Source organism: Moschus berezovskii, chromosome 7, assembly GCF_049115385.1.
Source record: "Moschus berezovskii isolate FMDL1 chromosome 7, NW_MosBer_1.0, whole genome shotgun sequence".
NCBI classification, from domain to species: Eukaryota; Metazoa; Chordata; class Mammalia; order Artiodactyla; family Moschidae; genus Moschus; species Moschus berezovskii.
This window is the reverse complement of record NC_142466.1, coordinates 97,460,584-97,532,082: the sequence shown is the minus strand read 5'-3', so window position 1 is coordinate 97,532,082 and position 71,499 is coordinate 97,460,584. Positions and strand designations below refer to the sequence as shown.

The 71,499-nt window shown below is 45.9% G+C and overlaps 1 protein-coding gene across 4 annotated transcripts; it reads right to left on the bottom strand.

Annotated features, from left to right (window-relative positions):
* Positions 1-24,816: 24,816 nt before the first annotated feature.
* CDK20 (cyclin dependent kinase 20) lies at positions 24,817-70,746 on the bottom strand. Of its 4 annotated transcripts, XM_088838190.1 has the most exons (16): positions 70,372-70,740; positions 69,897-70,010; positions 67,189-67,377; positions 66,824-66,945; positions 66,562-66,624; positions 65,310-65,433; positions 64,694-64,849; positions 55,819-55,856; positions 51,722-51,882; positions 51,185-51,303; positions 47,252-47,461; positions 32,631-32,789; positions 31,039-31,249; positions 29,796-29,974; positions 29,577-29,704; positions 24,817-25,409 (listed from the first exon to the last, which is right to left on the bottom strand). In XM_088838190.1, exons 1-16 carry the CDS (start codon positions 70,444-70,446, stop codon positions 25,301-25,303), a joined length of 2,157 nt encoding a protein of 718 aa, XP_088694316.1. In that variant the 5' UTR covers positions 70,447-70,740; the 3' UTR covers positions 24,817-25,300. The 4 variants fall into 4 exon arrangements, with proteins under 4 accessions (XP_088694316.1, XP_088694313.1, XP_088694314.1 ...); XM_088838187.1 differs by lacking the exons at positions 64,694-64,849; positions 65,310-65,433; positions 66,562-66,624; ... (2 more) ...; positions 69,897-70,010; positions 70,372-70,740 and adding an exon at positions 58,887-59,025; XM_088838188.1 differs by lacking the exons at positions 24,817-25,409; positions 29,577-29,704; positions 29,796-29,974; ... (4 more) ...; positions 51,722-51,882; positions 55,819-55,856 and adding an exon at positions 61,988-62,981 and having other exon boundaries at positions 70,372-70,745.
* Between the last annotated feature and the right edge of the window lie 753 nt (positions 70,747-71,499).

Here is a 71,499-nt window from a genome sequence, read left to right as displayed (position 1 = left end):
ACTCCACTATTCTTGCCTAGGAGAATCGCATGGACAGAGGAGCCTGGTGGGATACAGTCCATGGGGGTCACGAAGAGTCAGACATGACTGAGTGACTGACTTAATGTTTTACTAACTTTTTGAGACTGAACTACTTTTCTATTCCAAGGAGAATATTCAACAATTGCTATTTAAAATAAAACTAACTGAGGTTGCAGGCAAGCCTCCTCAGATATCTTCTCTCCCTTGGTTAAAGACTGAACTGAGAGCTCTAGGCAAAGAATTCTCTAAACCTAAGGAGGAACCCCAAAAGTTTTGAAGAGTTTAGAGTCATTTTCAGGGCCAAACTGCTAGATCTTTCTCAGCTTGTACACATGTTGGTTCTCTCCCCCTCACTCCATGGCCAGACTCATGTCCTGTGGCTGCAAGCAACACTCCCTAATAGAGGGAGTGTTATCTTGGAGGGCAGGGGTCCAGGTTCTTCCTGTAGTTCTCCCATACTTTAAACAACAAACATGGTGTACCCAGATTAGAACTGCAGTATGTAAGGAGGAAAGTTCAGGCCCTCTTCTCTGGGAACAGCCCAGAAACCTAACCAGAAAGGCCATTTCTGAATAGCTCACAAGTCTCTTTGTGCCTTCCCCAACTACTACCATGGGCTATCCCTAGTGGCTCAAATGGTAAAGAATCCGCCTGCAATGCAGGAGACCTGGCTTCAATTCCTGGGTTGGGAAGATCCCCTGGAGAAGGAAATGGCAACCCTCTCTAGTATTCTCGCCTGGAGAATCCCATGGACAGAGGAGCCTGGCGGGCTACAGTCCATGGAGTTGCAAAGAGTCAGACATGACTGAGCTACTGTTTTCACTTTCCACTACTACCTGCAGAGCCAAGTAGATCAAGCACCCTTAGTTCAGTTGCTAACTGGATATCTCCGAATACCCTGCATGTGTACCTGTGTCCATGTTTACGATGGAGCTATGTGTTTACTGTCTATTTCCTCCACACGCTGTAAATCTATAAGAGCGGTCTCTCCCATGTTCATTGATGCCTGATAAATAATTGAATGAAGAAATGACGATGGTTGTTATAGTTTGGATTTTTTGGAAAACAGAATCAGAGAGTTTAGGGAACAGGATATTTACTAAGCAACACCTGTGAGGAGTGGAAACAGAAAGGATTGGGCAGAGGGGCTGTTGAACAGTGACTCAAACTCCAAAACAGCTTCACCCTGCCCCGTGGGAGCTGAGGAGCCAGACTGTCTCTTCAGAGAGGTCGTCAGTTGGAAGGAGTGGGCCAGGCATTTCTAACTCTGCCTCCATCAGTCCATCAGATGTGAACTTTCCTGGAAGGGGAATGACTGTAGGCAAGGCAGCGCTCTAGTTCAGCAGTCCCTGAAGGAGCTGGGAGCTGACACTGCCTCCCAACTGTACTCTCGTCAACTCAGGACACAAGGCCTTCCCTGAAGAGAAATCCAGGTGGCCCATGTCCGTGTCACCAAATTCATCCCCTTGACAGCTTGCAGCTGTTTCTTTATAGGGATTCTGAGTGTGGTTGTGTCTTCAGGGTGGTGGAAATTGTATGTGTGTGTCGGGGCTGTGTTTATGTGCATGAACATGGTTTGTATGTGTGAAGTCAGGGAGTGTGGAGGTTGTGCTTATGTTGGAGGGAAGTTGGGGTGGCCCCTTGTGTGTTGGGGTGAGGTGTGTTCGCAGGACCTATCTGGTGTGTTACTTTAAGAATATGTAGATTACGGCCTGCTGAGCGAGGAGGCACAAGCCACACAGGGAGCTGGCCGGCAGCTCCCTCAGCATCCAAGCTCCATGTTCAGGAAGTGAAACCCTCAGTGTTGTTCTGATTGAAGGCATAGTTCCAGTGCATACGCACAAAGGAAGTTAAGTCACAAGAGTTATTAGTGTCAGAGCCTGGGACTGGGGGATGGTGGGAGTGGGTTGGGCGAGGGGCTGGAAAAAGGCAATCCTCTGCCCAGGTTATGAGCCAGCAAGAGGTAGAAAGCAGGGTAGCAGGCATCTGTTAATTATTAGATGGTTGGGGTGGAGGTCACTAAACTTTGGTGGGCTCAACTGTAAGTGGCTACTTCAAAAGGTGTCCCAGGAAAAGTAAAACTGAACTTGGAGCAAGAATTCTAAGCTCAGGGTGTAAAAAAGGTTATGAGACTTAGCACATACCTTGGTTTTCCAAAATTCAAAGGCACAGTGAACAGCCTGGCAATTATAGGACCATCTCACACTCAAGCGGCAAGTGTTATATACAGTAAGCAAGCAAGGAGGCCTTGGGGTAGACATATAGTTAGCTCTGCAAAATGCTACTTAGCAGGATATTTAGATAAGCAAACATTCAATTCAGCAACCAAGTCCCAATGCACGTCTCCCTTGATGTCATCTTGGCTATAGTGGACGGTTGTGGAGGCAGCATTCAGGATGTTGTGTCCAGCCATGTCATGGGCTGGGGTGTGGTCATAGCATGAATCCTCATGTCTCAATCCATCCATGTTGTCTTCTCTCAGACTGTTAGGTCCTGCACTTTTGTGGGCTGAAGCATGGCATCTCCAGTGTTGTCTCGGGTGAAGGGAGCCATCTCAGAGGCTCCCAACATAATGGTTCTGCCAGGAGGCCGCTGAGGAGGGGAACTGAGTGTCCAAGGGGTCTAATAGGGCCCTGATTAAGGATTACTTGCACTGTTGGGATTGAACATCAGGGTGCGTGTATCTTTTCAAGTTAAGAGTTTTCATCTTTTCTAGATATGTGCCCAGGAGTGGGATTGCAGGATCATATGGTTACTCTATTTTAGGTTATTAAGGAACTTTCATACTGTTCTGTATAGTGGCTGCAACAATTTACATTCCCTGCCAATAGTGTAGGAGGGTTCCCTTTTCTTCATACCTTCTCCAATATTTATTTGTAGACTTTTTGTTGGTAACCATTCTGACCAGTGTGAGGTGACTGAAGCTCTGATTTGCATTTCTCCAATAATTAGTTATGTGAGCATCTTTTCATGTGCCTGTTGGTCATCTGTATGTCTTCATTGGAGAAATGTTCATTTAGGTCCTCTGCTCATTTTTTGATTTGGTTGCTTTTTTTTGATACTGAGCTATATAAGCTGTTTGTATATCTTGAAAATTAAGCCCTTGTTGGTTGTATCATTTCAAGATATTGTCTCCCAACTATAGATTGTCTTTGCGTTTTGTTTATGGCTTCCTTTGTTGTGCAAAATCTTGTGATTTTGATTAGGTCCCATTTGTTTTATTTTTGCTTTTATCTCTTTTGCCTTGGAGAATGACCTGAGAAAATATTGCTACAATTTATGTCAAATAATGTTTTACTTATATTCCCTTCTAGAAGTTTTATATTTAAGGCTTTAGGACATTTTGAGTTTATTTTTGTGTATGTTGTGAGGGACTGTCCATTGATTTGCTTGTGACTGTCCAACTTTTCCAGTACTATTTCCGGAAGTGATGGTCTTTGGACCATTGCATATTCTTGCCTCTTTTGTCAAAGATTAATTGACTGTGGGAATGTGGCGTTATTTCTGGGCTCTCCATTCTGTTCTGTTGATCCGTATGTCATTTTTCTGTCAATATCACACTCTTTTGATGATGTAGCTTTGTAGTATTGTCTGAAGCATGGGAGCGTTATGCCTCTAGCTTTGTTCTTTTTCTGAGTCATTTGTGGGTCTGTATAAATTTTCGGATTATTTATTTTTGTTATCTATTCACTAAGTCCTGTCCAGGAACTGTAGCCCATCAGGCTCCTCTGTCCATGGGATTTCCCAGGTAAGAATACTGGAGTGGGTTGCCATTTCCTTCTCCAGGGGATCTTCCCAACCCAGGAATCAAACCTGCATCTCCTGCATTGGTAGGCAGATTCTTTTTTTTTTTTTTTTCCAGAAATTCCCTTTTATTTTCAAGTCTACCTATTCATTTCTGATAGTCTTTTGTTGCTTACTCATCTTTGCAACTACTTACATTATTTCTTTAAACATTTGTAACATTGCAGTCTTATATTCTATAAGTGATAATTCTGACAGCTTTAAGATTCTCTCTCTCTTTAGTTGCTAAGTTGTGTCTGAAGTTTTTTCGACCCTATGGACTGTACCCTGCCAGACTCCTCTGTCCGTGGGATTCTCCAGGCAATAATACTGGAGTGGGTTGCCATTTCCTTCTCCAGGTAGGCAGATTCTTTACCACTGAGCTACCATGGAAGACCAGGATTAGTCATTGTAGTTCTGTAAAAAAAAATATATCATGGGTAATTTGATAGGGATTGCATTATATCTGCAGATTGCTTTGGGTAGCATTACCATTTCAACAATATTAATTCTTCTAACCACAGAGCATAGGATATCTTTCCATTTCCTTGAATAATCTTCATTTGCCTTTGTCAGTGCTTTTATAGTTCTCAGTGTGTAAATCTTTCATGTCCTTGTTGATTCCTAGGTATTTTATTTTTTTGACATAATTTTAAACAATTTTTTTTACTTTCTCTATTATTTCAAGCAGATTTCTGTATATTAATCTTGTATCCTGCTACCTTGCTGAATTCATTTATCAATTCTAATTGTTTTTGTGTGGAGGCTTTAGGGTTTTCTATAGAGTATTATGTCATCTATACATGACAGTTTTATCTCTTCTCTTCCAAAATGGATACCTTTTATTTTTATTTTTTTGTCTGATTTCTGTGGATAGGACTTTCAATACTGTGTTGAATAGAAGTAGTGGTAGTAGGCATCCTTGACTTAGTGGGATGCTTAGTGGCATCCTTAGAATTTAGTGGGAAAGCTTACAATCTTTCACCATTGAGTATTATGTTGCCTAGGGGTTTGTCATAAGTAACTTTTATTATGCTCAGATATGTTCCCTCTATATCCACTTTGGTGAGAATTTGTGTCATTTATCAAATGCTTTTTATGCATTTGTTTAAATGATTATGTGATTTTTGTTATTTGTTGTGATGTAAGAGGTGACAAGAATACACAGAAGAACTGTACAAAAAAGATCTTCACGACCAAGATAATCACGATGGTGTGATCACTCACCTAGAGCCAGACATCTTGGAATGTGAAGTCAAGTGGGCCTTAGAAAGCATCACTATGAACAAAGCTAGTGGAGGTGATGGAATTCCAGTTGAGCTATTTCAAATCCTGAAAGATGATGCTGTGAAAGTGCTGCACTCAATATGCCAGCAAATTTGGAAAACTCAGAAGTGGCCACAGGACTGGAAAAGGTCAGTCTTCATTCCAATCCCAAAGAAAGACAATGCCAAAGAATGCTCAAACTACCGCACAGTTGCACTCATCTCACACACTAGTAAAGTCATGCTCAAAATTCTCCAAGCCAGGCTTCAGCAATATGTGAACCGTGAACTCCCAGATGTCCAAACAGGTTTTAGAAAAGGCAGAGGCACCAGAGATCAAATTGCCAACATCCACTGGATCATGGAGAAAGCAAGAGAGTTCCAGAACAACATCTATTTCTGCTTCATTGACTATGCCAAAGCCTTTGACTGTGTGGATCACAACAAACTGTGGAAAATTCTGAAAGAGATGGGAATACCAGACCACCTGACCTGCCTCTTGAGAAACCTGTATGCAGGTCAGGAAGCAACAGTTAGAACATGGAACAACAGACTGGTTCCAAATAGGAAAAGGAGTACGTCAAGGTTTTCTATTGTTACCCTGCTTATTTAACTTATATGCAGAGTACATCATGAGGAACGCTGGGCTGGAAGAAGCACAAGCTGGAATCAAGATTGCTGGGAGAAATATCAATAACCTCAGATATGCAGATGACACCACCCTTATGGCAGAAAGTGAAGAGGAACTCAAAAGCCTCTTGATGAAAGTGAAGGAGGAGAGTGGAAAGGTTGGCTTGAAGCTCAACATTCAGAAAACAAAGATCATGGCATCTGGTCCAATCACTTCATGGCAAATAGATGGGGAAACAGTGTCAGACTTTATTTTTTTGGGCTCCAAAATCATGTGGATGCTGATTGCATCCATGAAATTAAAAGACGCTTACTCCTTGGAAGGAAGGTTATGACCAACCTGGATAGTGTGTTAAAAAGCAGAAACATTACTTTGCCAACAAAGGTCCATCTAGTCAAGGCTATGGTTTTTCCAGTGGTCACGTATGGATGTGAGAGTTGGACTGTGAAGAAAGCTGATCGCCGAAGAATTGATGCTTTTGAACTGTGGTGCTGGAGAAGACTCTTGAGAGTCCCTTGGACTGCAAGGAGATCCAACCAGTCCATTCTAAAGGAGATCAATCCTGGGTGTTCACTGGAAGGACTGATGCTGAGGCTGAAACTCCAATACTTTGGCCACCTCATGCGAAGAGTTGACTCACTGGAAAAGACTCTGATGCTGGGAGGGATTGGGGGCAGGAGACGGGGACGATAGAGAATGAGATGGCTGGATGGCATCATCGACTCAATGGACATGAGTTTGAGTGAACTCCGGGAGTTGGTGATGGACAGGAAGGCCTGGCTTGCTATGATTCATGGGGTTGCAAAGAGTCGGACATGTTGAACGACTGAACTGAACTGAACAGATTAAATGTTTTGTATATATTGAACCATCCTTATGACCCTGAGATTTATCAAACTTGATTATGGTATATGACCCTTTTTAAGTGTCGTTGGGCTTGGTTTACTAGTATTTTGTTGAGGATTCTTGCATCTATATTCATAAAAGATACTGGCTTGTAATTTTCTCTTTTGGTATCATCTTTGTCTGGTTTTAGTATCAGGATGATGGTAGCTTCAGAGAATGACTTTGGAAGTCTTCTCTTACTATGTCAGGTTTAGCCTCTTTGTAATGGTACTATTTCTGTTTTAGCCCAGAGGCATTTGTGGCCATGCTGGGTCACTCCTTAGGAGGAATCCCTTATCCATCATATAATAGGGATGTGAGTTTGCCAGAGAATAATCTTCATCCCATGAGGGCTTCTGTTTGTAACAAAGCCCACTAAGTGACCAGGATTTGATGTGCTAGGGGAGTGTAGTAGGTGTGGAGAGCAGCTGTTTGGCCTTGAAGCCCACAGACATCTAGGAGGAGTTTTGTTAAGTCCAAAGTCCATGCTGAGCCATGCCTCAACCCGGAAGGAGCAACCGAGGGGAAGGGCTTCATTAATTTTTTTTTTCAGACACATTTTATTAAATCAGACCATTCACCAAGTTTATAAATTTACACGTGTGATAGCAACCCAGGTTGCACATTCAGGGACTTTTCAGGTGGCACTAGTGGTAAAGAACCTGTCTGCCAATGCAGGAGACATCATGCTGTACATTAGCTCCTCAGATCTTACTCCTTCATTTTGTTTCTCATTTTATATTGAAAAATTTGTATCCATTTACCAACCTGTTCTCATTTCCCCCACAACCAGCTGCAGACAACAATTTCTACTCTGTTCTATGATTCCTTGTTTTTCTTTTAGATTCCACATGTAAGCGATACTGTCCGGCTTTTTTTACTTAGAATAATGTTCTCTAAGTTCATTCAGTGTTCTTGAAAACGTCAGGGTTAACTTTTGTTAAGGCTGAATAATATCTCATTTTGTATGTTATGTATGTGTGTGTATCACCTTTCTTTATCTATTTACCTACCACAAACAGGAAGTTTCTTTCTGTACCATTATTTTGTGATTAATGTTTCAGAGAACATAGAAAAGCACTGATAACTTTTTCAGATAAAAATGTTTGTTTCTTTTTGCTAATTGACCAGAAGTGAAATTGCTGAATCACATAGTATTCTAATTTTATTTTTTGAAGCATCTCCACACTGTTTTAAATATGAGTTGTACCAATTTACATTCCAAACACTGATGCACATAAATGACATCAGACCTACCATGAAGGCCTTGTCAATGAGTGGATACTCAGATTCTAAAGAACGCCTGTGAGGTCTGTGTAGGAGGTCTCAGAGACAGATCTCTGCATAACGATTTGAGAGGTCACTGGGAGAGTTTACTCAGTATGGGTCTGTGAGAGGTCCTTGTGTGGGGTCAGTGTGGATCTGTGCCAGATCTTTGTGAGGGCCTAGTGGGGTCTCTATAGGAGATCAGTGTGGGTTTGTCTGAGGTCTCTGTGTGGGGTCACTTTTTATCTGTGGGAAGTCTGTGTGGGATTAGGGGGTCTGTGTGTGGGGTCAGTGTTGTGGAGTCAGTGTGGGTTTGTGGGAGATCCGTTTGGGACACTGTGTTTCTCCATGTAGAGACACAAAGTGGGGGGCCCTACACTGCTGTCCTTTCTGCACTTTAGGGCAGGAGAAGGGCGCAGGGACTTTTCCCCTCCTGGTTTCTTGCTTTTCTGTCAATATCCCTTCTGTGTCACTCCTCCAGACAGGAGACTATAGGGCACCCTGGCACTCACCTCTTGGTGCCCCTAAGAGAACTAAGCAGCAGCCAGGCTCAAGTTCCCTGCTCTGTGCCCCACTCTTCTGAGCTCTGGAGGTCACTCTGTGCCCTGAGCCCCTCTCTCAGGCTCTGAGCCCCCACTGCTGGGCCCACCCTGGAGGATGGGGACAGTACAAGCAGGCCCGTGCCGCTGCCCTTCCCTCCCAGGTCCTGGTCCTACATGTTGGGGTTCTGACACACTGATAGTAGTTGACACTTGTTATGACACCAGCACAGTCCCTGGGCCTGTTGAGTCCCACATGTTCCCTAAGAGCCTCCTTGGATCACAGACCATGAGTCTGCCCCGAGCTCCCAGTCGTGTGAAAGCTTCCCTGCTCAGAGGCTCCGATGGCCCTCTGTGGAGGAGCTCTAGGTGTTCTCCTTCTGTCTGGGCTCTGGGAGCTGGAGTAAGGGGGCACTCTGGGGTGGGGCCACCGTGAGCCATGGGCCTCTAGCTTCTTTCCTCTGGACCTGTAGATGGTGGTGGGACGCCAGGGACCCCTCGGTCACTGCACCATCTATGGACACCTCTGCCACCTGCCTCCTTCCCCTGCATCCCACCCTAGGGGCACAGCATCCCACCCTCAAGCAGTAAGGTGACTGCACACACAGTGACACCCCTGCTTCTTCCCCAGGGGAGGTGGGCGCTGTGAACATGGCTGTCCCCTCCTCTGGGGCAGGGTGGGCCAGTCCTTGGGGGCCTCCGTGCTCCACACTGTACACCCTCAGAGCCGGGAATGTGGTCCTCATCCTCGCCTCTGCTCCAGAGCACGAGAAAGGCAGAGGGAGGGTGATGCTCCTGGTTCATCTCATTCCACTTCCCTCTGGGAGAGGAGGGACTTCAGGGACAGCGTCATCTATCCCACCGTGACACGAGGACAAGGTTTCTCCCACTTCTCACTCGGGGCCAGCACTGCCCCCAAGCTCCCGTCCTTATTCTGACATGAGAAGTTGTCTCTGACACCTTCTGAGCCTGAGGGGAACTTCAGCCTCTGCAACCCAAACCCCCACCCACAGCCGCACAAGGTCGAGGTAGAGAGAGAGCAGGAGAGGACTGAGCTGGATCCTGAGAAGGAGTGGTCTTTAGGTTTAGTTCACCTTGGCATGTCCTGAATGCTGTTGCTTGTTTCCGAAATGCTGGTTATTGTGGAAACTGGGGTGCAATGAGGGAATTGGGGTGAGGGTGAGTGTCCACACTGGGGTCACCCTCCCTCCATGTCCCTGTCCAATCTGGAAGACAAAGCAGGCACCTGAGAAGAGTGAACCCTGACCCCTTCCCTTCCCCCCGGCAGGTGCAGAGAGGCCACCGCTGTTCATGAGAAAAAAAACATTTATTTCAGGAAACAGTAAACTTTGTGGTAGGAAGAAGCCATTAGCACAGAGAGGATGTGCTAACATGAGAGAGAAAAGTTTTCAGCTGCATGGTATGCGTTTTTTTTCTTGGAGATGAGTTTTTCTACCAGGAAAGCTGTGACAAGCATGTTCTGATTGACCAAAAGAGGTTTATTTAAAGAGGCAGTACCTTGGACAGTGGAGAGGATGGCCTGGGACACTTGTCACTCTTGATCCATGCTGAAGGTTCTGCCTGGTGGGGGGAGGGGCAGACCTGGCTCCCTGGGTGGGAAGGTCCACCTGCTGTCCCTGGGACTGGTCCACTTACTCTTTCTAGGGCAGCCATGACCCATGGGGTAGCTTGGTCATCTCGGCATGTATATTGCCTCACTCTTGGTAGAGAGAAGCCTGTGGCAGTAGTAATGCAGAACTAATGGGGCCCAGAGTTTTCCTTTGAACCAATTAAACTCGGAGGCATGAGGTCCACAGTGAGGTGCCATCTTCTCCCTTAGGATCTGTACAACTGTCCCAAGAGCCTGGGCCTCAGCAGTCCTACTCTCGAACAGGCCTGGTAGGCCCTCCGAACTGCCAGCCCTTTTTATGCTGTCCTAGTTTGGGCCTCCTATAAGTCTCCCGGCAGTGGGGACAAACTTCTTGCTCAGGCTCTTATATTTGGGCTGTTGTCTCAGGGCTTCCTGCTGGCCGTGGCTTCTCCCTCCACTCAAGGTCATGGAGCTTCTGGGAACTGGATGAGTCTCCACAGGACAAGGGCTGGAAGCCAGACAGAGATTCCTGAGAAACCAAGATGTCTGGGGCAATGAAAACATCTGAATAACAGTCTGAGAAATGTGTCGGTGGCGCCATCCTGAAGGAGCACAGTGGTGACACAGCCTTGAGCCTGTTTCTGCCGGTCTCTGAACCCTTGGAACTCAGGCTTACAACACCGGGCCTCAAAGTGTAGATCTTCTGGACTTGAGGCTGTGGACTCTGTTCAACGAGGGGCTTTTATGGGCCTTCGGGACCATGATCTCCTGAGATCCATATTGCAGATTTGGAATTTAATCAGCACACTAGGTTTGAAAGTACTTTTCCAAGCAGGGTCCCCATCCATGACCTCTTGGGCCCTGGAAGATTGAGACCATGTGTCGAGGTCTATGACTGTCATGATAGAGCAGGAGTCTGGGGAGGCCTGCCCCCCACCTTCTTCCCGTGGTTCATTCCTAGCAATGCCGGACTTGGCCTGGGCTCCAGGCTGCCTTTGTCAGTCCCCACAACAGACTCACTGTCACAGATTCTGCCCACAGAGTTGTATGAGGGGGCCTGTGAAGGTGGCTTGTCTTCCTGTCCAGTCTGACCTCTGAGGTCAGTCATCTCATCCTCGGTCATCCCCTTCTCCTCCTGCCCACAGTCTTTCCCAGCGTCAGGGTGACTCAAGTATTGGAGCTTCAGCTTCAGAATCAGTCCTTCCAATGAACATTCAAGACTTCCTGACCTCTGAGGGCTTATGGATATCACCAGGTGGGGGTCCTCCCAGGGGCCCCTGGGTTTCTTCACTCACCCATGAGAGGGCAGGAAAGAGCCTCTTTATAGGGGAAACTGCCCTTGTTATCACTTTCTTTCCCAGATGAGCCTGGAGGGGCTTTTCCAAGATCTTGGTTAACTGGGATTTTGAGTGGTCCCCAGAGTCACAGGTGACTTTCAAGGTGGACTCTAGCCTTTTTAACTTTAAGCTAAGTATGAACTTGAGTAACTTGAGAGGTACACCCCACCTATACCTCACCTGTGTGTGCTAAGTCGCTTCAGTTGTGTCTGACTCTTTGCGACCCCGTGGACTGTAGCCTGCCAGTCTCCTCTCTGTCCATGAGGATTCTCTAGGCAAGAATACTGGAGTAGGTTGCTATTTCCTCCTCCAGGGGATCTTTCCGGCCCAGGGATCGAACCTGTGTGTCTTATGTCTCCTGCGTTGGCAGGCGGGTTCTTCACCACCAGTGCCACCTGTAAAGATCACCTGAAACCTTATTATATGTGCTTCCAGCTCTTGTTGAATATAAGGATTTGAGGACAAGAGACTCATGGGAGGTGTTCATGGAGATTTCCCCACCCTGAGAGGAGTCTGGATTTTCTGTTTCCTTATGAACATTTGAATCTCCAGGAAAGTCTAATATATGGATTTCAGCAAGCTTCCTACAGTGGACATTCCACATGTCTGACTCTTTGCGGCCCGTGGACTGCAGCACACCAGGCTTTCTGTCCTTCACCATTTCCCAGAGCTTGCTCAAACTCATGTTCATTCAGTTGGTGATGACATCCAACCATCTCATCCTCAGTCATCCCCTTCTCCTCCTGCCCACAATCTTTCCCAGCATCAGGGTGACTCAGGTATTGGAGCTTCAGCTTCAGCATCAGTCTTTCCAGTGAACATTCAAGACTGATTGCCTTTAGGATTCACTGACTTGATCTCCTTGCAGTCCGAGGGACTCTCAAGAGTCTTCTTCAACACTACAGTTCAAAAGCCTCAGTTTTTCGGGCTCATCTTTGTTCATGGTCCAACTGTCACATCCATACATGACTACTGGAAAAATGATAGCTTTGACGAGACCAACCTTTGTTGGCAAAGTAATGTCTCTGCTTTTTAGCATGCTGTCTAGGTTGGTCATAACTTTTCTTCCAAGGAGCAAGTGTCTTTTAATTTCACGGCTGCAGTCACCATCTACAGTGATTTTGGAGCCCCCCAAAATGAAGTCTTTCACTGTTTCCATTGTTTCCCCATCTATTTGCCATGAAGTGTTGGGACCAGCTGCCATGATCTTAGTTTTCTGAATGTTGAGTTTTAAGCCAACTTTTTCACTCTCTTCTTTCACTTTAATCAAGAGGCTCTTTGCTTTCTGCCATAAGGGTGGTGTCATCTGCATATCTGAGGTTATTGATATTTCTCCCGGCAATCTTGATTCCAGCTTGTGCTTCTTCCAGCCCAGCATTTTTCATGATGTACTCTGCATATAAGTTAAATAAGCAGGGTGGCAATATACAGGCTTGACGTACTCCTTTCCTGATTTGGAACCAGTCTGTTGTTCCATGCCTGGTTCAAACTGTTACTTCTTCACCTGCATACAGATTTCTCAGGAGGAAGGTCAGGTGGTCTGGTATTCCCATCTCTTTAAGAATTTTCTACAGTTTGTTGTGATCCACAGTCAAAGAACTTGGTGTAATCAGTAAAAGCAAAAATAGATATTCTTCTGGAATTCTCTTGTTTTTTCTATGATCCAATGGATGTTGGCAGTTTGATCTCTGGTTCCTCTGCCTTTTCTAAATTCAGCTTGACCATCTGGAAGTTCTCGGTTCATGTACTGTTGAAGCCTCACTTGGAGAATTTTGAGCATTACTTTGCTAGCATGTGAGATGACTGCAGTTGTGCAGTAGTTTGAACATTGTTTGGCATTGCTTTTTCTTGGGATTGGAATGGAAACTGACCTTTTCCAGTCCTGTAACCACTGCTGAATTGCTGGCATATTGAGTGAAGCACCTTAACAGCATCATCTTTTAGGATTTGAAATAGATCAACTGGAATTCCATCACCTCCACTAGCTTTGTTTGTAGTGATGCTTCCTAAGTCCCACTTGACTTGACATTCCAGGATGTCTGGTTCTAGGTGAGTGGTCACACCATCGTGGTTATCTGGGTCCTTAAGATATTTTTTGCATGGAAATACAGACAAAACAATGGTGGCTGACAGAGTCAGGAAGTTACAGGAGTGAAATTGGTGAAGGGGATCAGAATGTGCAAACCACAGTTATTTAATAAATCACAGGCTTGTAATGTTCAGCATGGTGACTATAGTTAATAATGCTGCTGCTGCTGCTAAGTCACTTCAGTTGTGTCTGACTCTGTATGACCCCATGGATGGAAGCCCACCAGGCTCCCCCGTCCCTGGGATTCTCCAGGCAAGAACACTGGAGTGGGTTGCCATTTCCTTCTCCAATGTGTGAAAGTGAAAAGTGAAAGTGAAGTCGCTCAGTCGTGTCCGACCCTTAGCGACCCCACGGACTGCAGCCTACCAGGCTCCTCCATCCATGGGATTTTCTAGGCAATAGTACTGGAGTGGCTTGCCATTGCCTTCTCCGATAGTTAATAATATTGTATTGCATATTGGAAAGTTGGTGAGGGAGTAGATCTTAAAAGTCCTCATCACAAGAGAAAAATATTGTAACTAGTATGGGGATGGATATTAACTAGACTTTTATTGTGTTTCAATATACACCAATATGAAGTCATTATGTTGTACATCTGAAACTAGTATAATGTTATATGTCAATTATACCTCAATTTTAAAAAGAAAACTAGTAAAGTTTTCCTGTTAGGAAAAAATGTGCTTTCTTACTTAGGAACATTCCACATTGTTCAGGTTTTCTGCTCTTGACTAAACAAGTCTGGAAGAATTATGCATGTGTCTGCTCATAACAAGGTTAAAAAGAATAAAATAGCATATCAAGTCTTAGGTAAAAATCATAGCTAAAACCTAAAGAGAGGGGACATGTAACCTGTTATCTGCAAATTCCAGAATCTCGAGGCTAGGAGTAAATGAGGCTTAAGTCATTTTGGAGAGGGTCACAAAGTCCCAAGTCTCTAAGTCACAAAGTCCCATGTTTGGAGACCAGAGTTTTTCTAGGGGGCTAGTCTTCATAAGAATTCATACTGATTCATAGAACCATGAATTCAGCTAATTCATCACACCATGAATTCATACTGATTCACAGAAGCATGGATTCATCTGATTCATAGAATCATAAATTCAAACTGAGTGATAGAACCATAATTTTATACTGCCATCTCTAATTCTTAATCCAGCACCACAGAGTACATTATATAGCCTTCTTCCTTTATTTTTAATTTCTTTCTCCTACAGAGAGAATGAGGGTTTCTTTATCCATAACATATTCATTTCTTATTCACTCCTAGAATACACATATGTTGGCACAACCCCCAATCCTTTTTAAATTATTTTTGAACACATAAATTTAACACATTTCTAAATGTAAGAACAATTAAACTTACATTCAAAGTGCCTCTGTTCCTATTCGTATTCCTTTATTACCATTTCCCCATCCTTTCTGCTTACCCCTTCTCATCTCTGTCACCTCGTGCGCTTTTAGTTTATATTTCCTGTGGGGTTTTTTTGTGGCACATATGTATATTTTGCTGTTTCCTGTCCTTATATTACAAGTAGACAGTTCGTGAGGAAGTTCTTATCTTTAAGTCTAATCTAATACCTAAACAAATGACAAAATCTCAATTATTTAGCAACTGCAAGTGGGTATATAAAGAAATGGCAAATAGCTTCAGAAACTAACCTGAATTATTGAGTTTTCCTCTTTTTCTTTGTTCATGAACATTCTGGTCCAGATGATGAGCGTGCTAAGTCGCTTCAGTTGTGTCTGACTCTTTGCGACCCTATGGGCTGTAGCCCTCCAGGCTCTTCTGTCCCTGGGATTCTCCAGGCAAGAATATTATAGTAGGTTGCCATGCCCTCCTCTAGGGACTCTTCCTGACCCAGGGATTGAACCCATGTCTCCTGCAGCTCCTGCATTGCAGAAGGGTTCTCTACCACTGAGCTACTAGGGAAGTCCTAAAGTCCTAATTAGGAAACACCTAATGAGATGGTTAGATGGCATCACTGACTCAATGGATGGACATGAGTTTGGGTAAACTCTGGGAGTGGTGATGGACAGGGAGGCCTGGTGTGCTGCAGTCCATGGGATCGCAAAGAGTCAGACACGACTGATCGACTGAACTGAAATGAACTGAAAGGCACTTACCATTCATCCTAAGTGTAAGCACAAAATAACAGCAGCCATCCTGTTGCCATTCTGGTCTACTGAAGTATTCATTTGTATTTCTAAACTGAGAATATGTGCAAGTTTAAAAACTTCTGATCAATAAATATAAGGTTTGAGCTAAGTATGTCTCTATTGCTACTCAGCTCCAAGATTCTGTCAGCCTCTGTTCCCATGGTGCCATGGTTCTAATATTCCAAACCAGAGGAGAATCATTTTACTGAGACATTAACAGGCAGTCCTGCTCTCTTGTTTTAGACTTCTTCTGCCGAAGTTTGAACATGGGTGGAATGAGCTACACAGTGAAGAAGGGCACAATAAAAACAGGAGATCCTGTATACCTGCGGAAGGCCCTTGTGTACAACCTTGGAGAGGAGAAGAGAACCAAGATCCACATTCAAAAACTTCAGCAGGCTTTAAATGTGCGGCTCAGGGAGATCGATAAAGAGAAAAAAGCCTTGAAGAAGTTTTTGGTTAAGCTTCAGAAGACAACTGGGTATTTTCCTCAAATGTCCTTCTGGTGACCGTGCCACTGTAGGTGAGGAGTTCCGTGAAAGGTCCAATACAAAACACATCTGTGTCTCCTGCTGTGATCGCTGTGACCCAAGAAAGCATTATAAAAAACCATTGGGACAAGTAAAAAAAAAAAAGACTATACAATTGAACACAAAAATGAAATGTCTAGAAGAAAATCAACAAATATCTCCTACAAAAGAGAGACTAGAGCATTATTTTTTCCAGATGATTCCATATATTTACAGCTTGAAGTGGTAATATGCAGTGCATGTATTATTTCCATTCAAACTCTTCCTTGAGACGAGAATAAAGCTTAGCCATTGTACATATCTTTCTGATATTGATGGTAGCATGCATTTATTGTCTTAATTCTGTTTTTTTCTCATTGATGTCATTTTCAGTTGTTTTTCTATAGTTTTAATAGCATGAATAAAAGTTAGTTTGAGGAACTTCCCTGATGGTCCAGTGGTTAAGACTGCATGCTTCCAATGCAGGGGATGCAGGTTTGATCCCTGGAACTAAGGATCCCACATACCACGTGGCAGGGTCAGAAAATAAAAATAAATACGCTATGAACAATAAAATAATTTTTTAAAAGTTAGTTTGAAAGTAATGATATAGTAGAAATCTTAGAATCAAGATTCTTTAGTTTGTTGTTGTTCAGTCACCCAGTCATGTTCAGCTCTTTATGACCGCGTGGACTGCAGCACACCAGGCTTCCTGTCCTTCACCATTTCCCAGAGCTTGCTCAAACTTATATCCATTCAGTCGGTGATGCCATCCAACCATCTCATCCTCTGTCACCCGCTTCTCCTCCTGCCTTCAATCTTTCCCAGCATCAGGGTCAGCTCTTTGCATCAGGTGCCCAAAGTATTGGAGCTTCAGCTTCAGCATCAGTCCTTCCAGTGAATATTCAGGACTGATTTCCTTTAGGATGGGCTGGTTTGATCTCCTTGCAGTCCAAGGGACTCTCAAGAGTCTTCTCCAACACCACAGTTTGAAAGTATCAATTCTTCAGCGCTAAGCCTTCTTTATGGTCCAACTCTCACTGGAAAAACCATATGACTACTGGAAAAACCATAACTTTGATTATATGGAACTTTGTTGGCAAAATAATTTGATTCTTTAAGGGAACTTGATCAAATCTAGGTTTTGCCATGCATTACCTGTGTAATCCTGGATTTAGAAACTCTTTTCTTTTATCCAAGATAGAGATAATAACTCTTATATCAAAACACTGCTTTAACAAGACAATCTATATACAGGTTAAATAAGACAATATATGAACAGGGGATATTGCAGACACCCCCAAGTGGTAATAGCTGGCATTGTAGTTATTTTGTTTTAAATATTATTTTATGACTATGTAATAATTAAATTTGTTTAAATTATTACTCAGATTCTCTTCTTAGCTATTCTACTAACATCCTAGGTCTCCAAACAAGTCCGTTTCCATTCCTAGGCCAAAACAAGGCTATAATGTGAAAACTGGACTAAATCATCTCTAAGGTCCCTTTCAACTTTAAATTCTTTGAAACTAAAACTCCATAGTTCTACTTTGAAATGTGCTTGTGGGACATAAAAAGGATCCAGCAATCAGAAAACATATCAAGGTGACTTCATGGGCTTGGATATAGTTTCCTATTTAACCTTGACTGATAACCCAATCCTATGTTTAAAGATACATGCTATTCAAATATGATATATTCTCATGATATATTTGCTGGGTGATGGCAGAGCAAATGCACCTCACTTCTTAAAAGCCCTTGGGATTAAGTTGCATGTCTTTATTACTTCTTTAGGCTCTACAGTGAAATAGACATAGATTCTGCCAGATATTACTATTTAATACTAGGCAAGTTCAGTTCAGTTGCTCAGTCGTCTCCGACTCTTTGTAACCCCATGAACTGCAGCATGCCAGGCCTCCCTGTCCATCAACAACTGCCGGAGTCTACCCAAACCCATGTCCATTGAGACGGTGATATGATCCAACCATCTCATTCTCTGTCGTCCCCTTCTCCTCCTGCCCTCAATCCTTCCCAGCATCAGGGTCTTTTTGAATGAGTCAGCTCTTCGCATCAGGTGACCAAATTATTGGAGTTTCAGCTTCAATATCAGTCCTTCCAATGAACACCCAGGACTGATCACGCTTAGGATGGACTGGTTGGATCTCCTTGCAGTCCAAGGGACTCTCAAGAGTCTTCTCCAACACCACAGTTCAAAAGCATCAATTCTTCAGCACTCAGCCTTCTTTATAGTCAAAATCTCACACTCATACATGACTACTGGAAAAACCATAGCCTTGACTAGACAGACCTTTGTTGACAAAGTAATGTCTCTGCTTTTTAATATGCTGTCCTAGGTTGGTCGTAACTTTCCTTCCAAGGAGTAAGCGTCTTTTAATTTCATGGCTGCAGTCACCATCTGGAGTGATTTTGGAGCCCCAAAAAATAAAAACACTGTTTCCCTATCTATTTGCCATGAAGTGATGGGACCAGACGCCATGATCTTAGTTTTCTGAATGTTGAGCTTCAAGCCAACCTTTTCACTCTCCTCTTTCACTTTCATCAAGAGGCTCTTTAGTTCTTCTTCACTTTCTGCCATAAGGGTGGTGTCATCTGCATATCTGAGGTTATTGATATTTCTCCCGGCAATCTTGATTCCAGCTTGTGCTTCTTCCAGCCCAGTGTTTCTCATGATGTTCTCTGCATATAAGTTAAATAAGCAGGGAGACAATATACAGCCTTGATGTACTCCTTTTCCAATTTGGAACCAGTCTGTTGTTCCATGTCCAGTTCCAACTGTTGCTTCCTGACCTGCATACAGGTTTCTCAAGAGGCAGGTCAGATGGTCTGGTATTCCCATCTCTTTCAGAATTTTCCACTGTTTATGGTGATCCACACAGTCAAAGGCTTTGGCATCATCAATAAAGCAGAAATAGATGTTTTTGTGGATTTCTCTTGCATTTTCGATGATCCAGTGGATGTTGGCAATTTGACCTTGGGTTTCTCTGCATTTTCTAAAATCATCTTGAACATCTGTAAGTTCATGGTTCACATATTGGTGAAGCCTGGCTTGGAGAATTTTGAGCATGACTTTACTAGCGTGTGAGATGAGTGCTATTGTGCGGTAGTTTGAGCATTCTTTGGCATTGCCTTTCTTTGGGATTGGGATGAAGACTGACCTTTTCCAGTCCTGTGGCCACTGCTGAGTTTTCCAAATTTGCTGGCATATTGAGTGCAGGACTTTCACAGCATCATCTTTCAGGATTTGAAATAGCTCAACTGGAATTCCATCACCTCCACTAGCTTTGTTTGTAGTGATGCTTCCTAAGGCCCACTTGACTTCACATTCCAGGATGTCTGGCTCTAGGTGAGTGTGAGTGATCACACCATCGTGATTATCTTGGTCGTGAAGATCTTTTTTGTACAGTTCTTCTGTGTATTCTTGCCACCTTAATATCTTCTGCTTCTGTTAAGACCATACCATTTCTGTCCTTTATTGAGCCCATCTTTGCATGAAATGTTCCCTTGGTATCTCTCATTTTCTTGAAGAGATTCTCTAGTCTTTCCCATTCTATTGTTTTCCTCTATTTCTTTGCATTGATCGCTGAGGAAGGCTTTTTTATCTCTCCTTGCTATTCTTTGGAACTCTGCATTCAAATGGGTATATCTTTCCTTTTCTCCTTTGCTTTTCGCTTCTCTTCTTTTCACAGCTATTTGTAAGGCCTCCTCAGACAGCCATTTTGCTTTTTTGCATTTCTTTTTCTTGGGGATGGTCTTGGTCCCTGTCTCCTGTACAATGTCACGAACCTGTCCAGAGTTCATTGGGCACTCTAACAGATCTAGTCCCTTAAATCTGTTTCTCACTTCTACTGTATAGTCATACAGGATGTAGGTCATACCTGAATGGTCTGGTGGTTTTTCCCACTTTATTCAATTTAAGTCTGAATTTGGCAATAAGGAGTTCATGATCTGAGCCACAGTCAGCTATTTGTATACCTTCACGTATACTTTAAGTTGTTCATATTTTTAAATTGTACGTATGTCCATGGGGTCATAAAGAGTCAGACACGACTGAAGTGACTCAGCACACATCTTTCCTCCATTTTACTGCCTTTGTATTTCATCAAGATCAGTGATATTGTCACAGAAATAGTGATATTTTGTGAGTCTCCTTCAGGGTTCTTCGTTCGGTTCCAATTATCTATATGACTGCTTTTTCATCCAATACCATGCTTGGTTACTGTAGCTTTACTGTAAGTCGTGAAGTCAGGCAGTGTCAGCCCTCCAGCTTCAGTGCTGGCGATTCTCGGTCTTCTGTCACTTCAGATATACTTTTGTATCACTTAGCTGACATCCACAAAATGACATGCTGGCATTTTAATAGGAATTGCATCGAACCTATTGTTCGTTGTGAAGAATGAACAGTTGACAAAATTGAATTTTCCCACCCATGAACATCTCTCTACCTACAGTTCTTTTTTAATTTCTTTCATCAGAGTTTTGTAATTTTCCCCATATAGATCTTATATGTATTTTCTTAGATTTACATATAACTAAATTTTTTGAGTGTTAATGTAAATGGTAACATTCTAAACTTAAAATTCTACATGTTTATTGCTGGTATAATAAAAGTGTTAATAACCTTTTGTACATTAACCTTGTATCCTGTAAACTTGCTGTAATAACTTTATTAGTTCTAGAAATTTTTTGTTGATTCTATATAGACGATCATGTAATAAGTGAACGTTTTATTTCCTCTTTTCCACCCTGTGTAACTTTTATTTCCCTTTTTTGTTGTCACCGCATTACCTAGATCTTCTGGTATGATGTTGAAAAGGAATGGTGAGAGGACATTGGCCTTGTTCCTGCTCTTAGTGGAAAAGCTTCTAGTTTCTTGCCATTAAGTATGATGTTAGCTGTAGATGTTATCAAGTTGAGAGTTCCCGTCTATTCCTACTTTGCTAATTTTATAAAAAATGCGTGCTTATATGAGATTCCACATATAAGTTAAAATCACACTTCATTTTTCTTTATGACTTATTTCACTAGCATAATAACCTCTAGGACCATTCATCCTGTCACACTGAAATCACAAAAGACTTTTTTTTTTATGGCTAATATTCCACTATGCATAATATACCACATCTTCATCCATTCATCTATTGCTGGACATTCAGGTGGTTTCCAGATGTTGCTCATTGTAAGTAATGCTGCAATAAACGTAGGAATGCATACATCTTTTCTAATCAGTGTTTTTTTTTTTCTTTGTAAAAAATATGCAAAGTGGAATTGCTAGATCTTAAAAAAGTTATGACCAACCTAGATAGCATATTAAAAAGCAGAGACATTACTTTGCCAACAAAGGTCCGTCTAGTCAAGGCTATGGTTTTTCCCGTGGTCATGTATGGATGTGAGAGTTGGACTGTGAAGAAAGCTGAGCACAGAAGAATTGATGCTTTTGAACTGTGGTGTTGGAAGAAGACTCTTGAGAGTCCCTTGGACTGCAAGGAGATCCAACCAGTCCATTCTAAAGGAGACCAGTCCTGGGTGTTCACTGGAAGCACTGATGCTAAAGCTGAAACTCCAATACTTTGGCCACCCCATGCAAAGAGTTGAATCACTGGAAAAGACCCTGATGCTGGGAGGGATTGGGGGCAGGAGGAGAAGGGGACGACAGAGGATGAGATGGCTGGATGGCATCACCGACTCGATGGACATGAGTTTGGGTGAACTCTGGGAGTTGGTGATGGACAGGGAGGCCTGGCGTGCTGAGATTCATGGGGTTGCAGAGTCGGATATGACTAGACTGAACTGAACTGATGGTAGTTCTACTTTTAAGGAACCTTCATACTGTTTTCCATAATGTTTGAGCCAATTTGTACCACCAGCAGTGCACAAGGGTTTTCTCCATATCCTCACCAACACTTGTTATTTCTTATCTTTATGTAATAGCTATTCTGACATGTCTGAGGTGTTATCTCATTGCGATTTTCAGTTGCATTCCCCTGATGTTTAGTAATGGGAGCTTTTTTATGTTGAGCATCTTTTCATGTGTCTTAGTCATATGTATCTATATCTTTGGAAAAATATCTATTCAGATCCTTAGTGGGATTGTTAGTCCTTTTGATGTTGAGTTCTATGAGTTCTTTGTATATTTTGAATATTAACCCCTTATCTGATGTATTATTTGCAAATGAATGCCTTCTCCCATTCAGCATGCTGTTTCTCATTTTGGTAAGTTTCCTTTGTGGTACAAAAGCTTTTTGGTTTGATGTAGTCCCGTTTGTTTATTTTTGCTTTTCTCTTGTCTAAAGACACATATTTAAAAAAAATATTGCTAAGACCAATGTCAAAGAAGGTACTATGCTTTTCTAGAAGTTTTAGTTTTCAAGTCTTAGACTTAAGCTTGAATCTGTTTTGAGGTTTTTAGTGATGTGGAAAAGCAGTCGTTTCTTTGGCATGAAACTGTCCAGTTTACCCAACACCAGTTATTGAAGACACTGTCTTTTCCCCATTGTATATTCTTGCCTACTTTGTCATAATTGCCCACAGTTCTGTCAGCATCATCTCCCAAACTTGCTGAATGCCTTATCCAGACATCCTGCACAACACTGCCTCAGAACGAAGGACCCATTTTACACCAGAGGGGTGACGATGAGCTCATGACTGTGCAATGCGTTGATCTTGTCATGTATCCATCATCCAGGAGTAACTGGCCCAATACAATATGGGATGGCCTACTGAAGGCTCAGCTAAGGTGCTGGCTGGGGAGACAATACTTAGTGAGGTTTGGATACAATCTTCCAATACAAGGTACGGTGTGTGCTCTGAACCAATGACCGATGGTGTGACTATAGCGAAAATATAGTTAGCAATTAGTATTTTGCAGTTTAAGACTTGACTTGTAGCCAATGACTAGGGAAGTTTATGATTGACAGTGTGACTATAGCCAAGAATACACGTTTAGCAGTTAGTATTTTGCTACAGGTCAAGTTTGTTAAGACTTGACCTGTAGCCAATGACTAGGGAAATTTAAAAAAACTTAATACAGAATACATATGCCTACACCAAGAGTTAATGGAAGGTCTCACAGAGATCTGCATGCTTCTGCAGGACTCAAGGAGGACCACTTAGGTCCTTATGCTCCTTGACTGGAACAGTGCCCATTGCACCTTGTAAAACAAGCCTTCAGGACTTGGACTTAGAGGACTTTAGAGCATGACATACTAAGTGCCTATTGCCGGGGCCATGGCACCACATCCCAGTAGACCATGTTTTCCTGACAAAAGCCCATCTGCCAAACTCAGGACCTACCCTTGTCAAGACTCACAGAAATCCCCAGAACTCCCTATGTTCCCATAGGAACATGATACCTAATGTAGCAGCTGAGGACAGAGTGCCTGGACCTGATTAGCTGGCCTCCCCTAAGAAATGACCAGGACCGCTTTCCTAGCCATCATGTGTCCAAGTTTCAGGTAGATCCACACACTCAAGAGTTCCCTTGTCTGATCTCCAATCTCTTGCCGACACCCCAGCCCCTTTCGCTGTCTCTTCAGAAAACCTTCCTATATCTCAGTTTCCCTGACGTTTTCCCTTCATCTCTGAACAGCTATTTCTTTTCCTGCTGTGTCGCATGTGTGTGTGTATGTATATTTATTTCAGCTAATTTCTCATCTCCTTCCCCTTTCCCCACTGCTGCATATACGATGCATTAGCACTTAGTTCATGAGTTTTGGAACATCAAGCAAAATTGTGATAGAACTAAAAGAGAGACTCACACCCCTAAGAGTTCTGACTTGAAACCGGTTCCCACAGCTAACAAAGACCTTGGGTTTTAAAGTGTACCAGTTATTCAAGATTTAATGCATTAGGGAAGCTGGGTAAAGGGCGTATGGGAACCCTCTGTACTATCTCTGCAAATGTTCTGTAAATTTAAAATAACTCCAAAATAAACCGTATCTTAAGATTCAAAAGAGAGAGAAAAACCTTAGATTTTCTCCTCTGGGTGAAATGACTTCATGTGGTCTTGGCTACATAGTATATAGGTGCTGTGTTAGACCAAAAAACTATTGTTAAAAGGCAAATATAGGAAGTAGGGTATATTGGGTACTGGGCAGCCACAACAGCAGAATGTAGTAGAGAACTTTTTAATCTTTATTTTCTATTTTTGAGGAGTTTTTCACTGTATGAATCTTGGTTTTGAGTACCTACTATTAAAGCTGAATGGGCCAGACTCTCCCATCCTGAACTTGATGGTGTGGGCGTGTGACCCAAGCCAGTAAATCCCATACGCACACTCCACTGAGTCTCAAAGAGTTGCATTTCCTTAGGGAAGTTTTCAGGTAATGGCAGTGATGCCTGTTGAGTGACAGTGATTCGAGCATGGTGGCAGCGATATGGTGGAGCCGGGGAGGTGGGGGAAACAGGGATATAAGCAGCAGAGCTGGGGAGCCAGGCCTTGCTGGAGCCGGCCCTGGTTTTCACCTGCTGCCAGCTTCCCATGGTGCCAGGTCTACTTCTCAAGCCTGCACACTGCCCCTCTATGCTACTCTGTTTCCTTCTAATAAATTTCTTTTTTGGTGTTAGTGATCCAGCCTGCTGTTCCTATTGCCTGCAGTTAAGAACTCTAAGGACAGACCCGCTAAACCAGTCAGGGCTTCCATGTGGACCAACTCCAGAGGCATCATTTTCAAAATGCACAGAATGGTGCCCTGCAGCCATGCAATGTTGTGCCACAGAACTCATCTGTAGGACAGCCAGAGCTATTTATTAATGTGTCTAAAGCACATAACACAGACTAGGAAGATAAAAAAAATATTTACTTCATTAATTACATATTTGGACAACAAAAAACAATTATGTTACAATCTGAGTATTTTAAACCTGGGTTTTCTAGCACCCAAGGTCTTGCGTTCACTCTTCTTGGCTACTTACTATCTGAATAACCTTGGACAGTTTGTCTGATAGCTGGAAAATGGACTAACAGTGGGTTAACTACTCTTCTATTACATTTCAACTTCTTTGAAAAATACAGACAGTAATAGCTACACTTCATTGGCTTCTGGTGAGGATTTAAAAATGAAGTCACCTCACACACTTGTGTGGCCCACAGTAGGTATTTGAGAATCATTACTTCCTTTCCCGATGTTGATACAATAATTACTTTAGTCTCTGTATGCAGACAAGCCCCTCACCAACTGTGGTGACAATCTTCAGTTGATGCAGTCATCTTAGCCACACTGCACTTGGAAGTAATATGACCTCAGAATACTAGTTCCGATGTTTCTGGCTTCCACGCCTACAATGCTCATACTGTCACTCTCCACATGAGTAAATCCACTGTGAAGGAAGGGACATGCTGTATGTTAACTTTGGAAAAGGACAAATGTTTAAGTCATAAAGCTTTTACACGAAGATGGAGCTCAACCTTGTACGTACTCCACCTAGTCCACCCCATCTGTGAGCATGCTGGGCTTTGACTTGAGGACCTACGTTCATTTGTATCAAGCAGCATAAATCATCACATTCTTGAGTGTGATCGGTCTGAGGTCCTCCTGATGGTAGCTGCCTGAATCACAGTGATTCCAGCTACTCTAGAAACTTCTCCTGATATTGGATGAGGTCTGGGCAGGTCAGAGTCATTTCTCCAGAATTTAGAATTACCACCAATTCCTAACCAGTCTCAGTGAAGGAGATGTAACCGCAGGAGCCAATGGGGCCTTCAGTTTCCACAAAAACAATGCTGCTCTGCTGCACTATAAAAAAATGGAGCAAGTGTGTAGAGAACCAAACCAACACAGAAACAGAAGAACTAACCGACAAACAAAAACAGAAGGAACTTCCCGAGTTTCCCACCGAAGCCCAGCTTTTGTCTACAGATTGCTTCTGAAACAAGCTTTGGCTTTCATGAACTACCTTTCAGCTTAGAGTAAATCCCATGCTGACTTACTCAACTCAAAAGATTAATAAACCACTACAATACTGTAAAATAATTAGCCTCCAATTAAAATAAATAAATTAATTTTAAAAAACGCATCTTGGGGACTTCCCCTGTGGTCCAGTGGTTAAGCCTCTATGTTTCCACTGCGGAGGGCCCAGGTTCAATCCCTGGCCCGGGAACCAAGGTCCCATATACTGCTGGGTGCAGCCAAAAAAAAAAAAAGTTTTTTTTAATTAAATAAAAAACACATCTTGTGCAAACAACAACAACAAAAAGAGATTAATAACAAGAGTAGAATGTGGCAGTTTGCAGACTATGTCAGAAAACGGCAGGACTGGGTTGGAAAATTGCAGGACTGGCTGGTCTACGTGGGGCTGAGCAGGGCAACAACTGCTCCCTGATACAAGCAGTCAGTCAGCAGTCTCCTTGGTTTGTTAGCAAATAAGGTTGAACTAGCACCTATCTTCTTTCTTTTTCTCTTTATAGACTTCCTCTTCATCTTCCCCCACCCCCTCAACTCATCTTTAATAAATTTGCAGAACTCTGTAACTATCACTAAAACCCAGTTTTAAGAACATTTCCATTGGCCCAAAAAGATCTGTTGTAGCCATCTGCAGTAAATCCCATCCTACCCCCAACCCTGGACAGCAGTAATTAACCTGTTCCTATAGACTTGCCTTTTCTATATGTACCATGTTAAAGGAATCATTCAATATGTGACCTTACACATTTGGTTTCTTTCACCAGCACAATATGTTGGCAGTTCACCCACACATATGTCATATGCCATTCTTCTTTACGGCTGAATAACATTCCCCTGTATGGATGCACCATAGTGGATTTATCCATTTACCAGTTGATGGGCAACTGCACTGTTTGCACCTTTAGGGTTTTCTGAATAAATCTGCTGAGAACATTCAAGTATAAGTCTTTGTAGACATGTTTTATTTCTCCTAGGGGTATGCCGCTAGGTTTGCTATTAAATTTATGTTTAACACACCCGACTTCTTTGGAGAGTCAGAATATGTGTTCACAGATTATAATATTTTAGGAAACTGAAAAGCTCCTAAAAAAAGATAGATGAAATGCAGTCCACAGCTGCCCATCTTGTGGGGATCAGCACGGAGCTAGGTTGCTGGGTTTATGATTGCCAAATGAAGCCCTCAAAGAGAAATTACCACTTGCATCAACTAAGGATTTCTGAGGACTCTGTTATGAATTAGGAAAGAGCAGAATTCAAGGTTGTAATACATTCCAGGGTTCTGATTAAAGCACATTTATGTCACTAAGTATGCTACGCTCATTGAGAAAATGTCATTTCAGTGAATGGTTTACCATCCTATAAAATGGGTGTTAGTCACTTAGTCGTGTCTGACTCTTGTGACCTCATGGACTGTAGCCTGCCAGGGTCCTCTATCCATGGAATCCTCCAGGCATGAATAGCCATTCCCTTCTCCAGAGAATCTTTCTGATCCAGGGATCGAATCTGGGGCTCCTGTACTGCAGGTGAATTCTTTACCATCTGAGCCACCAGGGAAGCCTCAGAATAGCACAGTTTAAAAACATATATAAAACAGAAGTTTCTGGAACTTCCCTGGTGGCTCAGTGGTTAAGAATATGCTTGCCAACAATATAGGGGACACATGTTTGATTCCTGGTCCAGGAAGATCCAACATGCCAAAGGGCAACAAAGCTCGTGTGCCACAATTACTAAGCCCATACTTTAGAGCCTGAGCTCTGCAACAAGAGAAGCCACTGCAACTGGAAAAAGCCTGCAAGCAGCAATGAAGACACAGCACAGAGGTAAGTAAATAAATAGTAATTAAAAAAATAAGAAATTTCTAATTGTGCACAATGAATATTTCAGTGAATGAATGTGTTTTGCTTTGTGTGATGCATGTAGAGCAGTGTTTAAAAACGTGTAAAAAAGAAGTTTCTAGAAGTGCTACTTGCTTACTAAGTTGACAACAGTGTTATTTCAGTGAAAATATGTTCTAACCATTTAGTAATGATATAGGGAATTCTTTAAAGGCACATATAAAAAAGGAAAGGAAAAAAAAGCACATCTTGGGAGACCAGCATCGCTGGCAAGCTCTTCAGTCGCCTCCCTCCAGTGGCAACAAGTGTTTGTTCGCACATATGTCTCCTGCCACTGGAGGGAAAAAATCATTACTGAGGAGTCATGAGTGGATGTGGGACATGTAATCAGGGCCTCCATCAGCCTGAGGGGCTTGCTTCACTAAGGCTGGCCTGCGGCCCAGGTACAGACAGAACAGAGCAAGGCCACCTTTCCTGAGCACAGGGGAGGGTAGATAGCAACGTATTAGGGTCTTCAGTAGGAAATACACAGCCTCTCACGGCCTTCAGTGTGGAGACAGAATGTTATGGCTCTCAAACTCAGCAACAAGGTAGGTTTGTTATCCTAGAGTGGGTTGCCATTTCTTTCTCTAGGGGATCTTCCTGACCCAGGGATCAAACCTGGGTCTCCTGCATTGCAAGCAGAAGCTTTACCATCTGAGCTACTAGGGAAGCAGGTTTGTTATATAAATCTTTAATTGTAAAAATATTTAGTTTGGGGCATTATATATATTTTTTTATTAACACTGTTAAGATGTTTACCACAGGAGGCTAAATTAATCACATAACTCATGACAAGTAACTGATGGTTATGAAGGAGGTGTTATTGTAAGTAAGCCAGTGAAACAATCTGGAGGCCCTGTCCTTACTTTGCAGGACTTACTGTGATAAGAAAAAACATGTTATCCCCCAATTCTGGGCTGCTCTGGTAGGTCAGCTGGTGAAGAATCCACCTGCAATGCAGGAGACCCTGGTTCCTTTCCTGGGTCTGGAAGATCCCCTGGGGGAAGGGATAGGCTACCCACTCCAGTACTCTTGGGCTTCCCTGGTGGCTCAGGCAGTGAGAATTCACCTGCAATGCGGGAGGCCTGAGTTTGATCCCTGGGTTGAAAGATCCCCTGGAGGAGGGCATGGTAACCCACTCCAGTATTCTTGCCTGGAGAATCCCCAGGGACAGAGGAGCCTGGTGGGCTACAGTCCATGGGGTTGCAAAGAGTCAGACATGACGTGACTAAGCATAGCATCCCCAATTCTAATTGTAAACCAGAGCACAAAAATCACATTCTCTCCCAACTTTTACAGTCTTGCCCCTTTGGCCACCGAGGTTTGGTAAATGGACCTGGCATTGTGCAGGCTACAGAGGTGGGGTAAGGGCTGCATCCAGGCTGACCCCGGCTTCACTGTGCATCCCTGTGGGCCTTTGGGCAAAACCCACATCACTGATTTCATCTGGGAAATGTGGGTGATGCTAACTGCAGGTGGTGGCTTTGTATATTAAAGGAGATAATGCAAATGATGCATAGTGTAGCGTCTTTTTTAAAACCAGAGGATAAATATGAACAGTGACTTGCCTCAGGTCCCCATATAGGGAGGGGCAGGCTGGGCTAAGACCCCAAGTCCCATTCACATTCTTGCCAATGGTATCCTCTTGCTGGGAGGCCAGGAGAGGCCATTTTGTAAGTAACATTTAAAAAGTCAGAGGCAATTACCTGGCCCATCTGTGGGATCCACCAAGCAAATGATAGCAGCTCTTGAGGACGGGAAATTTATTTTCCTTGTTCCACATGTAGACTCGCAGGGAGAGGTCAAAGGAAGAGGTGATGACTCGAGTCTGGTCCTTGAAACGAAAAACCAAGTTAAGCAGGAATGTGGGCTCCAAGGCATGCAGCCACGAGGCCGGCAGCAGGCAGGCAAGGGGCCACACTCACCACCCACATGGCCGTGATGGGCCTCTGGTGGTCCTGAAAGGCCACCAGCTGCAGGCCGTGAATGGTGAAGAGCACCAGCTCTGAGCCGGACACCAGCAAGATCACCTGGGAGCCGTGGCCCTTCATGAGGTGAGGAGGCATCATGGTATCTGGCAGCAGGAAGCTCGCAATCTGTTGTACTTTTCGAAATAAAGGCACACAGACCGTCATGTCCTAGTAGCAGCTGGGGGTCTAGAACGGATATGCCTCACCTACAAGGATGTGGAATAACGAAAAGAGCAACGCTTTGTGTTGCATCCGCAGTCAATCCTGACCCATGCATCTACTCCCCTAGTCTACTGGTCATCAGCTCTCAAACGCTGATTATGTTGCTTTATAGGGAGACTGTGAGGTTCAAGGTGATATGCACATGGAAGTGACAGTATCTGGCCCATGGTACTATCCAGGCTTCCACCCTGCCTTCTACCCTTCCCATCTAAGACAGGGCGATATAAGACATGACCACATGAGAACTATGACATTTATGACATCTGCTGAAAACTACTGTTGAAGATTCTTTTATACTGTACAGCATTCCTTGTTAAAAAAAAAAATTTGATCATTTCCTTATGGAGTTTAGTTAGCACCAGGAAAATAAAATTACCTCTTTTGAAGAGTTCATGCGTTTTCTTGTATCAGACAAGGGATTATATTACACATCCTGTTTCCCTTTTTTTCCTCGGCTGCCAGGAAGCTCAGAGTAAAATTTATGGTCAAATGATGATAGGAAAACAAATGAATATAATACAAAGGAAAAAATGCTAAGGAACAAAGAAAAGGCCTCAGGGTGATGTGGGGTTTGGAAAACAGAGGAGACAGGAAAGGACAAAAATGTGGGTCTTATTTTCCTACTGGACCAGGAGCTCCTTAGGGAAGAGATAGCTGTGGCTTTTATTCATCTCTGTGTGCACTCAGGGCTGAGAGTGGTGACTCTGACACAGTTGTAAAAGGAGAGGAGGGGATGAATGGAAGCAGAGAAGGGAGAAGAGTGGACAGCAGTTAACCTCTGAATCCCACGGCCATGCAGAGGGCCCCAACACACAGCAAGGGTTCAACCAGTCCACCAGCACACAAAATCACAACTAGAAAACATTTGTGGGGTCACTATGATTCACTGAGAGGAAAGAAGAAGTCCCCCGAAGGAAACAGGAGGAATCTGTGCTTGAAGCACTGTAAGGCGTGGTGGTGACTCGGGGACCCTTACCGAGAATCTCCGCTCTATCCCTGCACTGCCTGGTCCCGAGCTCATAGGTGGTGATGACCAACTGCATGCCGTTGTCGTTTCTGTGCATCACCGTCAGCCTGGCTGCCTCGTCGGGGGCCCAGCAGGCTCTGGACGTCAGCCAGATGGGGAGAGCGGTGGAGGCAGGAGTCTCACCTTCCGACTGGCGCAGCAAGGACTGAGTGTAGAACACCTGGGGAAACAGCACCGCGCGTCTCGTCGCCGGTGAGGGAGACCTCTCCCACCAGGAGCACCCCGAAAGCCCCCGCTAGACCACATCCACGGTGACTGTACCGGGTCTCACAGGGTGCCTCATGTGGACCCGCCTTTCTCAAACGCCCTTACCTGGGAAAAAGAGGTTAACCCCACCCCATGTCTGGCCCTGCTGGAAAGATCTTGGCACACCAGTCTCAGTGAGGTCAGCATAATGGGTGAATCAAATAAATGGATTTTCTTTTCCTGAGTGCCTGTCATCATCTTGCTTCTGCCTTCAATGTCTTCCTCCATATTCCTTTCCTATCTTCTTGCAGTCTGGCTCCAAACCCCTTCTTGGTCCCTGGAACTGATTTGAGGCTGCCCACCGATCCTATGGCCTCTCTCCTTTGGCTGCCCTCCCTGACCCCTGGCCTCCCCCGACTCCCAGGTCCTGGCACTGCCAGTTCTGTCCAGCTTGGCCACTGCTTCTCTTTTTCTGTCCTTGCTCACCGACCCCAGTATGTCTCAAGACCCTCTCCAGCTGCCTGCTTTTTACTCTGGTCTAATTTTCCAATTCAGGCTTTCCGGGTGGCTCAGTGGTAGAGAATCCACCTGCCAATGTAGGAGACACAGAAGATGCAGGTTTGATCCCTGGGTTGGGTAAATCCTCTGGAGTAGGAAATGACAACCCACTCCACTATTCTTGCCTGGGAAATCCCATGAACAGAGGAGCCTGGCAGGCTACAATCCATGGTGTCACAAAGAGTTGGACACGACTGAACGACAAAGTTCATGGGTGTACCTGTGCATGTGCGCGCGCGCACACACACACTTTTCCAATTCAGACCCTGGCACTCAGCCTGAGCATCTCTGAGCCCATGAATCACTGGCAGAGGCAGCCGTTCTCACAGGCAAGCTGTGCATGGGCCCGCAGGTAATGAATCCAGTCCCCATGACGTCAGCGTCTCCTCCGTGCTGGTCCAGACACTGTCTTCCTTATTCTTGCTGAAGCCTGTTCTCAGGCCACCAGTACCTCATGAGCATTTCCACCAGAAGTCCCAAACCTTTTCAAAACTGAATTCTGTCATCTCCAGTCAGCTAGCTGAGCCCCTCCAGCCTGTGGGCAACACGGGAGCCTAGAAAGAACAGAGGCTCCTGGGCAAGGCCGCCATGGCTATCGGCTCAGTTGGTGGCCCTGAGAAGGCAGTCACTGCTGTGAAAGGTCACAGATGACTCATCACCACCCATGCAGGCTGCGGGGTTTGGTCCTACGTGAGAAGCTGCCCCCCCAGATGTACCCCAAAAGCCTAGGGCACAGGACCCACCACCCTGTGCACAAAGCCAGCCCCCTGAGGCAAGGGACACAGTCCGCCACTGACCTCGGGGCTCAGGTCTGAGTTCTGGGTTGACGCGAACACCCACTGCCCGTCAGGTGAGCAGAGGAGACTGGCAGGGTTGCCGGGAAACACGTTGACTCTGGAGAGCAGCTGCAGCCAGGGCACCGTAAGTGTGTAGACTGCCCCTTCAGCACAGGCGGCCTGCAAGCGACAGAACAAAAATGGGATTAAGAGCCAAAGAGAATCAGAAAGTGTCCGAGGAGATAAGCAAAGTCCTAAGAAACACAGAAATGAAGTTCCCACAGAAGAAAAGTCAAATCATTAACAGACTAACACTGAAAATCCATGTACAAGGACTTCCCTAGTGGTCCAGCGGTAAAGAGTCCGCCTTCCAATCCGCAGGGGACGTGGGTTTGAACCCTGACTGGGGAACTATGATCCCAAGTGCCACTGGGCAACTAAGCCGGAGCGCCGAAACTGCTGAGTCCATGTGTGTAACAAACACGTGGTGCAGTCAAAACAAACAAAATTCACGTACAATAGAACTTTCTGGAACTAAATCCTGGGGAAGTTGAGCTGGGACGGTCACCACAGACATATCACAATACAACTAACTACTAGGCTTTAAATATTTCAAAAAATCCTTTAGGGCTTTGATTTTTAAAACTCCAGTATCTAATAAGAGAAGTAAGGGTGGCACTAGACTTTTTCAACAGAAACACTGTGGCATAATATTTTCACAGAATTCAAGTAAAGCAAGAGCCAGGGATGCAGTCTCCAGCCAGCTCACTCTTCAAGCCCCTAGTCAACAGAACCACGACACTAATGCAAGAACTGCATTCGTGGGCCCTTCCTGGGGACCTGACCAGGGGATGGGCTTCATCAAATCACAATATACAATGAAAATATCGCCAAAAGAACTGGTGGTGTTATGAAATACATTAAAATGTAAATCAAAGAGCTAATTTAAAAAAAGGTAGACACAAGAGAAGAATAGGGTATAAATATTTTATGTTCTCAAAAAGCTGGAAATAATACATCTTTAAAAAGTGAGAAGGATCAAAACAGAATAACTCACTGATTGCCATGGGATTAAAGGAGTAAAGACAACAAATAAAACAGGTGACAGGCCTAAATAAGGAAAAAGGAGAAAGAAAGTGTTAAAGAAAACCAGGGCTTCCTTGGTGGTCCAGTGGCTAAGAATCCCCATTCCCAATGCAGAGGGCCTGGGTTTGATCTCCGTTCAGGGAACTAGATCCTGCATGCCTCGACTAGGAGTCCACATGCTGCAACTACAGATCTGAAGTGCCACAAGTCAGACTTGGTGCAGCCAAGCAAGGGCTTCCCAGGTGGTGCAGGGGTAAAGAATCCGTTTGCCAATGCAGGAGACACAAGAGACTTGGGTTTGATCCCTGGGTTGGGAAGATCCCCGGGAACAGGAAGTGGCAACCCACTCCAGTATTCTTGCCTGAGAATCCCATGGACAGAGGAGCCTGGCAGGCTGAACACATGCAGCCAAATAAAAGAAAAAGTTGCATTCTGCTGATGACATGATGGTGTGGAACATCTCTCCATGTGCTAATGACCATCTGATTCTATTCTTTTGAGAATGTTCAAACTACCACACAACTGCACTCATCACACATGCTAGCAAAGTAATGCTCAAAATTCTCCAAGCCAGGCTTCAACAATATATAAACTGTGAACTTCCAGATGTTCAAGCTGGATTTAGAAAAGGCAGAGAAACCAGAGATCAAATCGTCAACATCCGCTGGACCATCGAGAAAGCAAGAGAGTTCCAGAAAAACATCTGCTTCTGCTTTATTGACTATGCCAAAGTCTTTGTGTGGATCATAATAAACCGTGGAAAATTCTTAAACAGATAGGAATACCAGACCACCTGACCTGCCTCCTGAGAAATCTGTATGGAGGTCAAGAAGTAACAGGTAGAACTTAAACATGGAACAACAGACTGGTTCCAAATAGGAAAAGGAGTACGTCAAGGCTGTATAAAGGAGTACCCTGCTTATTTAACTTATATGCAGAGTACATCATGAGAAACGCTGGGCTGGAGGAAGCATAAGCTGGAATCAAGATTGCTGGGAAAAGTATCAATAACTTCAGATATGGAGATGACACCACCTTTATGGCAGAAACTGAAAAAGAGCTAAAGAGCCTTTTGATGAAAGTGAAAGGAGAGAGTGAAAAAGCCGGCTTAAAATTCAACATTCAGAAAACTAAGATCATGGCATCCAGTTCCATCACTTCATGGCAGATAGATGGGGAAACAATGGAAGCAGTGAGAGACTTTATTTTTTGGGCTTCAAAATCACTGCAGATGGTGACTGAAGCCATGAAATTAACAGACACTTGCTCCTTGGAAGAAAAGTTATGACCAACCTAGACAGCATGCTAAAAAGCAGAGACATTACTTTGCCAACAAAGGTCCGTCTAGCCAAAGCTATGGTTTTCCCAGTAGTCATGTATGGTTGTGAGAGTTGGACTATAAAGAAAGCTGAACGCTGAAGAATGGATGCTTTGAACTGTGGTATTGGAGAAGACTCTTGAAGAGTCCCTTGGACTTCAAGGAGATCCAACAAGTCCATTCCAAAGGAAATCAGTCCTAAATATTCATTTGAAGGACTGATGCTGAAGCTGAAACTCCAATACTATGGCCATATGATGTGAAGAACTGACTCATTGAAAAAGACCCTGATGCTGGAAAAGACTGAAGGCGGTAGGAGAAGGGGATGACAGAGGATGAGATGGTTGGATGGCATCACTGACTTGATGGATGAGTTTGAATAAGCTCCAGGAGTTGGTGATGGACAGGGAAGCCTGGCATGCTGCAGTCCATGGGGTCGCAAAGAGTCGGACATGACTGAGCAACTAAACTGAACTGAGGAGTGTTCAAATCCTTTGCGTAATTTAAAAGCTGGGTTGTGTCCTTTTTCCTGATTCGTACCAATTCTTTATATATTCTGGACACAGTCCTGTGTCATGTTTATATATGGGAAATGCATTATTCCAGTTTGAAGCTTGCCTTTTACTTTTCTTAACAACGTCTTCTAAAGAGTATAAGTTCTGAACTTAATGAAATAGAATTTGTTCATTTTTTATTACACAGCTAGTCCTTTGTGTGTCCTAAGAAATCATTACCTTTGAAAATTTTCTACTAATCTACTCCCCCCCAAAACAGTTAGAATCAATAGGTTGAACTTCCCTGGTGAGCCAGTGGCTAAGACTCTGCACTGCTAGTACAAGGGGCACAGATTTAATCCCTGGCTGGGGAAGGTCCTGCAAGCCGCACAGTGTGAGCGAAAAAGGAATAACATCTTTTTTTTCTTTTTTACCAAAGAATTAATAGGTAAATTTAGCAAGGCTGTTGGATACAGGTAACCATATAAAAGTCAAATGCACTTCTACGTATGTTTATATAGAAATTATTTCTATGTATGCTACATAGTGCATGCATGGCAATTTCTTTATAAATACAAAACCATACAATTCTCCTATTACTCTTGGTCTGCACCCTACCCACTCACGCAGCCTCAAGACAGAAGAGTCTTGAGTCAACAATGGTTTAATGGATGGGGGAGCTCACGTCTGAAGCAAGGCCCTTAAGTGACATTCTACCACATCCAGCAGGGAGCAGGCAGGAAGGACATGGCAGCAGTCTTCACTATTGAGGGGACAGTTGCTGTTGTTCAGTCACTCAGTTGTGTCCAGTTCTTTGCGACCCCATGGACTGCAGCACGCCAGGCTTCCTGTCCTTCACCATCTCCTGGAGCTTGCTCAAACTCATGTCCATTGAATCAGTGATGCAATCCAACCATCTCGGCTCTGTCATCCCCTTCTCCTCCTGTCTTCAATCTTTCCCAGTATCAGGGTCTTTTCCAATGAGTCAGTTCTTCCCATCAGGTGGCCAAAGTACTGGAGCTTCAGCTTTAGCATCAGTCCTTCTAATGAATATTCACGATTAATGTCCTTTAGGACTGACTGGTTTGATCCCCTTGCAGTCCAAGGGACTCTCAAGAGTCTTTTCCAACACCAGTTCAAAAGATCAGTGGTCTTCAGCCTTTAGGTCCAACTCTCACATGGCATGACTACTGGAAAAAACCATACCTTTGACTACACAGACCATTGGTGGCAAAGTAATGTCTCTGCTTTTTAATATGCTCTCTAGGTTGGTCACAGATTTTCTTCCAAGGAGCAAGTGCCTCTTAATTTCGTGGCTACAGTCACCATCTGCAGTGATTTTAGAGCCCAAGAAACTAAAGTCTCTCACTGTTTCCCCATCTATTTGACATGAAGTGATAGGACCAGATGCCATGATCTTATTTTTTTGAATGTTGAGTTTCTGCCATAAGGGTGGTATCATCTGCATATCTGAGGTTATTGATATTTCTCCCAGCAATCCTGATTCCAGCTTTTGCTTCCTCCAGCCCAGCGTTTCTCATGATATACTCCGCATATAAGTTAAATAAGCAGGGTAACAGTATACAGCCTTGACGTACTCCTTTTCCCATTTGGAACCAGTCTGTTGTTCCATGTCCAGTTCTAACTGATGCTTCTTGACCTGCATACAGATTTCTCAGGAGGCAGATCAGGTGGTTTGGTAGCCCCATCTCTTGAAGAATTTTCCACAGTTTGTTATGATCCACACAGTCAAAGGCTTTAGTGAAGTCAATGAAGCAGAAGTATGTTTTTCTGGAATTCTCTTTTTCTATGATCCAGCATATGTTGTCAAAGGTTGATCTCTGGTTCCTCTGCCTTTTCTAAATCCAGCTTGAATATCTGGAAGTTCTCGGTTCACGTACTGCTGAAACCTAGGTTGGAGAATTTTGAGCATTACTTTGCTAGCATGTGAGATGAGTGCAATTGTGGGGTAGTTTGAACATTCTTTGCCATTGCCCTTCTTTGGGATTGGAATGAAAACGGATCTTTTCCAGTCCTGTGGCCACTGCTGAGTTTTCCATATTTGCTGGGATACTGAATGCAGTTCTTTGATAGCATCATCTTTTAGGATTTTAAATAGCTCAGCTGGAATTCCATCACGTCTACTAGCTTTGTTCATAGTGATTCTTCCTAAGGCCCACTTGACTTCACACTCCAGGATGCCTAGATCTAGGTGAGTGACCACACCATCATGGTTATCTGGGTCATTAAGACATTTTTTATATAGTTCTTCTGTGTATTCTTGCCACCTCTTCTTAATATTTTCAGCTTCTGTTAGGTTCTTACCATTTCTGTCCTTTATTGTGCCCATCTTTGCATGAAATGTTCCCTTGGTAGCTCTAATTTTCTTGAAGAGATCGCTAGTCTTTCCCATTCTATTTTTTTCCTCTATTTCTTTGCAATGTTCACATAGGAAGGCTTTTTTATCTTTCCCTGCTATTGTTTGAAACTCTGCATTCAGATGGGTATGTCTTCCGTTTTCTCCTTTGCCTTTTGCTTTTCTCCTTTTCTCAGCTATTTCTAAGACCTCCTCAGATAACCATTGTGCCTTTTTGCATTTCTTTTTCTTGGGGATGGTTTTGATTGCTGCTTCCTGTACAATGTTACAAACCTCTGTCCATAGCTCTTCAGGCACTCTATTCGCTCTAATCCCTTGAATCTATTTGTCACTTCCCACTGTATAATCGTAAGGGATTTGATTTAAAGTGTAAGTGTTAGTTTCTCAGTCATGCCAGACTCTTTTGTGACCTCATGGACTGTAGCTCGCCAGACTCCTCTCTCCATGGGGCTCTCAAGGCAAGATTACTGGAGTGAATTGCTATTTCCTACTCCAGGGGATCTTCCTGACCCAGGGATCGAACTCGCATCTCCCACATTGAAGGCAGGTTCTTTACCGTCTGAGCCACCAGGGAAGCCCAGGATTGTCTTTATTCAGACTTAATAACACAGTTTACTCATTTCCCTGCTTTCCAGCCCTCTAGCATCCCACTCCTTGCTCTTTCCTTCCCCCCTTCTTTTTCTCTCCTGGCTGAAGACTGTGCTTTCCCAGGAAGGGCTTTATTATCAGCCTGATAATAAAAGTGCTCTCTGCTCAGGAGGCTTCTGCTTCATTCGAGCCTGTTTCTGTCCCTCGATACTCCTGCAACCCCTCCTGTCTGTGGTCCAGTTTATGGTCAGAATTATGGAATTGATTTAGATCATACCTTTATTGCCTAGTGGTTTTCCCTACTTTCTTCAATTTAAGTCTGAATTTTGCAATAAGGAGTTCATGATCTGAGCCATAGTCAGCTCCTGGTCTTGTTTTTGCTGACTATATAGAGCTTCTCCATCTTTGGCTGCAAAGAATATAATCACTCTGATTTCGGTGTTGACCATCTGGTGACGTCCATGTATAGGAGGGAGACCAATTACAGAGGTAACTGACATCAGGTTGGCTTGTCGGTTACCAGGGAAACCAGCAGAGGAGCCCGTCCCTTACCACCCCTTTGATAAGCTATCATGGAGAAGATGCTCTGATCTAAAGATTGGAATAATCAGTAACTGGAGGTGGGGGCAAGTATGTATGAGGGGGGAGGGTTGGTCATGTGAGTAGGTGTAGGTGAAGAAGGGACTGGTCAAGCAAAGGATGTACAGACAGCAAGAGAAGAGCCATTTTGGGTAGCATCATCATACAATTATTTATGTTCTATGGACAGAGGAGCCTGGTGGGCTACAGTCCATGGGGTCACTACTAGTCGGACAAGACTGAGCGACTTCACTTTCACTTTTCACTTTCATACATTGGAGAAGGAAATGGCAACCCACTCCAGTGTTCTTGCCTGGAGAATCCCAGGGATGGCGGAGCCTGGTGGGCTGCCGTCCATGGGGTCACACAGAGTCGGACACGACTGAAGTGACTTAGCAGCAGCAGCAGCAGCAATGAAAAAAAATTGGAAAAGTAAATTTTAAAACAACATTAAGGGATTTGCCTCATGGTCCAGTCATTAAAAATCTGCCTCCCCATGCAGGGGATGTGAGTTTGATCCCTGGTTGGGGAAGATCTTAAGATCCCACAGGCATGTGTGCTCAGTAACATCCAACTCTTTGGGAAGTGATAAGACTGTAGCCTGCCAGTTTCCTCTGTCCATGGAATTTCCCAGGCAGTAGTACTCGAGTGTCCACTTCCTGCTCCAGAGGATCTTCCTGAACCTAGGATCGAACCCATGTCTCCTGCATTGGGAGGTAGATTCTTAACCACTGCGTCACCAGGGAAGCCAAAAGATCCCACGTGCCTCACGGCATCTAAGTCCTTGCCCCATACACAACTAATGAGCTGGCAGGCTCTGGAGCCTGTACGCCACAAGTACTAATAGAGAGCAGCCCCTGTGCTACAACAAAGAGCCTGTGCACTGCAATGATGATCCATCCCAAGGACGGCAACTAAGACCCGGTGCAGTCAAAAATAAATGAAAATTTAAAAATAATATTAAACAGTATAAAAATGCTTGGAGCAGACTATATGTAAGTCCTGTTCACTTAAAACCACAAAACTTTGTTGAGAAAAATAAATGAAGGCCTATATAAATAGGGACATACATGCTGTATTCATGGCTTAGAAGACTGAATACTAAGGTGTTAGCTGTCCCCAAATCAATCTACAGATTCAAAATAACCAAAAACCCAGGAAGCAGTGTTATAGAAATCGACGAGCTGACTGGAAAAATTTTATGGAAATAGATATATTTTCAAAAAAAAAAAAAGGAAATGTGGGAGGTCATGACTTAATTAAAATCTGTGGGAAACAAGACCCTGTGTGACTGTCGTCAGGACAGACATACAGATCAGTGGAGACTGACCCACAAGTTTGACACTGATCACCCATGACACATTTGATCAGTTGATATTTTGACAAAACGAAGGTGATAATATAATTCGATGAAGAAAGTATGGTCTTCCCTGTAAGTTTTGAATGACCATTTATAAGTAAAAATGAACCCTGATGCTAACCTTGCACACAAATGTAATTTAACTTGAAATGAGCCACTGACCTAACAGCTTCCAAATAACCCGTGGAATGTATAAAAAGTCACACAAAGCTGAGTCAAGGTGTTAGGGTGCTGGGTTCTCATTTGAGAGCCCATTCAGGTCACTGTGGCTGCAGGGCTGAGGTTTCCCTGCCCACTGGCTGGCACCAGAGACCATCCCCGTTCCAGGCCCACCAACAACCTGGCAGCCAGCACAGGAGGCCCCCATGCCCTCACCCTCTGTCTCTGACTTCCTCTTCTGTGACCAGCCAGAGAAAATGCTCTGCCTTTAAAGAGCCCCCGGAAGTAGAGTGGGCCCACCCAGATCATCTCTCTTTAACCAGGTAACAGAAATGTCTCATGATGCATGTAGCTTTGACCATTTCTCCTTGAAATTCTACACATTATTTTTCAATATATATTTTAGACCATATTCTGAAATGCATTCAAAATTAGCCATGGGATTTTCCTGGTGGTTTAGTAGTTAAGATTCTGCACTCCTAATGCAGGGGGCACAGGTTTGATCCCTGGTTGGGGAACTAAGATCCCGAAAGCCACACCAGAAAAATGAGGCCAAAAAAAAAAAAAATTAGCCTTGCTGTATCTTCTTGGGAGGCTTACCTAATTATTATTCTAATATGAAATGACCCCTAAGATCCAGGAAAGACTTTCATCTTCCAGTCTTTTCGTCTAACATTACTAGCTGTATCAGCTTGCATCTGGTAACATCTCTAATGCCTATCATTTTCTCATCATTTTAATTCCAACCTTCCTTAAGTGTTTTGTTTTAGAGGAGTCTTGTATTAGTTTCCTTTGGCCACAGTAATAAGACAGGGTGGCTTATAAAAACAAAAATGTATTCTCTCACAGTTCTGGAGGGCAGAGGCCCCAAATCAAGATGCCAGCAGGGCTCTGCTTCCTCTGAAGGAAGACCAGAGTCAGTCACTCCTCCCTACTCCCTCAAGCCATTTCCAGAGCTGACTCCTAGAAGCTCGCCCTGCTCTCTCAGGAAAGTCTGATAATGAAACCAATGAATCTTTTCACATCCCCTCAGAGCATGTGTTTTGATATCATGAGTTTTGACAATGAGAACTAAAAATGCTGCCTGCCGTATCTGTAAACAAAGGATGTTGCAGCCATCAAGCCATCACATTACTGCCACCCACAATGGTGAGCCCTGAGGGGACTCAGGATGTGAAAACACAGGATACTGGCCCCAGACAGTGAAGGTTCATAAAATGAAAGTGAAAGTTGCTCAGTCTTTTCCGACTCTTTGCGACCCCATGGACTATACAGTCCATGGAATTCTCCAGGCTAGAATTCTGGAGTGGGTAGCCTTTCCCTTCTCCAGGGGATCTTCCCAACCCAGGTATTTTACCCAGGTCTCCCACATTGCAGGCGGATTCTTTACCAACTGAGCCACAAGGGAAGCCCACATCAAAGGAAGGTGCAAATCAAATGAACAATTCAGTAAGCCCAGACTCTTGCATTTTCCCATACATAGAAGAGTGTTAAATTCCTTTAGATATCATATCTGGTTTTCTTTAACTAACAGTAATCTTTTGATGTTCCAACCACCTGGTCATTTGTTGCAAAAAAATCCTATGTATCCTGGGTCCCACCCTTGCCTCTTTGGAATAGTTTTCTTAAGGTCATCTGAAATGCTGAATAAAACAAAACTCTCAACTTCCAGGTTGTGCTTATTTTTTTTTCCAGTTGACAATAACCAAGCCAAACTTTGGGTTGGGGTTGATCCTGCCCCCAGAGGGAAACCACAAGACACAGTGATCTTCCTCTTATGATTTAGAAGCTATATACTATTTTGGGAGTTAGGTGAGAGATAACTTTGCAAACTGCCTTATAAAGTATATGACTAATTGGTACATTTAATCTCGGACAGTTCAAGGAGCTTAGTAGACCTAGTTCCTCACAACCTTCTCCTAACCTGAATGGTGAAGTCATTGATTTTATTTCTACATATAAAATCCACAAGGTATTGTTGCTGCTGCTTTATACAGGTGATATTCGTTTAGATTTCCTAAGATTTACCATGGTTCTTGCTCAACAATCTTTCCTGCTTCTTCTGAAAATCCCCCTGTGATCACTCTCCCACTGCCTGAAGCAGTCTCATTACTATTACACTTAAGGTAGTTTTATTTTCCCTCACTGTTATTAAATAGATCAGTCTTAGGCTTCGATTATCTCAGCTCACTCTGATGGGTCTATGTGCAGATTTATTTTTATTTACCTTGCTTGGGGTTTGCAGGACCTTCTTGACCTTCATGGATTAATGTCCTTAGTCTATTGTGGAAAAATATCTACCATCTTGTCAAATGTTTCTTATGCCACCCCCAGCTTGATAGGGAAAGAAAGAGTAAAGGGACAGAGTAGGTCATAAAATAGTTAATTCCCACTAGGGGATTGTAAGTTGGGAGTTAATCATCACTCAAGAAAGCAAATTTGGTTAACCTCAAAACCAAACTGGCTTGCTTAGAGACAGAAGCATGAGACATGCCCCCAAAACTGCAAACCAGTGGTGGCACAAGACCACATCCTGCCCAGGGAGCTCAGCCAGCTGATGATCCCTAGGACATGCTCTCTGCACACATGAAAACAGTAACTTGTGAACCTAGCTGGACCATGTTCAGTTCAGTTCAGTCGCTCAGTCGTGTCCGACTCTCTGCGACCCCATGAATCACAGCACGCCAGGCCTAGAAAACTCCCCTGCTCAACCTGGAGGAGGAACCGATGATGGAAGCGTGACATCTATTCAAGGAAGATCTCCTCCTCCTCCTTATGTTTCCTTTGATTGTAAACCTATAGCCCACTAAGTTCTCAGGACACAGCGCTCTCTCGCTCATTTGCCTAAGCCTCGCAAGCACCCTATTCTAATAAATCACTTATCTATCACTTCACCCTTCGCTGGATTCTTTCTGCGTGGAGACATAAAAGATCAGGGCTCTTTGGAGCCCCATGAAATGACACTAAATGGTTTCACCCTGGACTCACCTACTCCTAAGGTATCAAATAAGCAAATACTAAAAATTTTCATGGGCCCTTTATGGTCTTGCTACTCCAAGTGCGGTCTGTTACCTGACAGCATCAATATCCTTAAGAAGCTCCTAAAAAATCTCAGGTATTCCCAGGGACCCACTGAATCAGAATCCTCATTTAAACGAGGTCCACAGGCAAATAACATCCCATTCAAGCCTGAGCAGCACTGGTCTCTGTCTCTCAGCCTATCTTCCACATTCACCACTCCTGATATCCCCACTGCATTCTACAGAATTACTTTTATCTTCCAGTTCACTAATTCTTCTATAATCTTAACTTCTTAATTGATACATATAACACCCACAGAAAATTGCACAAAACAGAAACATAAGAGCTCAGTAAATTATTACAAAGTAAATACTCATGTCACCACCCATGGCTCCCATGTCTTGGCTATTGTAAACGGTTCTGCAGTGAACATTAGGATACATGTATTCTTTTGCATAATGGTTTTCTTCAGGTGTATGCCCAAGACTGGAATTGCTCCATCATATTTTAAGTTGTATTTTTCAGTTTTTTAAGGAACCTCCATACTGTTCTCCATAGTGGTTGTGCCAATCTACATTCCCACCAAAACTGTAGGAGGGTTTCTTTTTCTCCACACGCTCTCCAGCATTTATTGTTTGTAGACTTTTTGATGATGGCTATTTTGACTGGTTTGAGGTGATATCTCACTGTACTTTTGATTTGTATTTCTCTGATAATTAGTGATACTGAGTACCTTATCATGTGCTTTTTGGCCTTTAGAATGTCTTCTTTGGAGAAATGTCTATCTAGGTCTTCTGCTCATTTTCTGATTGTTTTATGACAGAGAGACAGAGCAAGCTCCATGAGCCGTGGGCATATTTGGGGGATTATTCTCCCATTCTGTGGGCTGTCCATTTTGTTGATAATTTCCTTTGTTGTGCAGAAGCTTTTAGGTTTAATTACGTCCCATTTGTTTATTGTTGTTTTTATTTTCATTACTCTAGAAGGTGAATCCAAAAGGCTCTTGCTGTGATTTATGTCAGAGTGTTCTGCCTATGTTTTCCTCTTAAGAATTTTATAGGGTCTGGCCTGACATTTAGGTCTTTGATTCATTTTCAGTTTATTTTTGTGTATGGTGTTAGGGAGTGTTTTCATTATTTTACATGTAGCTGTCTAGTTTTCCCAACACCACTTATTGAAGAGACTGTCTTTTTTCCACTGTATATTCTTGCCTCCTTTGTCATTGGTGCATGGGTTTATCTCTGGGCTTTCTATTTTGTTCCATTAATCTATATTCCTGTTTCTGTACAAGTCCCATACTATGTTGCTTTGAAGTTAGTCTGAGGTCAGGGAATCTGATTCCTCCAGCTCCCTTTTTCTTTTTCAAGATTACTTTGACTATTTCAAGGTCTTCTGTGTTTCTATATAAATTAAAAAAATTTTGCTCTAGTTTTGTGAAAAACTGGTAGTTTGTTAAGGATTGCACCAAATCTCTAGATTGCCTTGGGTGGGTCATATTATCTTATCTCTACTTCTCTCTGAAAGTGAAAGTTGCTCAGTGTCCCACTCTTTGCGACCCCATGGACTATCCAGTCCACGGAATTCTCTAGGCCAGAATGCTGGAGTGGGTAGTCTTTCCCTTCTCCAGGGGATCTTCCCAACCCAGGGATAGAACCCAGGTCTCCTGCATTGCAGGTGGATTCTTTAACAGCTGAGCCACAAAGGAAGCCCAAGAATATACACCACTGGTAGTTTGGTAAGGACAGCAATGAATCTGGAGAAGGCAATGGCAACCCACTCCAGTACTCTTGCCTGGAGAATCCCATGGACGGAGGAGCCTGGTAGGCTATAGTCCATGGGGTTGCGAAGAGTTGGACACGACTGAGCGACTTCACTTTCACTTTTCACTTTCACACATTGGAGAAGGAAATGGCAACCCACTCCAGTATTCTTGCCTGGAGAATCCCAGGGATGGAGGAGCCTGGTGGGCTGCCATCTATGGAGTCGCACAGAGTCAGATACGACTGATGTGACTTAGCAGCAGCAGCAGCACTGAATCTGCAGATTGCCTTGGGTAGGTCATGTTATCTTATGGCTACTGATCTCTGCTACTGCTAAGTCACTTCAGTCGTGTCCAACTCTGTGTGACCCCATAGACGGAAGCCCACCAGGCTCCCCCATCCCTGGGATTCTCCAGGCAAGAACACTAGAGTGGGTTGCCATTTCCTTCTCCAATGTGTGAAAGTGAAAGTGAAGTCACTCAGTCATGTCCGACCCTTAGCGACCCCACGGACTGCAGCCTACCAGGTTCCTCCATCCATGGGATTTTCCAGGCAAGAGTACTGGAGTGGCTTGCCATTGCCTTCTCTAAGGGAGTGCTAAACACTGTATTTGAAAAGAGAAGCATGGGGAGTCTTATCTTTCTCTAGAAAGGATTTTCATTTACGACCACCAGGTAATTGGGCAGCTGCAGCCACTGCAGGGATTGTTTATTTTCAGACCCTCCCCCACAACTCTCAGGTTCCAACATTCGATAACACACCCAATGTAAGAGGATTCACAGGGCTCCAATCCTTGATGGCCCTGCACTCCAACCTTTATCTACTTGGCTATCTTTCTGCTCAGCTCCTTGGCTTTGGAGTAAACATCTCCAGAACAAAAGCAGCCCCAGTGTAAGGCTCAGCACTTTGTTTTCTGCCATCTTCTGAATCTTGGCCTAGACCGTTTGCTATTTTTAGCTCTCTGACTTTATATTCTAACTTTCCTAACTGTCCTTCACCAACAAGGAAGTGTGAATCACGTGGTCTGTCATTCCCTGGAGAGAACTACAGTGGCCTCCTCTTCCTCTATACAATATATTCTCAAACTGCTCTGGAGGTATTAATTACACTTATTCCAAAGTCTCCTTTAAACAACTACAGAGTTATTTATATGAAATATGTTTCATCAGGTCTTACTGCTTTGTTCATGAGCTTAGTTCCTTTACAGAATTAGTCCTGTTTACATATGAAACTGTTCCTGGGGGTCTGTTCATCTTGGTATTTGGGAGGCCAGCTTGTCCACACTCTCAAAGACCTCCTTCCCTTTAGGAGGAAGATACTGCTGCCAGGTGAGAGTCGACTTACACCCACTTTCACCATTTCTCTCTGGTCAAATGCTCCCTCGCAATACCCAAGAATCACCTCCAAACCAAATGCCCTGGCAACAGAAGGCCTTCATCAACGCAGGCAAATGCTTGCATTCTGTCGAACATGCCTCAGTTTTCCTTTGCGTTGGGCCCTTGCTGAGACTTGAAAGGGGGAGAGAAGGGTGAGAATGCAGTAGTGAGAAGTAACCAGAAGCAGAAGAAAGACTATGAGCAGGACCAGGAGACAGGAAGGCAGGGGCCTGTGGACAGGAAGGCAGCGGCAGCCCATGGGGCTGGACCTCACTGTGAGAGGGTGAGAGGTTGCAGAGACAGGTCCAGGGAGCAGGCTGTGGCATGTCAGAACTGAAGGCGGATGTGGAGTCTGCCCTCCACGTGGCAGGCAAGGAGGAGCGGGGGGGACCAAGCAGAATAACGAGGTCACTTGGTCTGCCACATGGAGGGCCTGGCTTGAGGTGCCACCTGACATGGTGGTCTGGTGCCAGGTCCACAGATGCTGGGAAACAGGAAAGGCTCCTAGGAGCCGGGTTACTCACCAGCAAGAGGGGGCCCTCCGGAATGTCACAGGCCTCCAGTGCAGATGAATACATGGGCAGCAAGAAGGCGGCTTGCTCACACCCGTTCTCTGCTTCCCATACTTTGATCAGTCCCCGCTCGTCCACAGTGACAACCAGTTGCAGTCGAGGGTAGGTCACCAGATTCACCAGAGCAGCAGACTGTACAGGGCTCGACCAGAGCTCCATGCCCTGGGCAACAACAAAATGAATGTAACAACTCACACAGGGCTCATTTATGTCCTAAACACTTACTAGTTTCATTCATTCAGCCATCACCCAGGGCACGCTGGGCGCGTGCAGGATGAGGGGTGTGATCCCCATCCTTACAGGTTGCACAGCACGATACAGGATACAACACAAAAGCAATGCTCCCCTGGACTGCCCTGGGGGCCCAGTAGCTAAGAATCTGCCTGCCAATGCAGAGGAGATGGGTCTGATTCCTGGTCTGGGAAGATTCCACATGCCATAGGGAAACTAAGCTCACATGCCACAACTACTGAAGCCTGCGCACCCTTAGAGCCTACTTGGCAACAAGAGAAGATCATGCAGCAATGAAGACCCAGCACAGCCAAAAACAAAATAAATAATAGATAAAATTCATTAAAAAAAAAAAAAAAGTAACGTTCTACCACAAAGGAGACATTTGTCCTAGCGGAGAGCAGTGGCTGAGGGTGGGTGCGGAGACTGCCTGGGGCTAGAGCCACGGCCAGGAGGACTGAAGGTGGGGTCTGGGGTGCACACTGGGATGTCTGAAGCACTCCCAGTGGCCAACTATGGCTTAACTGAGGAAGGCCGCACAGCGGGGCAGGACCAGCACTGCCCCCCACCCTGCCCTGGACTGGAAGCTGTACTCAGGACCTGAGTTCCAGACGGAACTTCCACACAGAGCATCTCACTCGGTCCCCAGGAGCCCAAGTTGACAGATAAGCTAATTTAGGCTCATGGATGCGTTTCTGCTGAATAATTGCAGCTGCCCTGCTCAGAACACGCCCTTCCCATCGGGGTGCCCAGTGGTGCTACCACGGGCCGGGCCTGGCCAAGGTCCATGCCCTGTCATGGCCATTAGCACAGAGAAGAAAAACTGGTCTGAGATGGGTTGACTCCCAGCTCCACGGTCTCTCCCAGGATTCTGAAAGCTAGAAGAGTGAGGTAAAGAGCAGGCCCTCGGCATATTAACAAAGGGCATCAGAGAACCAATCCTCTAGTCGTTGTTTCAGAGTTTTCCAGAGCTGCGACAAGGTTTTTTTTTTTTTCTTCCAATTTGTAGTTATTATGGTCCTTTTTGTATCAGGTGTTATCATGTTAGCACAATCTTTTCCCAGTCATGATATCCCAGTATTCTTCCTTTCTTTTCTTTCTTCCCCCTCACATCAACATATCAACAGTTGATTCTGTTGCTGGAACAGCTAACAAGACCATCACTAGCAGAAACTCTGCACTGGTGACTGGCTCTTGTCAAGTAGGTCTCGGAGACCACACATGACTCCCCAGCGGCCAGTGGTATGGAAGTAGGCAAAGTAGCAGTTGAACTCCCCTTCTCATGTCAGAATCGAAAGCAGTGACCAGGGGAACAGAGCACGGAAACGGGCTACATATTGCATGACTCCAACCGAATGACTGAACGTTTTAAAAATAAAGTAAGATTGGCGATGTCCTCACAAGAGGGATTAAGATAGGGAAGCAGGGAGAATGGATGCAGAGTGGTCTACCCTATAATAAACGGACCACAGTAGAGTTCAACCACGGCGTATACCCAAACCCAGCCTACTGCCCATTTTTGAATTTTAGTTAAAGGAAAAAAACAATTAAAGAGCATTTCATGACACTTGAAAACAACATGAAACTCACATTTGAGTGTCCATAAATAGTTATACTGGAACACAGCCACTCCCTTCTGTTTACCTGTTATCTGTGGCTGCTTTTGCATTACAGCCACAGAGTTAAGTTGTTGCAGAATCACATGGTTTACAATGCTTGAAATATTTGCTTCCAGAGAAAGTAAAGGTCTTACAGAAAGGTCTGCTGACCCCTGCACCAAAGCTCTTTCTATTCAAGTCAAGATCTTTTTGATTTGCCAACTATGGAACCTCTCAGCCTTTGGGTCGCATTCCTGCCCAAGATCCCTAACCTACTAAGCCTGCAAGGTCTCATGTCCACAGCCTGAGGCAGGTGTCTTTCAGGGCAACACAACTGCAATGAGACAGAAACCAGCTACATGCACCCATGGTCACCAGAGGCCTTCACTTGGAACTATGTCAAACATCATGGCACATATATGAGGAAAATAAAGCACATGGAAGAGAAGAATCCGTGATAAACAACTGAAAAACTGACTATGGAGGAAAGACATACGATGCAAATAACTGTATCCTTTAAACAAACAAAAATAATAATAATAATCAGAGAATATGAAAGGGTTCCTAGTAATTAAAAATGTTTCTGTAAAGTAGTCAACAGATACTCTCTAAAGTATACAGACCAAGAAACAGAATCTATTAATAAAATATAAAATTTAATAAGACCAGAAATGAATAAAAAAGTGGTTACCTCTGGAAACCTTAGAAAAGTGGAAGGAAGGGCGTTTTTTTTTTTTTTACTTCTCACGAATTATCTTTTAGTCCCATTTTTCCTTTTACATAAAAGCCTTGATTGAAAATCAAAGCAAATTATAACTATCCAAAACGCATTCCAAAATTGCTCTGCCCCTTTGCCCTCTCACTGCTCCCATCCTGTGCTCCCAGCCTTCCTCCTTTTCTGAGTTCCTATCCCGGTTTCTAGAGTCCCTCAGATGGCCTGGTTTGTCATCTGGCATCTGTCAGAATCCTGGGCTGGAGCCCAGCTAGGGCTTTCAGACTCACTCATTCACTGGCAGCCAAGCACTCCCATCGCCTAACATGGTTCACACCATTCTCTCTCATGGCTTCTACCATGAAGTCTGGGCAGAGCAGCAACCCCCAAGGCAGGCACAGGGACTCAAGAATGCAGCTTCCAAACGAATTGAGAAGTCAAGTCCACAGATCACGGTCAGAGGTCTCTGACCACAGTGCCCTGCAATCTGCAGGAAGTTAGGTAGGGCCTCCTGGTGCCCTACTCAGGAGCTCTCCCTCAGCTTGCTCTGCACTAAGTTCACGTGGAAGGAAACTGACATGTCCAGCAAACCCGAACAACAGCACAAGATGAGCAACCACCTCACCAAGTCCGTCTACTTAATAATGCAAGGCCCTAGACAGACCTCTTTGTCTAGGGTGTTTGAAAACATCAAGTTATCTAGTTTTCCAGGAAAAGATCCATGGTCCCAGGCAGAAGCCCTGGATCTGCAAGCGACCATGTGGTTCAACTCAGATGCCTTTCCTCTCTGTCTCAGTCTAAACCTGAATAAAATTAGGATGATAATAATAATGAATACTGTGAATAATAATGGCTACTGTTCCCACAAATGAGAAAATGGATAGGAAAACTTTTTAACTATAAGTGCCAACCAAGTCTGAAATTACTAATAAGTTATTGAAGTTTTTAACACTTAGTTTGCAAATGGGTGAGTCAAAGTTGCATTATCTGGGAAAAACCACCCAGAGGCCAGCATCAGCTCCAATGTGGACATCACAAAACTGGGCAAGCCAGCTGCCATCCCCCTGCATGAACAGCCTCCATCAGGCACTGTAAAAATGCCCATCTCCCTGAGGCAGGGCAGCAGACAGTCAAGGGCATTTGTGATCAGTCAGACTCAAGCTTGCAGAGTGACCTGGCACAGTGACCAAGCCTCCTGTAGCTCACACTTTTCTCTGTACAGTGGGGCTTCCACACCTCACACGTTGACTGTGATGGTTAAAGAGAATAAAGGCAAAGGGCCGCAAGACTGAGGACACAGCAGAATCCACAGCACTCATCCTGGCCCCCTCCCAGGCAGCTCACCTCATGCAGATCCCAGGCACGCACGGTGCCATCTGAGGACACGGTGCACACCACGGACTTCTCCCGACCATCAAACCGGTACTCGTTGGTTGAGATGTAGGCCAGATCATCTATCTCTCCTGAAAGAGAACACAGACTTGCCTTGAGCACACGTATGGGTGCTCAGGATATGAACACTCGGCTTGGTAGGTGGGACAGTCATCCCTTTCTCAGAAGCAGTGCTGATTCAGGGCACAGCGGTAGACCCACAGAGTTAGGGCTTCAGACTTACAACCCGGCTATCATGCCCAGGACTCCCTACCATCCCCCTGGTCATGTAACTGTGAACAACTTCCTCATGTTAGTTTCTTTCTACTCTGAAACAGATGTAATGATCTCTATGAGGGTCAAATTATATAGAACAAGTATAGAACCCAGCAAGGGTATATCTTCATTGAGTGGCACTTTCCAACTAACTGGCTGAAAGACCAAATCCCTGGAGACATAACCAGGGAAGCTGTGGAAATGTACAGAGTTACCACTGTGTCACCCCCATACCTTTGTGCCCAGCAAGGGCTCTGCAGGTAAAGTCCTCTGGCCGCCCAGATGCCATTCGGAACTCGAGCTCAGATCGGCAGAGATAGTACTGTTTCCATGTCTGTGTGCCCAGGGTCATCTGGGAGGCTTTACAGGAGGACCAGCGTCTCAGACACAGCTGCCTGAAACACAGGCCCCAGTCCCAGGCAGAAGAGGAGTCGTTAGAAGGTGTTTTGGCATCAGTAGGCCTAGTTTCAATTCCCCGTTTCAGCAGCTATTAACATTAGCCTGGATAACTCACTTTGTCTACGTAGGCCTCAATTTCCTTTGAGGGATCCAATGCTGAGGTGGGATGCAGGCTTTTCTATACTCACTGAAACTCTGCTTATTCTACCAGAAGTAGCATACTCACAGCCTGTGGGCAGAATGGGCATCCAGATTACCTTGTCTGGTCTGCTTAGGGCTGAAAGCGAAAGTGAAGTCACTCAGTCATGTCCAATTTTGTAATCCCGTGGACTGCCAGGCTCCTCTGTCTGTGAGATTTTCCAGGCAAGAGTACTGGAGTGGGTTGCCATTTCCTTCTCCAAGGGATCTTCCCAATCCAGGGATCAAACCCAGGTCTTCTGCATTACAGGCAGACTGTTTACCATCTGAGCCACTAGGGAATTCCTTTCAATAGGACTGGTCTATATGAAGTAGTTGTGTACACTTAAAAATCAAATTTCACACACAAATCAGCTAAAAGAAGAAGACTCAGCTATACTGAAATCAAATTACCAGCTGATAAAACTTGTCTGGGGCCACAGAGAACTGTCCCCTTCAGACAAGAATGGGCTTTCAGGAAATTCCCTGGCAGTTCATGGTTAGGACTGTGCACTTTCACTGCCGAGGACCTTAGTTCAGTCTCTGGCTGGGGAACGAGGATCCCGCAAGCTGAATGGCACCATCAAAAAAAAAAAAGAATCATCTCCACCAAGGCCTTCGCCATTTGGTTCATCTCCTGGACTAAGAAGCTGAATATCAGCTGCCTCGCATCATTCCTCTCATGCTGCTGATGTTCATTTAGGTGGAAAAAGCAGAAAGTGGAATTTCTTGTACACATATGTCAACTTAAACAGTTTGAAAATAAAAACTAGACCAAGAAGACAACGTAGTTTTAAAAAAAGAGGGAGAAAGCATGTTTCTTTGTGGAAGTGAAGCCTGTCTCTACATCTTTAAGGCCATTATACATCAAACCGTAACTGGAATCATGATGAATATTCAGAAGAAATAAAACCAAATGATCTGACCAAAAAAGGGCGGACTGTCAATATGGTTGAAGTGTGCATGTAAGTAAAGTATATACATCTCTGAAATACAAAGATGTATCAAGTGAAAAAATCAAAACCCTTGGCATCAAAACCTTTCAGAAAGCAACTGACAGCAAAACAATCTAATGTACACAACAGAAATTACGTACCTTAAACAAAAGGAAATGTTTGCAGTTTTAGTTTTACCCAAAAAACTAATGCTTAATATGTTAGAGAAATGGCACAATTTAATTAAAAGGTCAAAGGGGAAAAAAAGGTCATGAAGCATTGTAAAGAAGTAACATGAAGTATTTTAAATTAGAATTAGAGTACATATTAAAAACACATGATCAGTTAATCACGTTCATTTACTGTGTCCGTAAGAATTTCAATGGGCCTGAGGAACTTTTGGGTCTGGTACCCACGACAGGCACAGCATCAGAAATGATATGCACATGTGACAATGCTCCTGGAATGTGTTGTCCCAGAAACAGAAACCCAGTGTTTTTATATGAACATAGGTACAATCTTAAGCAATGACTTTATGCTAAAAAGAGTTAACGCCAGATACTGTAAAATAATAATCAACCGAAAATCCATCTGTGACTTGGCTTGCAGACAGCTAAACAATCTGCTTCAGGAACCTGGAGGTGCATACAATATGGTGACACACGACACATATGTGGGGGTTAGGTGATAAGCTGCTGCAGAGATTTTTTTGAACTGCTGCAAGAAATATACTTACTTGTGTTACTCAAAGGGAAATTCCTACCCCAGCTTATCAGTAAAAATGAAAAAAAAAATACTGTTTAGGGTTGGTATTCTACCCATTTCAATTGTGAGCACTGTACTACAAGTTCAGTTCAGTTCAGTCACTCAGTCGTGTCTGACTCTTTGTGACCCCATTGATGCAGCATGCCAGGCCTCCCTGTCCATCACCAACTCCTGGAGTTTACACAAACTCATGTCCATTGAGTCGGTGATACCATCCAACCATCTCATCCTCTGTCGTCCCCTTCTCCTCCCACCTTCAATCTTTCCCAGTATCAGGATCTTTTCAAATGAATCAATTCTTTGCATCAGGTGGCCAAAGTATTGGAGTTTCAGCTTCAGCATCAGGCTTTCCAATGAATATTCAGGACTGATCTCCTTTAGGATGGACTGGTTGGATCTCCTTGCAGTCCAAGGGACTCTCAAGAGTCTTCTCCAACATCACAGTTCAAAAACATCAATTTCTCGGCACTCAGCTTTCTTTATAGTCCAACCCTCACATCCATACATGACTACTGGAAAAACCATAGCTTTGACAAGACGGGCCTTTGTTAGCAAAGTAATGTCTCTGCTTCTTAGCATGGTATCTAGATTGGTCATAACTTTTCTTCCAAGGAGCAAGCGTCTTTTAATTTCATGGCTGCAGTCACCATCTGCAGCAATTTTGGAGCCCAAAAAAGTCTCTCACAGTTTCCACCGTTTCCCCAACTATTTGCCATGAAGTGATGGGACAGATGCCATGATCTTAGTTTTCTGAATGTTGAGCTTTAAGCCAACTTTTTCACTCTCCTCTTTCACTTTCATCAAGAGGCTCTTCAGTTCTTCACTTTCTGCCACAAGGGTGGTGTCATCTGCATATCTGAGGTTATTGATATTTTTCCCAGCAATCTTGATTCCAGCTTGTGCTTCTTCCATCCCAGCATTTCTCATGATGTACTCTGCATATAAGTTAAATAAGCAGGGTGACAATATACAGCCTTGATGTACTCCTTTCCCTATATGGAACCAGTCTGTTGTTTCATGTCCAGTTCTAACTGTTCTAAACCTGACCTGCATACAGGTTTCTCAAGAGGCAGGTCAGGTGGTCTGGTATTCCAATCTCTTTCAGAATTTTCCACAGTTTATTGTGATCCACACACAATAAACCCACACATAATTCTGGCCTTGGAGTACAGAATGAAGCAGGGCAAAGGCTAATAGAGTTTTGCCAAGAGAACACATTGGTCATAGAAAACACCCTCTTCCAACAACACAAGAGAAGACTCTACACATGGACATCTACATCTACAAGACTCTACAGATGGTCAACACCAAAATCAGCCTGCTTATATTCTTTTTAGCCAAAGATAAAGAAGCTCTATATAGTCAGCAAAAACAAGACCGGGAGCTGACTGTAGCTCAGATCATGAACTCCTTATTGCTAAATTCATACTTAAATTGAAGAAAGTGGGGAAAACCACTAGACCATTCAGGTATGATCTAAATCAAATCCCTTATGACTATACAGTAGAAGTGAGAAATAGATTTAAGGGACTAGATCTGATAGACAGAGTGCCTGATGAATTATGGACGGAGGTTCGTGACACTGTACAGGAGACAGGAATCAAGACCCCAAGAAAAAGAAATGGAAAAAAGCAAAATGGCTGTCTGAGGAGGCCTTAAAAATAGCTGTGAAAAGAAGAGAGGTGAAAAGCAAAGGAGAAAAGGAAAGATATACCCATGTGAACAATGCCGTTACAGCAAAGATGAAATCAAAATGGCTTATCTGTCCCTCAATTTGTCTATCAGCATTCAATCTGCTATACACTTCTGCCCCTGAGTTTGGTACCCCTGCCCACAAGATCAACCTCCACTTGATTAATAAAGTCTCTTTTATTTCCACATAGTATTAAAGAAAAGTCTTATTCCTCCAAGGAGGGAGGAGTTTCCTTCTGGTAGGGGCTGTGGATTGCCTGTTCCTGTCTCCTTAACAGAAATGCAGTGAGTGCTAAAAAGGGCCACCTCTCTTTCCTTCAAGCCATACTCTCTCCTGAGAGGCCTGGTTTTTCCTTCACTCACCTCCACAGTTCCTTGGTCCTTGAAGCCTCATTCCAGACCTAGAAAAGGCGGGGAGAGAAGACAGTCATCTGTTCAGTCAGCAAGCAATCAGGGCCTAACCCTGTGGAGGCGACAGAGCACTGAATGAGATCCAGTGCTGGCATTCAGGAACACTCACCCTGAGGTGACATATTCAGACAATCAAATAAAACCCACCAAACAATGAATGTGGAAGGAGAGAATGACCAACCCAACTGGGGCCAAGAGGTTCAGAAGAAATGATGGCTCAAGCCCTGAAGGATGAGTGGCTGTCCTCTAAGAAAATGTCTGAAGCAATTTCAGGGAGAGACATCCACCTCGGCAAAGATTCACAAGTGTGAAAAAGATGATGAGCAGGTTGCCTTAATCAGAACACAGAGAAAGGAGCTGGAGACAGGCTTGGACTAACTCTTGGAAGGGCAAAAACAGTGAGAAGTCACTTGAGCATTGTGAACGGCAGAGTGACAAGCCAAACTGTGTTTCAGGAAGGTCACTAGATGCTATGAGAAGGAAGAACTGGAGAAGGCAGTGCAGCAGGGCCTGTAAGAAGGCTGCTGCAATGGAGTAAATCAAGGCCCTGGCTAAAGAGATGTCAAGGTGGTGGAACGGAACTCCTATCTGGGAAGGATACACAGGCCCTATTCCCACAAACTGCTTTCTGCAGAAATGTCTGGAAGAGGCTCAGGTGGCCCTGGGACAGAGTGCCACGTCTCCCTCTCCCTCAGGTCACACCTGCATCCTGGAACCTCTTGGCCTCTCTAGCTGGGCCACCCTGGATTCAGGAGCCTACCCATCCTCATGGAAACCACTTGGGAGCTTTTTGTGACCCAGACCTACTGAGGCTCCCATCCAGATATGTAGCTTACCAGGCCCTGGTAGAAGTAACAACCATCCTGTCTGAGTTCTGGCTCCTACTTCTGCAGCCCTCACTCATCCAAGTTCAAAGTATTTCAGCCCTTAAGAAGTCTTTTTGGAGACTTCCCTGGTAGTCCAGGTGCTAAGACACTGTACTGCCAATGCAGGGGCCTGGGTTTGATCCCTGATCAGGGAACTAGACCCTGCATGCTGCAATGAAAACTGAAGATTCTGTGTGTGACAACTGAGAACCAGTATAGCCTAATTTAAAAAAAAAAAAAAAAAAGGAAGTTTTTTTTGGCTAGAAGGAATGTAAAGTTGATATTTTGCAAAGATCAAACCTGGCAAGATTATCCATTCTCCTTTTACACAGTTCCCAGTTCAAAACCCAACTGAGATCTTATTTCCCTAATACTTATAATCCCTAATAATTATAATATGTAATGAAACCTACAAAATAGATGCTACCCACCTTTGGGCTTCCCTGATGGCTCAGACAGTAAAGAATCTACCTGCAATGCAGGAGACCTGGGTTTGATCCCTGGGTCAGGAAGATTCCCTGGAGAAGGGAATGGCTATCCACTCCAGTGTTCTCGCCTGGAGAATTCCATGGACAGTGGAGTCTGGCTGGCTACAGTCCATCGGGTCACAAAAGAGTAGATACAACTGAGCGACTAACATTTTCACTTTCAAGTCCTCTGAGAATCTCTCTGTTAGAACCTGACCTTCGTGATGACACTGTGAAGCAGGGTTTGCTGGCCTCATTTTACCTACCAGGGGAACCAGAACCTAGGAAACCTGCTGTTATCAAAGGGTAAAAGGCACCTCCCTTTCTAACTCTGTTGGGGGACTACCTGGGTGACCTCAGCCAAGCGCTCACTACCTGACAGTCACTTTCCTTACTGCTGTGCGTGCATGATAAGTCGCTTCAGTCGCGTCTGACTCTTTGTGACCCCATGGACCACAGCCCAGTAGGCTCCTTCCTCCATGGGATTCTCCCCGCAAGAATACTGGAGTGGGTTGCCATTTCCTCCTCCAGGGGATCTTCCTGACCCAGGGATGAAACCCACGTCAATTACACCACCTGCACTGTTAGGCGGGTTCTTTACCACTAGTGCCACCTGGGAAGCCCTAATACCTTACTGGTACAACTGGGGATAACAACCCAGTATTCTACTCTACACATTTAAATTATAATTACACAACGCAGGGAAAGAGACCTTTCTGTTTACCTTTTGTAAAATGATACAATAATGTATTTTTAAAAATGAAGAAATTCTTTCACTGGACAAACATTTACTGAGGACCCTAAATATCAAGGGGGTTGAGATGGTTGGATGGCATCACCGACTCAATAGACATGAATTTAGGCAAACTCTGGGAGATGGTAAGCAACCGAGAGGCCTGGCGTGCTGCAGTCCATGGGGTCGCAAAGAGTGGGACACGACTTGGCGTGACTGAACAGCAATTAAATATCAAGCCATATACTAAGTGTATACACACACACAATGATTATACAGTGATGTAATACACAGTGATGCAAGAAACAAATTCCCCACTCTTAGAAATGAGTCTAGCGGGGGTGGGGGGGTGGTGAGGAGCAGATATTTAACAAATACACAACACTGTACGATCATTTGGTTATAGCTGTGCTGAGGGAGCGAACAGAGGAGAAAGTGCTCAGAACACCTGTAACATGCGCAGAAGCGCAGACCAGACTACCGCATTCAACAGGCACTTAGGGAACACAGCCAGTATGGAAGTTCGACTGGCTGAGAAGGGGCAGCCCGAGCCTGCAGGAGGTGCCACTCACAGGGAGAGCAAGGATTTCCGGGCAGGCCCCAGAAGGGAACTTGCAGAATATTCCAGATGAGGCGGGATCTCTAAGTCAATCTTAGGGATGAACTCTGTTCACAGGTACCCAGTGCAGGTCAAGCCAACAGGAGCTCTGGACACACTGTAGACAGATGGAGGGACGGAGGAGTAAGAGGCTTTCTGAGCGACCCCTTCAAACGCTGAGGAGATCACCACCCCGGAGGCCACGAGCGTCCTCTGCTTATTCCGGGCGGATTCAGGGCCGCCGCACGCCTCCTCCCAGATTTGGGAAACTGAGGCCCAGAGGGAACAGAACAACCATGGACACACCAGTGACCACGAACCCAGCCCTGCCTCCCACCTGGGACAGGACGCACTACCTTGTCCACTTGGGCGGCGCACAGCAGGTCGCGAGCCTCCAAGAAGGAAAAGACGTGCAGCAGTTCACGCAAACCCAACTGCGGTTCCATGGCGCCCACCGCCCTGGACGCCGGGGTTTGGCCACGCCTTCGCTGCTCTTCCGCCCCCGTAGCCCGAGCCCCGCCCCCGTAGCCCGAGCCCCGCCCCCGTAGCCCGAGCCCCGCCCCCGTAGCCCGAGCCCGGCCCCTCAAGCTGAACCTCTTTCCGCAGGCCGCGCCCCGCCCCCCTAGGCCGAGCCCCGCCCCTCAAGCTGAACCTCTTTCCGCAGGCCGCGCCCCGCCCAGGCCGCCGGCTTCCGCCCGGCGGGCATAATTCTTGCCCAGCCGTAGTGCTGTAGCTCCTTACAGTAATGGCACGCCGGCTCCGCTTATGTTAGTCTTCAGCTGGCTTTTGAGCTTCCCCTTGGCACTTGCTCCTGTCCTGACAGTAGCCCAGAACCTGGCTCATCCCCTTATACTGACATTCATCTTCGTTCTTACCTTCGCCCTTGCACTGACCCTTACACTGGAACTTGTGGTGCCCCTGCACCAAGTACCTCCTGAGCCCTTGCCCTGGTTCTGGCCCTTATCCAGACCTTGTCCCTTTTCTTCAGCCTCACCCTAATCATTGCCTTTGATCTCATTAGCATCTGACATCTACCCCACCCCTATTCTTAACCTCACTTGACCCTGACACACCCTAACATTCCCTCACCCCGAATTTTGCCCTAGCCATGACTCTTGCCTTTACAATCACCTTCACAGAGACCCCCAGCCTCCCTCTTACCCTGGCACTGGCCCTCACCTAGTGTCTCCTTTGTCATGACCCCTGCCTTGGCCCTGACCCCGGACCTCACTCTGGACTTGGTCATGACCATGTCAAAGATAGAGTTAGTGTAAGGGTGAGGATCATGATCTAGCTCAGTGTCAGAACAGTTAGGGTCACAGTCAGGATGAGGGTAAGATCAGGCACAGATTGATGAAGATCAGAAATTGGGATAAGTGTCCAATTCAAGGTAAAATTCTATGTCAGGTTAAGATAAGAGAAAGGTCAGGGTCATGTCATTGCAATCGGGTTCAGGACAAGATCGGTGTGAGGGAAATTTTAGATCCAGGGTTAGGTTCAGGATCCAGTTCAAGTCTGAGATCAGTGTGAGAGTCAAGACAGGATCAAGTTGTGCCTCCATTGCAGAGGGTTAGTGAGAGGATGAATGTCAGGATAAGAAAGATGGTATTTTGGGGATGAAAGTAAAAGTTGGGTTCAGGTTGACAGTGCATGTCCAGTTCTGAGAAGGATTCAGGGTCAAGTTGAGGGTGAGGTTGATGTTCAGAATTAGAATCAGTGTCAGATTCAGGGTCAAGATCAATGTGAGTATAATGTTAGTGTCAGGGTGAGCATGACATTATGAAAGTCAAAGTCAATTAAAAGTCAAGGTGGGGTTCCATTTCTACTCCTGCTGGCAGGAATTAAGTTCTCCTCCAACTTTCCCTCCCCTCCCCCATTACATTGGCCCAATCTGCATAATCCAGGACACTCTGTATCTCACTCCTTAAATTTGTAAAATCCCTTCTGTGTGCAAGAAAGCATATTCATAGCTTAGGACCTGGGCATTTTTAGGGGAACATTAGTCTGCTTACCACAGAGGATCAGTTTGGCTTATAGTCAAAATCAGGCTTAAGTTTCAACGTGAGGATAGGTCAAGATGGAGGTGATAATCAGGCTGAGGATCAGAGTCATCATAATCATGAACGGCTATGTCACCATGAAGTTCAATTTCAGGGTTAAGGTCTAGGTCAAGTTCAAGGTCATGATGGGATTAGGGTCAGTGGTGTCAGCCAAGTTTGAGTCCATCTCAAGATGAGTGTCAGAACCAGAGTCATGATCAGGTTTGGGGTGCAGACTAGTTTCAGTTTCAGCTTGAGTACAGTGGCTCAGACAGTAAAGTATCTGCCTGCAATGCCGGAGACCCGAGTTCGATCCCAGGGTCAACATGAGAAACAAAGTAAGATAAATATAAATTAGACAGTCATGGTTAAGGTGAAAATGAGAGCCAAGTTCAAGGACAAGGTTAAGTTCTAGGTCAAATGAAGTCAGAGTTTGGATGAGGGTCAGAGTCAATGCTAAGATCAAAGTCAGGCCGGTGGCGGGAGCCGGGGGAGAAGGGGCTGCCAAAGAACTGAGTGAAGGTGAGAGTGAGGGTACATGCCAGGGTCAGGGTAATAGGGTCAGGTTAAATGTAAGGCTCAAGGTCAAGGCTAGGGTCTATGTTGGGGGTGGGGGTAAGGTTTATAGAGTCTTTGTGAGCAGAACTGGCTGAGTGTCAGGGATCAGGGTTTGGGTCCAGACCCACATTCATATGGAGGTGGGAGATATCAGAAATTGAACTAGACTGAAGTTTAGTCTTCAGATGTGGCTGGACAAACAGGTAGAGGCCAGATCCTTAAAACACCTTTAAAGTCACATGAGACACTTAAATTTATCCCTACAAACAACAACTGAGTTTACTGTGCTTTACCCTCAGAGCCCAGAGGGCAGTGATGGTGGCACTTAGTCACCTCTGTAACCTCAGTGCTTGCAGAAGTTTATATGTATGAGCACAAAATGTATATTTTGAATAAAAGACTGCTAGTGAGTTTCTCTCACTTGTCTGTTTTGAATCTATCCATGAACAAATAGCACACTGTCTTATTTACTGTTCAGTCCAGTTCAGCCGCTCAGTCGTGTCCAACTCTCCGCGACCCCATGAACCACAGCACGCCAGGCCTCCCTGTCCATCACCAACTCCTGGAGTTCACTCAAACTCATGTCCATCGAGTCGGTGATGCCATCCAGCCATCTCATTCTCTGTCGTCCCCTTCTCCTCCTGCCCCCAATCCCTCCCAGCATCAGAGTCTTTTCCAATGAGTCAACTCGTCGCATGAGGTGGCCACTATGATATGTCTTGGTATGTATCTGATACGGTAAATCCTTTCATTGCTTTTCTCCTTTTCTTCTGCTTCTCCCTCCTCTTAACCTTTTCATTTCCCCATATATATTTTAGAATTGGCTTACCAAATTATTAAATAAAAAAGACAAGAGCAAGTTCAGATTGTTTTGGTATTTACTTAATTAACAAATGAATTCCAGGAATGTCTGTCGTATTTGCAAGATATCTCTGAGTGAAGAGGAGGTTCATGTGGTCCCAGCCTACCCTGATCCTGAGGGTGATGCCGGTAAACCAGTTTAAGGTGTGGAGGGTCACTACCGGGTCCCCCAGTTGAGCGATCCCTGGCCCTTGACTCCTGCCACCTCACCTCTAAATGGGAGCTCTGTTACATGAAGAACCTAGGAAGCCCCCAAGACTAAAGTAGCCATGAATGGGGCCACTTTCCAAGTGACCAGAGAGAAACAAGGGCCAAGAGATGATGCCACCTCGGCCACTTCTCTCTGTATGAGCTACAGAAGAGGGGCGTACGTCACATAGAACTACTCAGGGTTTTTATAATAAATCTCAAAACTGAATTGGTCTTTAATGTCTGAGAACAAAATCAAACCAAACTTTCCTTCTCACTTGGGTTTCCAACATGAGGACATCTTAAACTCAGAGCTCCCTTAGATGGTCCTACTGGGACAATCCCTGACCAGTGGAATCCCTGATGATGGCAGGCATGGTAGTGGAACTCAATGCCCCCTTCTGATGGATCCCTCAGCAGCGCACAGGTGGGAGGCCAACAGCACAGGTTGAGGGTGCCCTCTGCTGGGGCTGGATGGCCTCGTCTGGCCAGGACCAGGGCCACTGTGGTCGAAATCAGGCTGGAGCAGAGGAATGAGTGCCTTGGGTTGTCCTTGGGAAGGGTGGGAAGTCGGGGGGACAAGCCAACCGGGCCTGGCCCTGCATCTCAGCCCTCCGGGATGAAAGGCCGAATCAGCTCCGGGTTCAACAGTGACTCCTCGAGAGGCCGGTCCACGTGGAAGTCATGGACGTGGGGGGGTCCTGGGTGGGCCTTGGGGGCAGGTCCCCCTGGGCGCTGGGGGATCGGCAACTCCGAGGGGTGGACAGGCAGGGGAGCTGTGAAGAAGTAGTGGTGCAGGAGGGCCTGAGGGGAGCGAGCAAGAGATAGCAAAAGGAAACCGGTCACTGCAGCCTTCCAGGTTCAGCTCACTTCCCTCTGGTGGGGGTAGCGGGGGATGTGAATACTGCCCAGGAGAAATTTTCTCATTCATGCATTCTCCATTCAAGATGATCCCAACAGCTCTGAGTGTTCACTGTTTCAGCACTCCTCCAAAGACAGGAGATGTAGCAGTGAACAGAACAAAGAGCTCTGCCTTCAAGTCTTCTATATAGTCAGGGGTTGGACACGACTGAGCAACTGAGCACAGCACAGCACAGGGGGTGACAAACAGATAAAGTAAGATGAACAGTGCATCAGATGATTGGTACTGTGGGAAAGAGAAAGTCAGAGTGTGGACAAGGAAAACTAGGGTGGCTGCAGGCCTGAAGAACAGGAGGGTATGCCCTGAGAGGTAGCACTTGAGCAGAGATCTGAAAGCTGAATGAGTGAGGCTCTGGGACAGACGTGCACAGACCTTAGGAGCTGGAGGAGGCCTGGGGTCCCAGGGAGTGAGCAAGGGGAAGGGAGCTGCAGAGTCACAGATGTGATGACCCCATGTGTGTGATGCCTGTGGGCCACTAGGACCTGGGCTTCTCGGCTGAGGAGAGCCCTGCAGGGGAAGATGTGACAGCCTGCCTGAGGGACAAGGCCCCTCTCTCTGCCGGGTGGAGGAGAGACTGAACGGGCAGGAGGAGAAGCAGACTCTGGGAGGCAACTGGGGACCTGTGGGGAGGCAGGAGGCACTTAGATTGGAGGCAGCAGTAGGGGGCTGAGAATTGGTCCGTTGTCTTTGTGCTTGCGTGCTAAGTCATTTCAGTCATGTCCAACTCTGCCCGCCAGGCTCCTCTGTCCTTAGGATTTCCCAGACAAGAATACTGGAGTGAGGTACCATTCCCTTCTCCAAAGGATCTTCCTGACTCAGGGATCAAACCCACATCTTTTTTTTTTTAATGTATCCTGCATTAGCAGGCAGATTCTTTACCACTAGCGTTACTTGGGAAGCCGTGGTTGGCTTCAGTACATCCTAAAGGCATTGCTGACATTGGAACTCACAGGGGGTGTATGTAAACACACACTGCTTGTTCCAAGGGTAGGGAGGTAAGGCTGCCATGAGGCCAGATGGACAGGCACACATGACAGAGGCCTGACACCATAAGCCATCAGCCCATGGGTCTCCCCTCCTCCCTCGCCTGCAGCCACAACCTACCCCTTCTGGGTCCTCCTCTCCAGACCTCTGCTTATCATTTCTCTTGGGATAACAGACCCCCCCTGCCCTTCTCCAGAAGACCTGCATGACCCCAGAGTCAGTCCCAACATCCCTCCCCTTGATGCCCACAGACTGGCTGCCCTGCCCCACCACAGGGTGGAGAGCACAGAGGAACAAGTCACGTCTGTTCACTCAGGATCAGGACCCAAGACAATGCTGGGCACACGCCAGATGCTAGTAAATTCTTCTTGAAGGGATGAAGGGATGAAGAAGCGAGATGCACTCTTCTGCGAGGTGGGCATGCCCTTTTAATATGGCCACTCCTAGCCACCTGCTGCCTCTCCAGGGTCTGCTCAGGAAAGGCACACCTTCTCCACGCCCCCTGTCTCTGGGGGTGCTGTTCCCAGCCCATCACAGGTTCTGAGGACCTCAACCTGCTGGGTCACAGGGGCATGAACAAGCAGGGCCAGGGCAATGGGTGGCTCCCTACCTGGGAGGCAGAGATGCGCTGTTGTGGTGGGTAGAGGAGGAATCTCCCTAGCAGGTCCAAGGCCTGGGGAGAGGCGTCAGGCAGCACCTCCTCCAGGGGCACGGGCGCCTGCTCCTTGAAGGAGATCTTGTTGTAGTCAGGCAGCTCAGTGATCTCCTGGAGGAGAAGGGGGCTCATCAGGGCTGGCGCCCATTCCATCAGCCCCCTTAGGAGTCAGTTCTTGCTTCCTGTCACCCACCTGCTGCCACTCACTCACAGATCCCCCATCCCCCTGCCCCTGCTCACACCACATCACTCATGACATCATGCGCTCACAGCACGATATGAGTGAACATGGGCACATCTCAGGTGCCTGCTCCACGCCCAGCTTGGTAAGGGCTGTGTGTGTGCTGGGGATTGGCAGGAAGGGGTAGGGGCTAGGCCCTGGTCCTCCCCCTTCCAGCAGATCAGGGATGGAGGAGATCCCATGCTGGGCCAGGACCAAGGTCTGAGAGGGTCTTGGAGGTGTGGGGGCCATGAGACAGAAGACAGAAGATGCAGGGCAGCAGAGTTACGAGCTGCTGGGGGAAGAGAAGACACCCACTCCCACCCCTCCAAATGGTAGACCCCTGCAAACCGGCCAGACTTGAGGACTGGGGGTGCCCAAGATTCGAAGCACACAGCAAAGCTGTTCGATGTCATTCTCTCCTGGGAAAAGGGGGGACCCATTCAACAGCTCCCCCAGGATGCAGCCCACGGCCCTGTAGGTACAGAAGCCAAACATCTCAGAGATCTCACACCAGAGACACAGGTTTCCCCACACCAGCACCCACACCTCCCCCTGCAGTCAAGACACCCACAAAGTAGCCGACAGATCCCCAGCTTCACACAGTCCAAAGCTTCAAGCCTAGAATATGGAGCACAGCCCCTTTTCTAAATAGGTCTCAGGCCTCAACTCTGAAACACACATCAACTCAATAGTTTGGGGAACTTCTCAGAAACTCATACTCTGGGACACACAGCCACCCCCTCCCATTCTGGGGCAGACCTCCAAAATAGCCCCCAGACCTCGAACTCTTGTGAAGTGAAAGTCGCTCAGTCGTGTCTGATTCTTTGCGACTCCAAGGACTGTAGCCTGCCAGGCTCCTCTGTCCATGGAATTCTCCAGGCAAGAATACTGGAGTGGGTAACCTTTCCCTTCTCCAGGGGATCTTCCCAACCCAGAGATCGAACCCAGGTCTCCTGCACTGCAGGAGGATTCTTTACCATCTAAGTCACCAGGGAAGCCCAAGAACACTGGAATGGGTAGCCTATCCCTTCTCCAGAGGATCTTCCTGACCCAGGAATCAAACCACGGTCTCCTGCATTGCAGGCAGATTCTTTACCAACTGAGCTACCAGGTAAGTCAGTCATGTCCGACTCTGTGATCCTATGGCCTGTAGCCCACAAGGCTCCTATGTTCGTGGAATTCTCCAGGCAAAAACACTAGAGTGAGTTGCCACGCATCTGATTCCAAATAAAGGTTCAGGGCCTTCATATCCAGGGACCCAGGCCTCTGCATAACTCAGGGACATTACATCCTGGGATGTCACCCCAGCATACCAGCTTAGATGCCCCATGCCTTGGACCACCTTCCCAAGCTCAGCCCAGAAACTTCCTACAGGGATAATCACTCCAATCCCACTTGACCCCTCAAAGCTCAAAACTGTCATGGGGAGGATCACTGATTCCAAACTCCTCAGAGATACTCTAACCAGAGGAGACACTCCCAAGGCAACCTAGAGCTCACAGCAGGGAAAACCCTCAAATGGCTTCGAGACCTCAATGTCCAGGAGGAGAGGTGACTCAGCTACCCACATCCCCCCTTGTCTAGCCCACAGGAGTCTCACCAGAGGTCGACACCCTGATCGTACTGGCGGGCACCATACAGGAGCTCGGGGGCTCGGTACCACCTATGAGAGGAGGGCAGGGGGTCACAGGTAGGTCACTGATCTGTCAGGAAGCTGCCCTGGAAGGTCACCCTGACCCCCACACCAGCCCCAGTAGCACTTGTTTGGACAGAACATCTCTATCCAAAATTATCTCTTCCCCAGTAGGAAGGTTGGGGGCCTATCCTTTGCCATATCCTGCCCAGAAACTGGTCCTCCCTACCTCGTGGCCACCTGGTGCGTGTAGAGGCGGTTGCCATCCGGGGAAAAGACCCGGGCCAAGCCAAAGTCCGCTATCTTGAGCTGGCCTGAGGCACTGATAAGCAGGTTGGCTGGTTTCAGGTCCTGAGGGCACCAAAAGAAGCATCAGTTCTTCTAGAGCCCCCAGTAGACCTAGGGACAGGAGGGCTCGGCAGGCTGGGCACCCGGGTGAGCCCAGGGCCTGGTCTCCTCCAGGGCTACAACTTCGGTCACTTGTCCCCAGGCCCTGCCCGTTCTGTCCCCTCCCAAACCATGCCCTTTATCAAGGGCTGGCCTATTCCCAGCCCAGCTATCCACAGGCCCACCCCAGCCCATAGTGGTACTGACCCGATGTACAATGTTGTTGGCATGGCAGAAGGCGACGCCCTTGAGCAGCATCTGTAAGTAGCTCTTGACCTGCGCCTGGGCCAGTGGCCTCTGGGTGTGGCGCACCACCTCAGCCAGATCTGACAGCATGAACTCGAAGGCCAGCACGAAGCCTGCGCCATGTGGGAACACGGCCTTCAGCTGTACAACCTGCAATGGGGTACCCCCGTCAGCCTCCAGACTCACATGGCTCAGACTCTCTCGGATCCTCAGCCCCTGCGCCAACAGAGGACCAGGCAGGCAGAGAAGGTGACAAGAGACCTGAGCTCAGGATCAGGGAGCTGGGTGCTCTCTTGCTCCCTTCTCCCGGAAGAAGGCAAGTCCCTACTGGAATCCTGTAGTAAACACTCAGGTGGCACTAGTGGTAAAGAACTCGCCTGCCAATGCAAGAGACATTAAGAGATGTGGGCTTGATCCCTGGGTTGGGAAGATCCCCTGGAGGAGGACATGGCAGCCCACTCCAGTATTCTTGCCTGGAGAATTCCATGGACAAGAAGCCTGGCGGGTCACAGTCCATGAGGTTGCAAAGAGTCAGACATGACTGAAGTGATTTAGCTCTAGCAAACCCTCAGGGGAAAGGAGGTCTAAGAAAGGCCACATAGGGCAATGTCTGATCCCCCAACCAGCTCACGAACTGGAAAATCATCTGGAAACACACATACACACAAGTCATCATAGCTCCCAGCACTGGGACAGCAAGAGACATGCCATATAAACTGAGGGCCCACAAGGTCACAAGGGCTGGCTGCACAGCAATGAGCAGGAGGGAGGCCCAGTGGGTTCTCAAGGACTTTAAGAAGCTTTGGGGACAAATGACTGAGAAACTAACAAACCTATAGGGCATTCTGATGAAAACAAAAGAGAACAGATGGGGCAAGGTCTGTTATACAGGGATCTGGGAAGGATCTGTGGGCAGGGGGACAGCAAACACAAGGCCCCAAGGCAAGAACAGAAAGGAGGCTGCTCTGTTCTATACTCCTGGAGTCTCGATAGTGCTGTTTTTGGAGCGACATGGAAGAAATTTTGCTGAATGAAGAGGCTGGCATGAGCTGGAGCAGATAGAGATAGTTCTTTCAGACTGAAGAGAAGCCGCTGGAGCTTTTCAAGCTGGGCAGTGGATTCAGCTACATTTTTTTGACTGTGGAGTGGCAGTAGGGGCAGGGAAGGTGGAGGAGGGAAGGGGGAGCTGTTGTAGTTGTTCTGATGAGAGGTGAGGATGGCCTGGGCCAGGGGAATATCTGAAGTGTTTTAAAGACAGACCCTTCAGGCCTGCTACATAGGACATAGGACTGTATCACCAGCTTCCCATGGACCCTCCAACAGCTCACACATGCCGTCTGCAAGCCCTTTTACTGTCCTCAAAAATCAAGAATGGCCGTCGTGCTATTTTTCTGATTTTGATGGTAGCAGACAGTCATTCTGCAAATTGGGACAAACATATAGATTCAGATAATACACAAAATTATAACAATACAAACCCTAGCAAAAGTAAAATCCTACCACCTATAGTCAACAGTAGGAGTCTATTCCACCAGACTTTACAAGAGACATGGTATACACCGATATTCATATGTGTGTGTGTGTGTGTTGTATGTTAGTCGCTCAGTCATGTCTGACTCTCTGTGAACCCATGGACTGTAGCCCACTAGGCTCCTCTGTCCATGGGATTCTCCAGGCAAGAACACTGAAGTGGGTTGCCATGCCCTTCTCCAGTGGATCTTCCTGACCCAGGGATCAAACCCGGGTCTCAGGTATTGCAGGCAAATTCTTTACTATCTTAGCCACCTGGGAAGCCTATATATACATCTATATATAGATATATTTTTATACAAAACCAGGCTGACACATGCAGTTCTAAAACATGCTTTTGTCACCAAAATATCATGGACAGCTCTAGAAAATAAGAAGCAAGTCGGAGTGTTGCCTACTCTTGGGTGGGTGGGCCTAGCCTTGTCACTCCCCAGGAAGTTAAGTACATTCTCTACTCAGGACATGGACAAGAGAGAAAACCACATAAGGAGCCTGAGTGTGTGAGGTGTCTCTCCCCATGTGCCCACAGCCCCTCTCACGCCTGTCTCATACAAATCATGCTAAGTGGACCCTGTAGCCTTTGTCTGTCTCCCCTACAACACTTCAGTTATCAAGAGCAGGTTAGGGGCTGTGCTGCCAGTGCCCAGCAGAGGGCAGAGCCTATGGGAGACCCTAATGTTAAAACACTAATTCTGCAATCAGGCCAAAGCCTCCACAGACAAGCTGAGCCAGCTGAGTGCCGATGAGCAGGCCCTGGCCTGAGAGTCGGAGAGCCTGAAACCTGCCTTGCAGTATGGAGGAGAAAACTCAGAAGGACAGTGTACATAAAGCAGTTAACCCAGCCTGCAGAATGTAACAGGAGCTCAACAGGTGGCAATAATCATTATCATTAGAAATCACTATATGTTTTGAGAAAAAGGATAAGTCAGTCAATGAATGAACAAGTAGGCAAGAAATAAATGGGTGAACAAGAGGGAATGAGTGAGGAATGAAATAACTGGGTGAACGAATGTGGACAAGAAAGGCAGTGAGTTGAGGGGTGAGGATGCAAATAAGGCAACACACAGTGACCCCAGGCGCTCAGAGTGGGAGTGAGCAAGGAGGGTGCGACAGTCCCTCAGAACACCAGCCCGACTCACATACTGACTGTCTTCGATCTCCTGCAGGGCCTTGATCTCCCGGAGGACCTGGTTGGGGATGCCATCCTCCAGCCGCCGCAGGGCCACCTTCTTGAGGGCAACGATCTCTCCAGTCTGTTTGGGACAGAACGCAGACACTGCCAGCCCGTCCCGGCCGGGAAAAGGGGTGCGACGCCGAAGGTCGAGGTCCTCGTGGGGGTGGAACGCGCCCCCCAACCCGTGCTGGAGGGAAATCAGGGCCAACCGGCGCAGAGCTGGGCAAACAACTCAGAGATATCCACGCCAGGCTCCTAGGGGAACTCGCTGAAAGCACCGTGGGTAGCTGGCCGCAACTTGGAAGCCCTCCCCTCCGCGAGCAAAAGAGGCGGGCGCACGCCAGGATGAACGACCGGGAGGCAGAAGCTACGGCCCAAGCATGGGTCAGTTAGACCGGGAGATCTCAGTGGAACCGAAGGAAGAAGGGCTGGATGCTCACCTCCACGTGCTTGGCTTTGAAGACGATGCCGTGCGCACCCTCCCCTATGCGCCCCAAGATGCAGTACTGCTCCATGGCCTCTGCCCGGCACCCTGACCCGCCGCAGTCACAGCCCCGCCCTGGCACCGGACCCTTCCGCGTTAGCCCGCCCCGGCTCCCGCCCCAGACGCGGCTGCCTAGCAACGGCGCGGAAACGGGCGCCCGGGCCAGGAGGCCGAGGGCCACTAGGGACGGCGTCCGGGCCTCTCAGTGCCTTTCCCTAGGACCTCGCCATCACGCCTCAGTGCGCTTCACTCAGCGGCGGTCATCCGTGCGCAGACCGTGCGGGCGGGAGCGAGGGTCGCAGCCGATCCCCCTGGCCGCTGCCGAGCACCACGTGACCAGTGATGCCGAGATACGCAACGGGGCGGGGCCGCGCCGCCCGCGGGCAAAGCCGAGAGGCGGTGGGAAGGCGCTGAGTCGGCGGGAGGGTGGAGCAGGGAGGAGGCGAGCACGGGGCGGGGCGGGGCCGTCCACCAGGGGGCGTGACTGCGGCGCCGAGGGCGTGGCCGAAAGTTACAGGGAGGGGCGGGCTCCTCCCCGAGAAGGCCAGGGTCCCTCCGCCCTGTTCCCTAGAGGTGCCAGCTTCCACCTAGGAAAACATACAGGTGCCATTTCCCGCCTTTAAGCCCCAGAGTCAATGATGATTGAAGCGAGACGGGTTCCGGTCTGCGTTGTGGAAACAAAGTGAAAGTGAAGTCGCTCAGTTGTGTCCAACTCTTTGCGACCCCGTGGACTGTAGCTTACCAGGCTCCTCCATCCATGGGCTTTTCCGGGCAAGGGTACTGGAGTGGGTTGCCATTTCCTTCTCCAGGGGTTTTTCCCAACCCAGGGATCGAACCCCGGTCTCCTCCATTGTAGGCAGACGCCTTACTGTCTGAGCCACCAGGGAAGTCCCCCGCATGTGGAGGGTTCGTCAAATGACAACTTTTAAAAAAGTGCAAACTCTGACACAGACAATGTCTGAGGACTTCTAATGAGGAAACACTGGAGGAATTTGCAGACTGAGGGTTTTTTAAGAAGTGCATGCCATCAAAGGATGTTGATAAAAGCAAGTAGCTTTTTAAAACTTCTGAAAAAGTGTTCAAT

What these genes read in the sequence shown, in the direction of transcription:
- CDK20 (XM_088838190.1), bottom strand. Translation starts at nt 70,446, where the DNA reads ATGGAGCAGTACTGCATCTTGGGGCGCATAGGGGAGGGTGCGCACGGC. An exon ending in ACGCACCAGGTGGCCACGAG is followed by an intron (nt 66,625 to 66,823) that starts GTAGGGAGGACC and finishes CTCCTCTCATAG; the next exon opens with GTGGTACCGAGCCCCCGAGC. An exon ending in AGCGCATCTCTGCCTCCCAG is followed by an intron (nt 55,857 to 64,693) that starts GTAGGGAGCCAC and finishes CGCCTTTTCTAG; the next exon opens with GTCTGGAATGAGGCTTCAAG.